This window comes from Polypterus senegalus, chromosome 11, assembly GCF_016835505.1.
Source record: "Polypterus senegalus isolate Bchr_013 chromosome 11, ASM1683550v1, whole genome shotgun sequence".
NCBI classification, from domain to species: domain Eukaryota; kingdom Metazoa; phylum Chordata; class Cladistia; order Polypteriformes; family Polypteridae; genus Polypterus; species Polypterus senegalus.
In genome coordinates, this window is record NC_053164.1 from 9,066,174 (window position 1) to 9,138,262 (window position 72,089).

The window sequence follows — 72,089 nt, forward strand, 5'->3', positions numbered from 1 at the left end:
CAATTGATAAATGGTGAGTGACACTGGCCACAAGGATCGGAATATACTGAACGAGAGAAACAACTAAAGGGCTTCTTCTCGTTGTGCAGGAATAGCTGGCATTCGCAGAAGAGCGTCCATTAAAACACTTGGAAGTTAGATTTCAAATCCAAACTTTAATTTTCAGATATAGATGTACATATGACTGTGTGTGTGGCCTACAATAAAAATTAAAATAGATCTATTCTTAGTTCTCAAATTACACATAAAGGAAAATCATATTTTAAATCTTACACAAATACTAATCTTAAAGTTGCAATACTGAAATTGTCCACTAGTTAGATTGTAACTACAGGCACTATCGAGAAGCGTTTTACAGAGCTGATGAAATTACAAGTGTAACTATTATAACGTTATTAATAAATTAAATATTCTAGGTTAACAGCACCTTATAAGAACTGCATGGTCACTCTAAATACACTCACCTAAAGGATTATTAGGAACACCTGTTCAATTTCTCATTAATGCAATTATCTAATCAACCAATCACATGGCAGTTGCTTCAATGCATTTAGGGGTGTGGTCCTGGTCAAGACAATCTCCTGAACTCCAAACTGAATGTCAGAATGGCAACGAAAGGGGATTTAAGCAATTTGGAGCGTGGCATGGTTGTTGGTGCCAGACGGGCCGGTCTGAGTAATTCACAATCTGCTCAGTTACTGGGATTTTCACGCACAACCATTTCTAGGGTTTACAAAGAATGGTGTGAAAAGGGAAAAACATCCAGTATGCGGCAGTCCTGTGGGCAAAAATGCCTTGTTGATGCTAGAGGTCAGAGGAGAATGGGCCGACTGATTCAAGCTGATAGAAGAGCAACTTTGACTAAAATAACCACTCGTTACAACTGAGGTGTGCAGCAAAGCATTTGTGAAGCCACAACACGCACAACCTTGAGGCGGATGGGCTACAACAGCAGAAGACCCCACCGGGTACCACTCATCTCCACTACGAATAGGAAAAAGAGGCTACAATTTGCACGAGCTCACCAAAATTGGACAGTTGAAGACTGGAAAAATATTGCCTGGTCTGATGAGTCTCGATTTCTGTCGAGACATTCAAATGGTGGAGTCAGAATTTGGCGTAAACAGAATGAGAACATGGATCCATCATGCCTTGTTACCACTGTGCAGGCTGGTGGTGGTGGTGTGGGGGATGTTTTCTTGGCACACTTTAGGCCCCTTAGTGCCAATTGGGCATCGTTTAAATGCCACGGGCTACCTGAGCATTGTTTCTGACCATGTCCATCCCTTCATGACCACCATGTACCCATCCTCTGATGGCTACTTCCAGCAGGATAATGCACCATGTCACAAAGCTCGAATCATTTCAAATTGGTTTCTTGAACATGACAATGAGTTCACTGCACTAAAATGGCCCCCACAGTCACCAGATCTCAACCCAATAGAGCATCTTTGGGATGTGGTGGAACGGGAGCTTCGTGCCCTGGATGTGCATCCCACAAATCTCCATCAACTGCAAGATGCTATCCTATCAATATGGGCCAACATTTCTAAAGAAGGCTTTCAGCACCTTGTTGAATCAATGCCACGTAGAATTAAGGCAGTTCTGAAGGCGAAAGGGGGTCAAACACCGTATTAGTATGGTGGTCCTAATAATCCTTTAGGTGAGTGTATATACATCATTACTATCTGGTTCTTCACTCATTTAACTTCAAGAAAGGAATAACTTATTGGTTCTTCGATATACATATATACTGTATGTACCGGCCAAAGCAGGAAGTGTCCGGCCATATCGGGAAATGGCCAATGTCGCTGTAAATTGACTGGCCAACGTCTGATCTTTTCCTCGATTTCTGGATTTGGCCAGACAGTTTGCGAAATAGCATGGGGCGACTGGCCAAAGTCAGAAGAAAAAAGGCACGAGCAGCGATTTGTTGCGCACTTAGTAGTGTATCGAGTGTAGCCTTGGCAGCTCTTGTTCAGAAAGCGGACGCCACTTGGTTGTTTCACAATAATTAAAATTAGGTATATAAGTAGGTTTCACATTTCTGTTATCATTTTAACCCTAAAAGAGTGAATTAGCATCAGGTACCTATTTTATTGATCTTAAGGTTAGTCTCAAGTGGCGTCTGCTTTCTGAACAAGACCCGCCTTGAGCAGTTTCTCGTGCAGGATGGAAAACTCACTTCTGAATCTGCATTTGAAATTTTTAAGCATCTTCGCTTCTTGAGCAGACAGGGTGTTCTCGCCACTTTGCGAAATGGCCGGCCAAAGTAGCATATACACTGTTTCATTTCTAGTAATTCGGACTTTGGCCACACCTCGTTGCCAAAATGTGAAACGGCCGGCCAATTCGGGAACTGGCTGAACTTTGGGTTTTGTCCATAACATATACATAAACAATTTAATACGGAAAAAAAAAAACAAATGAACAAAACTTGCATTGCTTCGTTTGACGGCCGTTATTTCTAAGAACTCTCTAGTGCAGATACTTAAACAGACAGTGGAATCAGCCGCGCTTTCTCTTTCTTCCTGCTACCCACAGTACTTTGCTCAGCGGAAGGCAGCATCTCAGTCCGTCCTCCTGATGACTGAACTCCGCCACTCAGACATGCACCGTCAATACCAGCACAGTAAAACCTCGATTATCCAACACTTGATCAACCGTCAGTCTCTGTTAACCATCAGGGCCAAAAGAATTACACATTAACAAAAAAATTTTAAAATCGCACACCAGCGATTAAAAATAAAAAGGGAAATGGCGGGTTGTTACATTTACAAAAATGTATTTTGTTCACTCATTCCTCTCCTTTTCTAATGCTGAGAAACTTTTCCATGCTTTTATCACATCGATTATGGTAACTCACTGCTGGCAGGTGTCCCTTCTAATCTTATATCACAGCTCCAGTTGATTGAAAACTCTGCTGTAAGAGTCCTTACTCAAACCAACAACAGCGAGCACATCGCAGCCATCCTATTCCGCCTACACTGGCTCCCTGTGTCTTACAGAATCGAATATAAAATCCTACTAATAACTTACAAAGCTTTAAATGGCCTCTCACCACACTCCATCAGTGACCTTCTAAATCACTAGGCTCCTGTTCACCTACTAAGGTCCTCTGATTCTGGTTATCTTGTTGTACCTCAGACTCACCTGCACTCTATGGGTGACAGCAGGGCCTTTAGCTCCATAGCACCCAGACTTTGAAATGACATCCCGAAATTAATGAGATCAGCCGACTCCATTCATTCTTTTAAAAAACAACTTAAAACTCATCTATTTAGGAAGGCTTTTAAACTTCACTTCACATTCTGCACTCGCTTTCAGTTTACCCCTCTGTCCAGGGGCTCAGGATAATTTGTGCGTTTGTTATATCACAAATTAGGTTATTTGTTAGGTTTTTCTTTTAGTATTGAATTTAGTATTTTACTCTGCTTTATTGTCCTTCATTCTATTTAGTGAGACCAGCTATGTTATATGGGTTGGAGACGGTGGCACTGACTTGAAAGCAGGAGACAGAGCTGGAGGAGGCAGAGTTAAAGATGCTAAGATTGGCATTGGGTGTGACGAGGATGGACAGGATTAGAAATGAGGAGATTAGAGGGTCAGCTCGGGTTGGACGGTTGGGAGAGAAAGTCAGAGAGAGACGAGATTGTGTTGGTTTGGACATGTGCAGAGGAGAGATGCTGGGTATACTGGGAGAAGGATGGTAAAGATAGAGCTGACAGGGAAGAGGAAAAGAGGAAGGCCTAAGAGAAGGTTTATGGATGTGGTGAGAGGGGGCATGCAGGTGATGGGTGTGACAGAACAAGATGACGAGGACAGAAAGATATGGAAGAAGATGATCCGCTGTGGCGACCCCTAACGGGAGCAACCGAAAGAAGAAGAAGCAGCAGATTCCATTTAATGCTTTATCTGTTTCATTGTTCTGTTCAGGAAAACATTTGTATCCAATGCTACATATACCCTGCTGTTTTCTTCTAAGACTCTGTGAAGTGCCTTGAGCATGGGAAAGGCGCTATATAAATAAAATGTACTGTATTATTATTATTATTATTTACTTTATATTACGTTCCACTTTTGAACATAACTTGATCATGTTTGATTTATTGAATCTTGTGGGATATACGATAAACTAATTTCAGTCATTTAGGCAGAAGTCAAAATAATTCTATTTAGTCCTCACCGGAAATTAATACGCAGCAAGCAGATTCATCGTCAGCAGAGGTTGGAAGTCTTGGCGGTAAAGTCACGTGACTTTCAAAGAAGGAACAGGTTGTGGGTTTGAGTTATTGTCGCCAGTTAAGAGCAAAAGGCTAATGGAATAACAAGTCAAGTCAAGTTGGGGAGCCTGCACTGGTACAATGTGTTGTCGCACCCACTACACGACGAAACAACTTGGGATCCCAGTTGGCAACCCCCCAGGCAGACACGCGGTCCAGTCCTACCCTTCGGAAATGACCCTCTATCTGCCGCAGCCAGGTGTTACGTGGGCGACCCCTTGGCCTGGGTCTCCAACAATGAGGATCTTACGAGCCGGATCACCCTCAGGGAAACGCGCCACATGACCGTAGTGCCGTAACTGACGCTCCCTCACAATGCAGGTCATGTGCCTCATTCGGGACTCCATGAGCAACACAAAGTCAAACCAGCAGGACCCAAGGATTCTCTGAAGAGACACAGAACTGAAGGAGTCCAGTCTTCATCTCAGGTCACTGGATAGCGTCCATGTCTCACAGACAGGAAGCACCAGGGGCCTCATGTATAAACGGTGCGTACGCACAGAAATGTTGCGTAAGAACTTTTCCACGTTCAAATCGCGATGTATAAAACCTACACTTGGCGTAAAGCCACGCACTTTTCCACGGTACCTCATACCTTGTCGTACGCAAGTTCTACGCTCGGTTTTGCTGACTGGCGGCACCCAGAGTCAAAGCAGTGCTACTGTTCCTGTGTGGTTACTCCTTATTTTCCTGACGCTGCTTTATAAATACACTGAAACTAACCGCATTGTTTATTAGTGTAACGCATCTGACTGTAATTAACTTGATTCTCACGGAAGGCATCAAAACTATGAATGAACACGTGGAGTTATGTACTTAACAAAAAAAAGGTGAAATAACTGAAAACATGTTTTATATTCTAGTTTCTTCAAAATAGCCACCCTTTGCTCTGATTACTGCTTTGCACACTCTTGGCATTCTCTCGATGAGCTTCAACAGGTAGTCACCTGAAATGGTTTTATGGTTTTTGTGTGGTGATTGGGTATTTGGGGAAAGAAAAGCAAGGACTGCAGGGGCGGCTATGCCAATATATATTGAATATAAAACAGAAAGAGAAAATAACAACACAGCTAAAAACACAGCGACAAATTTCGGCAAAAGTTAAATGCTTGTGTCATGAGCACGAGGTGGCTATGCAGTGTCTGCAACGGATGTGGCCGTCCACTGTGCGTAAGCTACCTTACTGACATTGGCGGGCGAAGGAGCCACCAATTCTTCCTCTGCCCAGTGCCACCACAAGCCTAGAGCCACCCATGAGTACTGCAGCAATAAATTATTTCATTGGTCGCGCACAATCACTGCGCCGTGAAACCCATGTTTAATAACGTGCTTTAACTCCTATCATCATAAAAATGATATCACGTATACATCTCAGTATTTTAGTTATTCAGAGAGCTGTAATATCACGAATGTAATGGACTCTGTGTCCAGTCGGAGGAAGAGAGCTGGTTTAAGAAGCAAGTAGTGATTCACACACACAGTGCACATAGAAGGTCACATACAAAACAAAGCATTTAACGTGCTACTTTAATTACGATGTGATTTGAGAAACTGGTTAATTAAACGATTTTAAGATGAAGTTTATGATGTTCTACTAAATGACAAAATAAACTACGCAATTAAAGTGGAAATGTCGAGATTGAAGTTGACATTTCGTGCTTTTTCCCCACTGTGTGCCTTTTTTCTCTGTACCCTAATAAACTTTCATATGACACTCAGACAGTGGGCTACGACTCGGCTTTTCATGGCGACTTTGATATGTGACTTCTTTTTTTACTTCCGGCACTGTGCGAAGTTTCTCCAACACGCTATGTCACTCGATCAACTTCCTTTTGTTGATTATCCCACGGCTTATTTGAACACATAGTATGTTTTTCCTTTGCCTCCACTTGGTATTTGCTGAAATTCTTATATTTTCCCCCGTGCTTTTCCCATTGTCTTTTCACAGAAGGCTGAGCTTAAGGGCGATTTATATTGATTTGCATATTCAAAGAGGCGTAATTCTGGGAGGATTTGGGACGTTACATAATGCGCGTGCACGAGCGTTACTTTTCACGCTGATCGGGATTTATGTAGCGGAAGAACGTGGAAGTTGATGCGCACAGATTCCTGCATCTGGATTTTTCTGTGCGTAAGCACATTTCGGCTTTTGTGCTTACGCCATGTTATAGTGCGAGTTCTACGCACGGCGTTATAGATGACGCCACAGGACTCTAAAGCCTTGGACCTTTGTCCTTTTATAGATATTTGGAGCACCACACACCTTTTTCCAGTGACCTCATGACCCCCCATGCTCTCCCAATCCGTCTACTGACTTCACAGGAAGAGTCACCAGAGACATGAATGTCACTGCCGAGGTAAGTAAACCCCTCGAAGAGGTTAACACTCTCTCTGCAGACACACACACTGCTGAATGCCGTGCCCAAGAGGTCATTAAAGGCCTCGATGGAATAACAGTTAAAAAAACACAAGAAATATTCAGATATTCATTCAAACACTTCATCCCACAGCTAGCGTTACTCCATTTTGTGTTTTTCCTTGTATCCTCTTTTAATGTTTTATCAAACTATACTTGCTAACTACCATGACAAGTTAGTAAATGTACTATTAAGTTGTCTCGATTTATTTGCTCAGTACGAGTACGTTTACGTACTCTGGAGTTCTGACTTTCGTTACGGGTCAACTACTTTCAGCATTGCTGTTTATTAGTATTATTATAACATTGCTCTACCAGATAAATACTATTAATACAGACAAATACAATAAATAATACACCTAAATACAATACAATGCAGTTGCCGAATTTGCTCGTTTGAAAATAAAAAATAAAATTATTTTGTAAAAGAAGGTGCCAAGCAGCAATTTTTGCACTTTATACTAATATTTAACATTTATTCTATAATATATACTGTTAGACAAATATAAATAAATGTATTTTATAAAATAACACTCTATCCAAGTGGTGGCTCTGAGGCTAGGGATATGCACTGGCAGTCAGAAGGTTGCCGGTTCGAATTCCGTGAACGCCAAAAATGACTCTACTTTGTTTGCCCAATGAAGTATCATCATCGAGCCCAGCTGGCATTTCCTGTGGTTGTTCTGCAGAAGAAGAAGAGACAGGATCAGTGCACTGTGCCCCCCACTTGTCCTTTTTTGAACCCCTTAGTTGCACACATAGGGCAGAGTGGTGGCTCTGAGGCTAGGGATCAGAAGGTTGCCGGTTTGAATCCTGTAAAATCCCAAAATCCGCTTGAGCAAGGCCCTTAACCTGTAATTGCTCCATCCTGGGTATGACATTCATCTGCATCCAGCCTTGCATGTAGGCCCTCCAACCTGCAGGGAAAACCTGGGTGCTGGGTGTTGGCGGCAGGATTGGCACCCCACCATCGTAAAAAAAAACAAAAACATCTGAACTGGCATGGTGCTGGGGGGGGGGTCACCCATTGCAGGGCTGCACTCGGGTCCAAACTTGGGGTCCTGAGTGGGTGTGTTATGTGGTGGGTGTGTCAATGTGCTGTATCACTGCAGGCTCCTAACCTCTCTCCTCTCTACCAAGATGCATTTTACGTTCATATTTAGTTATGCACTGGTCATGGCATGGACAATTCAGAAATCAGGCAGGAGAAAAACTGCTCATGGTATCTTTTAATTACTCGTCGGCACAATGCCTCGGAGGGAGCAGTCTGTTACAGCCTGGTCACAATGGTCAGAGAAACGAAGAACAGAGGGTCAGTTTATTAACTACTGAATTTACATACAGTGTCAATCAATGCATACATTTACTCTGGTTGGTTCATTGGTTTACACCCAAATGATTTATTTAAAATAAAACTCATATTATATTCTGGTTCTTCTTAAACCTTTTGAGATGAGCCACCACCCTTGACATTTCTGTGCATATAACACCATTCTCGTTGTTTATAGGACATTTTGTATATGACATCAGCCTTTCTTCCGGTACATTCTTTCTTTAGCAGACCATCTCTAAACCAGTTCTCATATTTCCGTGTACACGTTGTTGTTCACTTGACCTTTATCTGGTTTCCTGGTGTGCCTGAACAGGTTTCTGACATTTCTTAACCCTTTATGGTATATCTTTACGATGAATGCTACGTTACCCTAAAATTATTCTTCCACACCTCCTCAGACATCTTTATTCAAGGCGACTTACAATTTTTTGATGGTGCGATTTAGTATTGTACGAATCGCCTTAGTCAATGGGTGGGCCTCTCTCTAATTGGCATTAATTCAGGAAATCCACAAATATAAAGAATTCACAACATTAAAAGCCATAAATAAATGTGTGTGAATTAAAGTGGAATGACACAGGGACAAAGTATTGAACACACTAAGAAAAAGCCATGGCATCAGTTTGAAGCTTGGTGGGCTGGATTGACCCCATGTAAGTGTGTACAAGAGAGAAAGAGTCCCACCAGAGTTCTTGGGAAAGGTCGGGTAATCTTTAGGTGAATAGGACCCTTGCCATCATGGGACCCTAGGTGTGCACCCAGAATACCATGATGGTAGATCCACCCCTGGCTCAAAGCAGGTTGTGCTTAATCCCCTGAAATTACAAACTCTGTGACCCTCAGCTGGTTTAAGCAGGTCTGTGCCTGCTGTGTCACACAGGTGTGCTCCCTCCCCGGTGGGCACGCCTGACATGTCACGCTGAAAGCCATCTGATTGATGCTATCCTGAACTGCATATGCAATGGCTACCAGAACAGATCTTTATTCCTTTTTTTTTGTCCCCCTCTTAAACAGTACAGAACTGATGTTGTTCTCCGACTGGTTTTTACTCCTTGATGATGATGAGGAGTCTCAGCCGAGTGCACAGTCTCCTTGTACTCGTTCACCCGAGCAGTCTTGCCGAGCCAGTCTCTCCAGTCTTGAAGCTTCATTCAGTGTGGCCCCCCCAGTTTATAAACATTAAAACTGTCTCCCCATTTCAGAAAAACCAAATAACAGACAAAAGTTTAATAAAAAGGGTACAAGCTCACCCAAAAAAATAAAATAAAAACAGTCTGCACTGCTGAGAAACAGAAGCAGATGGCGGCCTGCAGACCCCTGGATTTTTCTGGGGACCTTCTTGACTCTCTTGGATGTTTTTTTTTCTCACGCTTCAGGCTGTGTCACATTACACGACTTTACCTGCAGTCTCAGTTGCACGCTTTCTTTACATTACCTTGACGAGTCACTGACCAGTCCGGTAGTGTGGCACACCCAGTGACCAAAGTCGATGTCACATTAAGCAGCTTCTAATTATAGGATACGTCAGCCTTGCCAATTGCTGATCTTGTCACTGGACCATGCCAGTTTAAGTGACTGAAAATCGCTGGACATGTCCCATTTATTGATGACTGTCCAGCACAGTCCTGTCCACCCCCTTTTTCTGACAGCCAATAGCGTGCCGCCAGTACAAAGGGTTAACGGGTGCGGCGTGTTCAATTTTTTTTGTCTTTTTTGAACATTACATGTGCTTCAGAAGAGGTCATCCAGCTGAAGTTAAGCACATTCTACGACAGGGGTCCCAAATCTCGGTCCTGGGACCCCCTGGAGCGGCAGGTTTTTATTCCAACCGACTTCTGTCTTTATAGTCTCCTAGTTATATTATCTCTTAAACTAGATTCCCACATTCCTCCCCTTAATCCTAATCTTTAACCCTCTGTTTTCCTATCTTGTCTCAGAACTCTATACCTGATCTTAAGGTCCTTTCCTTTTCTTATCCTACCCTTAATGAATCCCATAACTTTAAATTTTAAAATAACGTAGCCCTTAGGAACATATTACCTTTGTATCCCCTGGTTTAATGGTATTGCATATTATTTAACATTATTTAACTCGGCAACAGGGGATGCACAAACCAGTGTGTTTCTTCATGCCAGTCCCAAGCCCGGATAAATGGGGAGGGTCACGTCAGGAAGGGCATCCAGTGTAAAATTTTGCCAAATCAATATGAGGATGGGTTGGAGACGGTGGCAGGAGACAGAGCTGCAGGTGGCAGAGAAGGATGTTAAGATTTGCATTGGGGGTGACGAGGATTAGAAATGAGGACATTAGAGGGTCAGCTCAGGTGGGACGGCTGGGAGAGAAAGTCAGAGAGGCGAGATTGTGCTGGTTTGGACATGTGCAGAGGAGAGATGCTGGGTATACTGGGAGTAGGATGTTAAAGATAGAGCTGACAGGCAAGAGGAGAAGAGGAAGGCCTAAGAGAAGGTTTATGGATGTGGTGAGAGGGGACATGATGGTGATGTGTGTGACTGAGCAAGATGTTGAGGACAGGAAGATATGGAAGAAGATGATCTGCTGTGGCGACCCCTAATGGGAACAACTGAAAGAAGAAGAAGAATAGTATTTAACATTACAGTATTTATTTATTCTGCTCTCTTATATTTTTTTTTATTGCCTTAGGAAATTATTTTGTACCCTAATTTTAATGTCCTTTTATTGTCTATTTTTAGTAATATTTTAATAGATTTTTTTAATTCCATTTTTGGACACTTTTGAATCCAACCGATAGGGGGCTCCATTTTTTTAAACCTCCATTTTAGTTTGGATTTTCAGTGAAAAAATAATGGGAATTTTTAAAGATTATTATGAATATATTTTAGACAACTGATAGGGTTTTAAAACACTTTTGAGGTATTTTATACATTTCATGGTAGAGTGGTATATGTTTTTAAATAAGACTTATTTACGAAATCATTGTGCCCAGGTGTGCCTTTGGGTACAGACTTTGAAAATAGTTTGTTTTTATAAATAGGATGTAATGTTAGGACAATGGCAGAGACCTTTTTCTGCAAATGAAGGTCCCCACAGGGGACAATAGGTGCTTTATCTTTATCTTCACACTCATTGTGAAAGTTTATCTAACATGTGGGCTTGCAAACAAAGGTATAGATAAGAAAATGTGGGATGGTGAATGTCATCATGTCAGCAGAAATTACAGAGAAGAACAGAGAGGACGTGGTGAATGTTTGCGGTCTGGCTGACCCAACCACAAACCTTACCTGGTAGTTAACCATCGTAATAATCAGATTGTAATTCAGACCTATGGATGTAATATTCTGATCTTCACCCTGTCAAGTAAGTGAACCAGCCACCATGGCACAATGTCAGAGGCTTCACCTCAGGTACTAATGTCCGAGCTTTGATCCCAGTAAGGGAAAGCTAAGGTGTGTACACCTGATGAGCCCCAATTAGGTGCAAAACACATGTCGTGTACTGTCTGTATTATTAGGCAGGTACTGTATAATCTATCTGTTACATTGTGCCTTTTATATCTCTCTGTCTGTCTGTCTATCTTTTTATTATATAGTGCCATTCACATTTGTTTATCTATTGTAAGCCACTAGGGGGTGTACTGTTGCCCTAACCCCTGACACAGACAGACAGACAGGCAGGACACAGGTTTAACTCACCACTTATGTTTATTTACAGCTTTGTGTGCAAAATACCAACACCACAGTAATATACAGTCCCTTCATGCCGCCAGTCCATCCGCCACCATTCCTGCTCAGGCTCTGTCTCCTTCCTCCCGACTCCGGCCCCTCAATGGAGTGAGGCAGCTCCGCTTATTCAGGTCCCGGGAGTGTTCCAGATGGCTCAACACTATCACCTGGAATCACTCCCAGGTGTGCTGGAGGTGCTCTATAGGGCTCTGCTGCTCCCCCTGGTGGCCCCCACGGAACCCAACGGGGCTTCACCAAACTCCAGTTCCCATCATGCCCTGTGGGAATCCGTGGTGTCACAGCCACTCAGGAGGGCTGCCCTCTAGTGTCCCAGGGGAGGTATTTCCTCATCAATGCCCGCTCCCCTGGTCCATCCACTCTGCTGGCATCCCGGCCAGGTAGTGGACTTGGATATCTATCTATCTATCTATTATATAGTGCCTTTCATATTTATCTATCTATCTATCTATCTATCTATCTATCTATCTTCATATAGTGCCTTTCACTCTATCTATCTATATATATATATACAGTATATATAAGGCACTATATGATAGACAGACAGTGCCTTTTATATCTATCTAATAGATAGATAGATAAGACACTATATGATAGATAAATGGATAGATAGATAAGGCACTATATAATAGATACTGTAGATAGATATGAAATGCACTATATAACAGATAGATATGAAAGGCATGATATGATAGACAGACAGACAGATAGACAGACAGTGCCTTTCTTGTCTGTCTGTCTATCATATCATGTGCCTTATCTATCTATCCATTTATCTATCATATAGTGTCTTATCTATCTATTAGATAGATATAAAAGGCACTGTCTGTCTATCATATAGTGCCTTTTATATATATATATATATATAGATAGAGTGAAAGGCTAATAGATAGATAGATAAGACACTATATGAAGATAGATAGATGAAAGGCACTATATAATAGAGAGATAGATAGATAAGGCACTATATAATAGATACTGTAGAAAGATATGAAATGCACTATATAACAGATAGATATGAAAGGCATGATATGATAGACAGACAGACAGATAGACAGACAGTGCCTTTCTTGTCTGTCTGTCTATCATATCATGTGCCTTATCTATCTATCCATTTATCTATCATATAGTGTCTTATCTATCTATTAGATAGATATAAAAGGCACTGTCTGTCTATCATATAGTGCCTTTATATATATATATATATATATATAGATAGAGTGAAAGGCACTATATGAAGATAGATAGATGAAAGGCACCATATAATAGATAGATAGATAGATAAGGCACTATATAATAGATACTGTAGAAAGATATGAAATGCACTATATAACAGATAGATATGAAAGGCACGATATGATAGACAGACAGACAAGAAAGGCACTGTCTGTCTGTCTATCTATCTATTATATAGTGCCTTTCACTCTATCTATCTATCTATTATATAGTGCCTTTCATATCTATCTATCTATCTATCTATCTATCTATCTATCTATCTATCTATCTATTATATAGTGCCTTTCACTCTATCTATCTATCTATTATATAGTGCCTTTCATATCTATCTATCTATCTATCTATCTATCTATCTATCTATCTATCTATCTATCTATCTATCGCACATCTGGCACCCCTGCACCTGTTGCCGGTGTGGTGCTAGTTAACCTGCAGGTAATTGGATTGACCTTTGGACTTGTGAAAGATCCCACCAATCAGGGAGCACAAAGCACTGCTGTACCCTAAAAGTCAAAGATGGATCACATGATGCACCAATCACAATTAACATGCATTCACAGTAACGTGACTCGTAAACATGATTAAAGGGAACATAAAAGAAAACTTCAATTACAAAACCTCACAAATCACAACAGCCATCAGATTCTGCTGCTACTACAGACAGAAACTTACAAATAAAGGAAGACCACTCCTTCAATGTCAGCTTTGAAATGAGCCCAGCCCAAAATAAATTTTTAAAATGACATTTAGGAACTGTGATGGCCATGGTTTCTTCTTACAGTATGACAACTGTGACCAACCGGATGCAGGTCAGAATATCAGGATTGCCTGGGATGTCAGGTGTGGAAGAACAGATCTGTGAAATGAGAAGCGGATAAAGCCAGCTGAAATAACTGGAATTTGCAAACTCTGTGAGAAAGCAAATTTTGTTGCCTCTCTTATCTTGCTTGTCACATTTTTGTGCCCTGGCTTTATGGTTTTTTTTGTATATAGTAAAGAATATATAGTAAGAACATTAGATGAAAAAGAGTAAGTATGAGGAGTTTGTGCAAGAATGCCGCAGGAAAGGATGGAGAGCACGGTGTGACCTCATCGAGGATTCATTGGTTGCTCTCTCTACAAAACTTCCCCTTTGCTTGGTATCACAGGGGTCAGCAAGGAGCAGAGCCATCTGAGCCGCCACACAGGCTGCAGAGAGTGCCTCCTGATGGCTCTGGAAGTGGTGGAACGACCCGTGGATTAATGCGGCCGGGACACAAGTAGGGGGTCTGATCATATCCAGTTTGGGTTGCCTGGGTGAAACTGTTTGATGTTGAAAGACCCGAAACAGCCAATGACCCCAGTTAGCATCGTTAAAGATGGGTAACAGCACACCACTAGACGTATGTTAAGGCACTCGACAGTAAAGACGTCCCTCCTCAACAGAAACCTTCAACGCACTGGATTTTCAGCATCAAAACAAGATCCATAATGCCTAAAATAGCCAAGTGCCAGTCTGAAGTGCAGCCGCCAAACTCTTCTTGGAATGTTGAGCTCCACGTCGCATCACAGACAAAACCAATCAAATAGAGCAGTGGTACCCAAACTCGGTCCTGAGGACCCCCGTGGCTGCAGCTTTTTATTCCAGCCAAGTTAATGATTAGGGATAATAATTGATCTCATCGATTTAGTTGGTCTTTTTTTCCCTCTTCTCTTATTCTGCATTTAGAAAAGCACAGCTGTGTGATTTTTACTTTTATAAGACTGGGGGGCTTTGTCCCCTGCTCGCTCCGCTCGCCTACCCCCTACCCAACCCAAACCAAACCCAATTTGCTTGAACATTCTGGTTGGATGGGACTACTCTCATTGCGCTAAGAATCACTTGCAGGAGCGACATATTCACGCTAATCCGAGAGAGCGGCTGCGGGCTTAGGGGACGGGTAAGCGTGATTGTCATGAGTGGGGAGCCGGACGGGTCCTCCGTCGTTCACTCACACACACGCCAGCCTCCGTTCGAGCCGCTCTACCTCTGGCGCGTTTTGGAGCCTCTGCTCGTGGTAGAGCCCGTCCACGGCTCAGAAGAGAAGCTCCGTTTTTAAATAGTTAATCTCCGCACTCGCGGCTTATAGAGGGGGCGCGGTAGTGTGGCCAGAGCGCTTCTCGGACGCTACGTGGGGCGGGTGTTTCCTCGCTTAAGTGCATAGGTGAGGAATCGTCCACATCCACAACTGAAGCCGGGAACTGGTCATCACCACGTCCCCATTAAAATAAAAGTGGACGGAGGTTATGGGAGAAGAAGGCCATTGCGTGAGCGAGCAAGCGAAGGAAGCCTCACTGTCGAGAGCAGAAGGCAGCTGAGAAGTGAGCCCTAGCGGGGTGTTTGGCCGGCACACGGGGGCAGACAGTAGTGGTCGCTCCTGCTGAGCGCTGGTGAGGAGCAGGAGTGACCAGAATGAGGATGGCTCACCACATAAGGGCAGTGGGAGTCGGAGGCTTGGGAGGTGGACGCCCCAGTGTGAGCGCCCTGGTCGCTCGGAGAACCCAAGTCTCAGTCTGATGGAGCTCTATGGGACTAAGAGCCTTCCAGACCGATGGGAGGAGAGAGCTGCAGGTAGGGTGACTGCTCTTGTGCAGGGCCCGGAAGGGAGAAGCAGGGGAGCCGTCCAGAAGAAGGCAGCAACTGCTTTGCGCCGTTGTTTTTAACCTTGTTTTAACTGGATATATGTATGGGATTGTAACCTCGACATTTCACGTGTTTTTAATGGATTATTTATTTAATGACGTTTAGGGGCACTGCACTGTTTATTTTGAACACTGCTTTTGGTTTTGTTGTTTTTAATAAAAGCACTTTGCACCTTTTTGCACCATCCCCTTGCTTTGTTTGGTGTCCTCGCTGTCCAGCTCATCCAGTTACATTACTGATGGTGTCTCGGGTTCAAGAGCTCCCTAAAAAGAGGTGGGAGACTGGAGTGAGGACTCTCATCGTCACACGGCTTAGCTAGCGATACCTGTTTGTTTATTGATTTTTAAAGTTTGTCCTGTTTCACTACTAGGCGGGTAGAGCCGTGGGGGGCGGCTAGTAGATAAGAAATGAAATAATCAGAACGCCTGGAAAAGCAGAATGACAATCAGGGTGAAAAATGTTAAAAAAAAAAAAAAACTATCCCCTTATAAGAGTTATTAACAATATAAGTACATGTCAATATAAATTTACCAAAGTTAGTCTGGTTGTTTCTTCATTGACTCCAAAACACAGAAACTGGGAAATAAGAGCTCGCTTAATTGAGCTAGGAGTCCAATTATAAACAGAAGCTGGTTGAAACAAAAACCTGCAGCCACAGGGGGTCCCCAGGGCCGAGAATGGAAAACACTGAAATAGATAAACCGGAATAAATGCAAATTAAATCATCAGGAGTGTATGCGTCAACTTTTTACATTAGTACCTCATAGTCCTTGGATCCTAGTGTGATTTCTTACTTAAGTTTTCTTTAGGAGGTTAGGCTTCCATGGAGAATCACATTTATCACTGGCGCCTTTAGACAAACTCGATACTGAGGTGGTAGGGGGCATCACTTGGGACGTCAATCATTCCTAACAGTACATACTCTCTATACTGAACCACATGCACTGTTATTGAAGCACGTACACTGTGAACGTGAATATACTCCATACTGAAGTGCCCATATTCTATACAGAAACACATCCACTGTGAACTGACATGGATACACTGCATGCTGAAACCCTTACACTCTTTATTGAGATGCATATATCGTATAGTGAGACAACTGCACTCTACATTGGAATATGTACCTTTTATATGGAAATGCATACACAATGTAGATAGATACATAAATATGAAAGGCACTATAGGATAGATAGATGGATGAAAGACACTATATAATAGATAGATATGAAAGGCACTATATAATAGATAGATATGAAAGGCACTATATGATACATAGACAGATGGATGACAGTCACTATATAATAGAAATGAAAGGCACTATATGATAGACAGATGGATGACAGTCACTATATAATAGATAGATATGAAAGGCACTATATGATAGAGAGATAGATGAAAGTCACTATATAATAGAAATGAAAGGCACTATATGATAGACAGATGGATGACAGTCACTATATAATAGAAATGAAAGACACTATATGATAGACAGATGGATGAAAGTCACAATATAATAGATAGATAGACAGATGGACAAAAGTCACTATATAATAGATAGACAGATGGATGAAAGTCACTATATAATAGATTGAAATGAAAGGCACTATATGAGAGATAGATATAGATAATACACACACTGTTTTCTAAACACACACCAGAATGACTAAAAATAAAAGAAAATTAGAAAGAAATAAAATTTCTGACTTGGCAGTTACAGAGACAGTGAGATGCTATTCAGGTGTAGTACTGTTGGTATAAAGGAGCCCCAGTCAGATTTCGTGACACACATCTGCTGAATAATTCATTGGCTGACGTCCTCAGTGTCGGTGTGTCACAGAGAGAGGATGTGCAGCATTACTCATAATGGTACTCAGTTATGTTTTAATTCTCTCCTCCACGCCTACCACCATGGGGTCCCATAACTGAATCTGCCCTTTAATAATGAGATTCTTGATTTGGTGGGCCTCTCTTGAAGTGACGTTACCAGTCCGGCACCCTACAGTGTAGTAAGATTATATTGGCTAATACAGAGTTGTAGAAGATGTGAAGGATGTCCTCCTGTCCACATTTAAGGAATGCTGTCTCCCCCTCAAAAAAAATCATGTTTATTAATACAGTCCACTTTGAAATACATAACTTTACAATGAAATTAATGAACTGCATACTAAAATTCTTACATGTTATGTTAAAAACAAGCACATTACACTTAAACGCTTATTATACACTGAAATGCATACGCTCTGTACTAAAATTTGTTGTGCGAGTCAATAATTCCTCCCTCTGAGAATATGTGAAAACAGTCATTTGTGCGGCATTTTACAAAATGCATGCAAAGAGGTGAAATGGTGGCGTGTGAGAGCTTAAATTTTTTTTAGCTTTAATTTACAACATTCATTGGGAATAAACCTGTATTTCTTGTTATGGAGTGGATGTGCTTCGGAATGTGTTTCATTACGCATTTCAGTATGGTTTATATGTCCCAGCAGATTAAAAAGATACATTTTGTACCACCTCTTAACTTTAGTACGTCTTGGTTCGCGGATCTCAGTGTGATTTCTTACTTTCTTTAGTCACTAAGAATCCCATAAAGAATCAGTGGTGACTCTCGTAGTCTAAGTCGATGCTGTGTTGAACTGACGTCCAGTCCAACGTTGGTTCCTGAACTGAGACTAACATTGCTGGGATGATCTACTACCGAGAGACTTTAATGAATGGAGGAACGAGTTCAGAAAGTGAACGTCTGCACGCGCGACCCATCGTAACCCTCTACACACCCGCCCCCACAAATACGTCTTTTCCCTGCAGATCAAGGAAGATTAGAAAGACTGCAAAGAAAACCACGCCCTCCTACTCGTCATACAATATTGAGCACTCCGACTGGGAAATCACGGGGTATTCCGTCATTATTTTGGTTTTAAGATATTTTAATGCGCACTTTAAACAGATCTTCCTAATTAAGCTTAATATATATATATATATATATATATATATATATATATATATATATATATATATATATATATATATATATATATATAAATTCAAGAATAAAAGCTAAACAAGCGACATCGTCCTTGCAAAAGCCACATAACATGGTGCCTTAATAGTGGGGTAGTCCGTGAGAGTTGATTGGTCCATCTCCAGAGAGATTGGGCGGGCTATAGCAGATGACGTAACTTCCTGTTGACATTAACGGAACGGCTGCCTGGATGCCGCTTCTGAAGCCGAGCTGGTTCAGGGGGTCCTATTTGCTAGTTTAGGCAGCGGTGGTAACGACGAGTTAGGAGACGTCCAGGAACTGTGAGCCTTACGTTTCAAGACGGATTTGATCTGTCTACAAAATACGTCGCCATCCTTTCCAGATGATCCAGTCAGCGGGCGTGGCATTGTTTCGGCCAGGCCCGCACGGATCCGGGGTGTAAATTAGAAGAGTCGCCCAGAGCTAGAGGTGAGAGCAGCCGTGTCGGTAGTAGGTGCTTGTAGTGCCGTCAGTGCAATGTGGAAATAAACACTAGGAAGTATCACTTTGGGATATTTAATTGAGACGAGCTGTTTATTCATTGAATATGTATAGTGAAAAAGGGTTACAGCAATGGCAACGCTGACGCCCGTAAGTGGTGCTGAGATGAATGGAGAAGGACAATCCGGCTGTGGTTGTTGCTTCTGACGGTGTCGCTGATGCTGCTGCGTTACGTCGGCTGAATTCGAGAGCATCTGCCGATTTGAGCGCTGGCTGTCTTGATCCGTCTGCTCCGGGGATTAGAGATCAATACGGTCGGACTCGTCTGAATATTGAAATTAATCCCCGCAGCCTCACAAACAAACACGCAAACCAAGTTGACGGGAACGCCAGTGAAGAATTTTTCGCTTATTTCTTAATTGTAAGCTTATGAGTTTTAAAAGTAACGCACTGTATACGCTTTGCAATGCTTAAGACCGAGTTCATTTACTGTTTAGAGACAACAGACCTAATTTTATTGATTCAAAAGTTAATTTTCTTAAATGGTTTCTAATTAACAGGAATGTGTACATTTTTAAGAAAGGCTATGGTTGGTTCAACTAGATCCCTGCATTTTTTTTTCCCCAAAGAAAGAAATATTTTTGGAAATGGCTAATTGAAAATAAAGTAAAAAAATTGGTGGGGATGATCCATTCAAGCCTTCAAAAATACAGTTTATTTTTTTAAGAAGACAACAAAGAAAAATGTGACTTTTCTCAATACACTTAATGCATTTCAGGGTTGTGGGTGAGCTACAGTTTAAGATTGCACCACCCTCTCATGTGTATGCACACATTCATAAACCTGCAGGGCCAGTTTGGAATTACCAGTTAACCTAAAATGTGCATCTTTTGGGCTGTGGGAGGACAGCTTGAGTGTTAGTAGAAAGCTGTTTGAATACTAACAACAACTTTCATTATGACTATTTGGCTGGTACAAAAAGGTGGAGCCACTGTGTTAACTGGTCTCTTGTTAATTCTTTGAGGGCTGAATATTTTTTCCAAAAAACTCCAGTTTCAGAAAAGCACCCAAAGCAATGGTTTCACACACGAATCAAAATAAAATGTCTGTTTCTGCATTCTGTGGCTGCTGTTGGCTCCTGTTCACTGTTTCTGGTGGCCGCATGGAGGGTGGCTCAATGGCCGGCAGGAATGTGCGGCAGGCCGGCTGCCCTGGCTATCTTCACGTGTCAGGTGGGTGGTGCTGGTGGTGGCAGTCGCAGTACGATGCAGTCTGGTTTGTATCTCTTTTCATTGTAAGTGGCGGTCCTCCCCGCCAAATGTTGCTGTAGGGGCATCGGCTACATGAACATGCTCAGTACCACGACCATCTGGGGGATCGATCAGCTCACGCTTGTTTTTTTCAATCTCCATCTCCAGATCACTTGCATCAAAATCAGAGTCCGTAAAGTCAGAGTTCAATTCAGTGATAATAAGCAAATCATCATCTACGGAGTATTTTGCTTTGCGCATTCACTTTGGTCTCTCGCCAGAGGTCGATGCCATTTTAGAGGTTGTTTGCTCTTCACTGCTCACGCAGAGGGAATCGAGGTCCAATCAAAAAAACTAACTTTCCTTCTGGCAAAGAGAGTCAAACTAAAACGTAACGGCAAGTTTGTTGCAGTTGACAGATGCTCACCAACCCAACTCTTGAATTTCGAGAAAAGTTGACACCAGCCCTGAAAGAGTTAAGGCTCTGCTCATTGCATCCATGTTGTATCAAAAGAGATCTGATGTTTCTTGTCATTTGCTGATTCAAATATTGTTTAATGGGATGGTTCTGATGTAGACTCATGGGGTTGGATGTGGTTCTCCAATGAGAATACAGGTTTGGGAATATCTTGTTAAAACGTTTGTAGTAAAAGGCTTTGAAGCAAAAGGCTCCACCCACTGATTTGTATGTATATAATAATTCTTTACAGTTATATAGTGCTTTTTCTTACTACTCAAAGTGTCGCAGTGAGTGGAGAGCTGGTTCAACCACCACCAATGTGTAGCATCCACCTGGAAGGTGCGACGGCAGTAATTTTGGCACCAGTGTGCTTACCACACATTGGCAGTTAAGTGGTGTAAGATTGTTAGCCAGTTAGAGACAGGTGATGTTTGTGGGACCAGAATGGCAAGCCTGGACATTGGGATACACCCTACTCTGTACAAAGGATACCCAGGGGTCTTTAATGACCACAGAGAGAGTCAGGACCTCGGGTTTTTAACATCTTATCCAAGGGACAGTGCCATGTTTACAGCACAGTGTCCCCATCACTGCACTGGGGCATTGGGATTCACGGGGTAAGCACCCCCTGGTGGCCTCACCAACACCAAGCTTTCTTCCATGGTCTCCCTTCCAAGTACTGGCTTGGCCCAAACATGTGTAGCTTCAGGTGGATGACATCTTCTGAAGTGCATGTGGTATGGCTACAAAACATGCCCCCAGTTTCTTCTAGTCTGTGCACTTTACGTACCTGGGGTTGAACTGAAAGTGCAAGTGAAACAGTTGAAAAGCTTACTAATGCAAGTTAACCGAAACTTTTTTTTTTTTTTTTGACATTTAAATCAATAAATGGAATGACGACAGCAGTTAGTCTTTTGAGAGGTGCTGTGGCCTATGTATACAGTTTGTACTATAAGGGATGTTCAAAACGTTTCCATCCATCCATTTTCTAGCCCGCTGAATCCGAATACAGGGTCACGGGGGTCTGCCGGAGCCAATCCCAGCCAACACAGGGCACAAGGCAGGAACCAATCCTGGGCAGGGTGCCAACCCACCGCAGTCAAAAAGTTTCCACATTTTTAAAATTTTTTATTTATAAACTTTACTAGGGGGCTTCACTCACCAAAACCCCCTGCCCTGCGCTACCCACCAGCCATTTCCTGTCTCTGCCGCTCACGTATATAGGTTTCACTTTCACCACACAACAAAACTTTTAATTCTTGCGACTACGCCTCTTCATTGGGAAGAAACACTACTTTTCTCGTATGGCAACACGAAATGGACGATCTATAAGTCTCCAACTTAAAGTTTTAAATCCGAACAGTATATTCGATCTCTTTTCACTGTTGCATTATTTCACTGAGTGTTTGTTTCCGGTAATGCGATCTTTACTATCCTTTTTTTGAGACTTTTGAAGTTTCGTACTTGTTATCTCTAACCTGCTCTGTATATGTATCATGCCAACGTTTTTGAATTCTTTAAGATGTTCTAATTTGTCATCTACTCTTTGTCTTTTATTTCCGGCCCTGGGCCTGGTTAAATCTTTTGGCACAACGTCTCGTCTTGTGGGACGTGAAAGTATCTCTCTGTAAAAGTCATGTCTCGTCTCGCCCCAGGATTTTTGTATTATAATAGAGAGATTCATTTCAAAAACAAATGACATCACTATTCTACACAGTCAACTTCCTTTGTGATGCAATTTTCCCAGCGTCATACCAACTTTTTAATGCCCTTGGCAACAAATTTTTCTGTTTTCGTGAATCAGTTCCAGGTTTCGTTCTTCATTCCTCATGGCTGTAGCTGGACGTCCTGAGTGCTCTGCATCCGTCACTCTAGTACGGCCTTTTTCAAACATTTCAATCCACACATAGACGACTGTATGAGAGAGAACTTTATTCCCATTCTGAGCACACATGCGGAGATGAATTTGTGCTCCCGTCACCCCTTCTTCCCACAAAAAGCGTATGACAGAACGCTGTTCCTGTTTGTGCAATTTATACGTTTCGCAGCTATCGTCACCACAGGGTGACCACTCTTAGACTAAACTGCAAGGGCATGACCCTCTAAGACACGACCAATTACTGCTCCTCCTGCCTTCAGTGTTTCCAATGAAAATTTAAAAGTGCGGTAACATGCAGTGAATACACTTGACTTGTAGTTCTCCTCCTCTTCCTCTGTACGTTTTAGCATTCATTTGCTCAGAGGTTAATGCGCTTGCTGCTTTCTGAGCAGCTCTTCTCTTCTCCACCCTAGCGGGCCACTTCTCCTCTTCTGTTGGCATCTTTTCACGTTGAAACTTATTCAGTCAGAGTTTGTGTTGCAATTACTTAGTACGTTTTCTTTATTATTTCACTTTAGCTCTGACTTAAGTGTTCAGTCTGCCTCAAGAATGACATAAGATATGAAGAGGTAGAGGAAGTGACTTCAAAGGTGGTAGGGATGAGAACGGCGCCCGTATGTACGCGCCACGCAACTGCCCTGCTGCCCGCTGCTGAGAGTTGATTCGAAAATAAAATAAATATAAAGAGGAATAAACTTGGAGGTCAATCATCACTACAAAAGCGGACAGTAGATGTCACGTAGTATATGTCTACTAAATTTCATGTCAATCGATCAAACAGTTTGTGAGCTACAGGTGATTTTAAATCCTGGGCAGACAAATGGACAGTCATGCTAGCTTATTATATAAGATTATTTGTGTAGACCAGTGGTTCCCAACCTTTTTTTGGCCATGCCCCACCTAGGCCTCTCTAAAATCATGATGTCCCCCACTGTAACATATACCTTTATTCTTATTATTACCTATTCAAAAAGTGAATTCCTACTCACGTGGAGGAAGCCCATAATGTTATTAATTTGGTCTAAACCGGCTTGTAAAGAACATGGAAACAAAAGAGGGAAGTTGAAGTACTGACAAAGAAATCGCTAAGAAATTTTTATATATATATATATATATATATATATATATATATATATATATATATATATATATATATATATATATATATATATATATATATGAGAGAAAGAGATATATGAAAATGCAAATACATTTTTGAAAACATGAGAGATATTCATAAATATAAAATAACTAATGACAGCTTTTTCTGTAATATTTTGATCATTTTATATTTTGGTTATATTACAAAATTTTATAATCATTGTTAAAATCTAATTGCCCCACGTTGGGAATCACCGGTGTAGACTGTACAGCCTTGTCTATGGTCGGCAGTAATGCTAAATTGTCGTTTGGCACATTAACTGTTTCCGGTGTATTGTGTATCAAAATCAACTTCTCCTGCGGCTCTTTGTTATCAATTGCAAAAGAATTTGCCTGGTGGGAGTTCTTTTCACTTCTTTTTCATTTATTGTGCGCACTGCTTAGTACTAATAGATAACGTACTTGTTTTTTTGCTTTCTCGTATACGAAGTTTAGGGAAAGTATTGGAATCCTCCAAAAGTTCCATTTCAAGATTTTGATGAATCTCGACGTTTTAGACCTCCCTGAGTCCTAAATACCTTTTTTGGAATTATGTCTGTGTGTGTGTTTGTGTTTGCAAACATGATAACTTGAGTACGCCTTCATTTAGGGCAACCAAATTTTGCATACAAGTATTAGGTACAAAATGTAGATTTCTATCAACTTTTGGACTATTTCCTCTAACCAGTAGTAGTACTTTACCTTTCATTCATGCAACTGCAAATTCCAATTTATTCAACTTTTATAATAATTGTTTAATATATTATATTATATATATTAATAAGATTTGTTGTTGATGGATCTTTAATGTACAAATATAATCATTGTCTTGCGGTTTACTCCTCAAATATCCATCCCCATATCTGAGTATACGAGAAAGTCGAGGGGAGACCGCTCCTGATTTTTTTTTTTTTTTACATTTGTGAATGTAGCTGTGAGTTTTTTGTACCACACGTTGACTTCGAGTGTACCATCATAATTGAAAGCACATACAGCCGGAGGCCATGCACCATTCATTTTTACTTCCAGTCCAGTGATATGCTCACATGTTGAAGTATAATCTGGTGTTTCTAAAAGATGTTTTCCATTGTAACATGTTGTGTTTGCTTTTAACTGATCTGTTGTGTTCTCTGCACTCACGGCATTTGTTTCACAGGGGTCTTTTCGGGAGTTACTTTTTGGCCACGGGAGTTTTTATCCATCCTTATCGTAGATTTAATATTGGTCAGATAACGTGGCGCAGAGCACCGTCGTTCTTTGCTGTTTAAATCGCCGTCCTACATCGAGCTCCGCCTTCAAGAGATGTGGGAGTGGTTTACAGCTGTGATGCTCACTCCAACGCATGATGTTTCCCATTGACATTTAAGCAGAATTCACTTATGGTTTACATCTGGCACTATGAGACTAGTTTTTATACAGTCCCCTCTGTAAGTATTGGGAACGCAAGGCCAATTCTTTTGGTTTTGTTACAGACTGAAGATATTTGGGTTTGAAATCAAAAGATGACAATTCAGAATTTCAGCTTTTTTTTCCTTGTATCGACACCTAGATGTGTTACACAATAATGAAAATGGTACCTTCTGTAGGAAAACACCTTTTTTTTTTTTTTTTGTTGTTTAGGCAATCAAAAGTATATGAACAGACATTCCTAAAGTAAATCCATCCATCTATTATCCAACCCACTATATCCTAACTAGAGGGTCACGGGGGTCTGCTGGAGCCAATCCCAGCCTACACAGGGCGCAAGGTAGGAAACAAACCCCGGGCAGGGCACTGGCCCACCGCAGTTCCTAACGTAAATCACACACTTAATATTTGGTAACATATCCCTTGTTGACAATAACTGCATCAATCACGTGAACTCATCGATATCACCAGATGGTCGGTTTCTTCTTTTGTTCTGCATTTCCAGGCTGATGCTGTCGTTTGTTTGTTTGTTTGTTTGTTTGTTTTTCCCTTCAGTCTCCACTTTATACTCAGCTGATTTAAGGTTTGGTGATTGACTTGGCCAGTCTAAAACCTTACACTCTTTCCCCCGATGAAGTCCTTTGTTGAGTTTTCATTGTGTTTAGGACCATTGTCTTGCTGCATAGTGAAGTTCTTCCTGATTAGTTTCTCTGCAAATTGGCAGGCTTTTTTTTCTGGCTACCATCACAAGTTGCATCCTTAGTAAAAATTAGAGAGCCCCTTCCCAGAAGCCATGTTAGCCCATGCCATGACATTACCTCCACCATATTTGAGAGATGAGCGCTTATGTTTTGGATCACGAACAGATCCTGTCTTCCTCCACACTTTGATACGGGCTAATCTTGGTCTTGTCACTCCATAAAACGTTGATCCAGATCCTTTGTGGCTTATCTCTGTCATTTTCTTCAAACTTCAATCTGGCTTTCCGATTCTTAATATTGATGAGTGGTTTGCATCTTGTGGGGTGTCCTGTATATTTTTGCTCTCAATGATGGATTGTGATACCTTCACTTCTGCTCTGTGGAGGTGTTTGCTGATGTGCCCTACTGTTGTTCATTGTTTTTCTTCACAGCTCTCACAGTATTTCTGTCATCAGCTGCTGTTGTTGTCTTCCTTAGCTGACTCGTTTGATATCTATTGTTTTTTTTTCTTTTTCTTTCAGAACATTTCAGATGATTGTATTGGCTATGCCAAATGTTTGTACAGTGCCTTGGATTTATTTTCTTATGTTCTCCGATTACATTTCTCTTCTCTTCATGTCAGTTCATCCTTTTTAACAACAAATGCAGTTGTAACCGGTGAAATCCAAGGTCTAAAATTAAGAGCTGAGCGATTTTATTGTTTAAACACTCAACCTAACCGCACACGCCTGGGAAACAAGAAACACCTGACAGTCACCTGTGCTACAACTGTGGTGGTCTGCTACAAACGGTGCCCATCACCTGTATTTAATAACGCTTCTACATATCAATACCAGGAAGCAGAGGCTGAAATTCTGAACTTGCACTCCTCTCTTAGTCTCACACTCAAATGTCTGCTGTGTATAGTAAAAACAAAGGAATATTTTTGTACTTGTGTAGCTGCTGTTCTGTTCTCGTAAGTACAAGTGTTGTATCACAATGCTTATGTAGCTGCTGTGGTCAGCCAGGCACTGAAACTGTCTGAATGATGCACAATCAGTTGGAATGCAACATTCCACCCCGTTATTGTGGACTTCTAATTCGAAAATTTTAAATAAATACTTTGTAAAAACCATGCTTATCTTAAATTAAAACGTGTACTAAAAAGTAAAAAATAAGTCTCTCGTACATCACTCGTAAAATAAAAGCGTGGGTGCGTTTGCCAAGATTTTATTGATTGATGAAAAGCACCCACACTTTTATTTTATGAGTGATGTATGAGAGACTTTTATTTTTTACTTTTTAGTACACTTTTTAACCTATTATAAGCCTTTAAATTTTTTTTTATATATATTCATTCATTCAACTTTTTAGTCTAGGGTTTGTTTTAGTATAATTTTGTAATCAATATTTTAACACTTTAATATTTATATCCGTTACTAGTGGCATCTATTGGTGAAATCTTAAACTATTCTTCATATGAACATTTAATTTCTTAACATGGATTAATTGATCAATTAGTGAAACTGATTATTGATTCATGTATTGTCATCAGAAGTAAGTGTGCAAACCGTCAAGTCATTCAGACAAAAGGAAGTGAGTTAAACATCAATGACCAGACAGCAAACAGGTGAAGTTAAAAGAAGTGTGGTATTAAATGAGATCAGAGCAGGCTTTTCAGCCCACCAAGCTCTTCAATATTATTTCCTTATTTTTTTCCAAAATAACCTGAAGTTGATCTCTGAAGATGTCTCTGGTCTTATTAGATTCCATACTAAAATATTTCTTAAAGTAGAAAGGCAAATGAATCCAGCAGGGGGGCGCTAGCTCCCTTGTTGGAATAAGTTCTTTTGTAATTGCGGCGTGTTACATAACTCGAAACTATATATATATATACTGTATGTATATGTGTATATATATATACTATACTTAGTGATACGGCGGTAAGAAATCACATAGGAAAAATAACTTTCTTTAATGACGGTTTACGCGGCATAACAGATGAGGAAGCAATGACAGGACCATTACTGAAGTAGGGTCTCGATGTATACACTCTGCCATTTTCGACGTTGTGTTGGAAGGATTTTCAGGATCGGATGACGTTCTCTCCCATCAGTCCGTCAGCTTTAAAGGTGTGCCGGGCAATGTTCCAAGGCTTTATACTCTTTCTCTATGTGCAGGCCCCAACTTGGGTAAATCATGCCATTCCAAACAAGGAAAAGAAGATCCAATGTCATGCTGACTCACAGACACACAGAAATAGTACACATTGCCCATTTCGCAGTTTGTCCTTAACTTGTCTTGTCTCGTCTTAAAAAGCTTACCTAGCAGTTTAGCAGTTCTTATATAGTGTGCTAAATCTGGCCTTGCGTTAGCTGTACATGTGAGTGGATTTCTAAAAAATTTTTTGTACAGAGCACAGTGACATATTAAACTTATATACTTATTACAGCAAATACACAAATAAAATTGGATTTATAATACTGTACATATTCCAGGCCCCATGCCAAATTCTATTTTTAAATGTCAAATAAACTTTAAACTATGCACTTGTGCGCTAACATTTTTGCCACTCCCTGTCACCTCCCGCAGGTAAACCAGGTATGGCTTAATGTTCATAACCTATTTAGCATGGCCATGTTCCTGACTGATGTCTTTACTTTTAAACCATGGGAGAATACCGAAAACTGTGTGAATGTGGATTTGAGGTATTGCTGACATTTTGGCAGAGTTCAAGAAATGGCTAAGGGGGCCTCCTTCCACCTAATAGAGGTAGTATGTTACTAAAATCAGTCTCGATTTAAGGATATATATTTTTTTTTCCCTCAGTTATAAAGGTCACAGTTAATGTAAATAAAAACCTATGGTACTCAACGAATTAGGCACACAGTGACACAGTGGTAGCGCTGCTGTCTTGTTGTAAGGTCGTTCCCAGTTGCTTCCTGCATGGAGTTTGCATGTGCATCTTCGGGGGTTCCCGCCAGATTCCTCATACAATCCAAAGGTGGGTTAGGTTCAATTGTTTGTGTTTGTTTACCCTGCGATGGGATAGCAACCTCTCTAGTTATTTTTTCCTCCCTGTGCCTGTTGCTTGCTAGTTTGGGCTCTGGCAAGCCCTTCTCTGGATAGGTTGATTTAGAGGATAGATGAATCTACCATTACTGTAACTTTTTCTCCCTAAAGAAACCTTCAATTGCATGTTGGCAGTCCTTAAACAGATAAGGAAATGCTCTTCAATTACAGGTTAGTTAACTGCTTCAGGTTCAGCTTGACAGAGGTTATTTCAACTTAAATGTATTGTTTTAAGTGTTTTTCTCTCTTACACAACTGAAAGATGGTCCTGGCAAAGCAGATCACATCACCAGTCAGTACAAGCAAGTGAAACAGTAGGTGCGTGTCTGCTCTGTGGCTGATGCCTGCCTCCACTGTGGTGTGGCAGGCTAAGCCGATCTGCATAACTCGTCACCCGTGTCCCTGTTGCAAAATATTTACAAAACATAAATGTAATATCTGTCTCTTTGAAGAAGCAAATCAATAACAGTAAACACTTCAACTTTCAAATCCGTTAACTGTCACATTTTATGTCCCAAGTTTTGCTTAAGAGATGGCTTGCACATGTTTTATTAATGAGGCCCCTGCTGTGATGATGCAAAGCTCTGAATGCAAGTAAGTTTGACATGGAAATGTCTACACTTTATTTTCACAGTTGGTTATTTTCTTGTGTGTTTCTTTTCACTGCCCTTATTCTGAACATTCAGAAAAACAACTTTTGTACAGGAAAAGTGGAACTTGGACAGTTAGTGGCCATCTTACACACTGACCCAGACAGTCTCATTAAAACATAAGACCCTGCTGTGCCAGTCATCTGGGGTGTTCTCTGTGGTTGCAGTTATTTCACAATTCAACTCTGTACTCCTTAGCAACTCGCATACTTGGACGGTGGTGAAATTAAGGGGAGTTCAGTAAGGGTTTCTCTGGAGAAAATTTCAAACAGTTTCTGTTGTTGATATGTATGTGTATATCTAATCTATATCTATCTATCTATCTATCTATCTATCTATCTATCTATCTATCTATCTATCTATCTATCTATCTATCTATCATCCAACCCCACGGTACAAGGCAGGAACCAATCCTGGGCAGGGTGCCAACCCATCGCAGAATGGCAGAATGTATATGTATATATATATATATATATATATATATATATATGCGGACACACACAGGGGTCTCTGCCTCCTGTTCGCTTCACTCCCCCACCCGTAGGGATTGTTACATATGCATTATTTTCTCTTTTACTTTAAAACTTTAGTAAAAGCAATATTTGGAATGAACTTTTCTTCAGGATCACATTGAATTTTGATTCCGTGTTTGGACTTGTACCGTGACAACACAAGCTATAACTGCCTGTGAGTGATTATCGTTTCTCTCTCTCTCTCTAATAAATAAAATGACTTTTTCAAATGTTTGTCCATGTTCTTTGCTTTGTCATTGACGTGTCATCTAGAACATATAAAACTATTGTCCTGATAAAATTTATAAGACCTGAATGTGCAGGAACTGTGTCTGTCAAAAGCATTCACACGACTGAGAGTTTAGATGACTGTGGTCTTGTTTGAAAATAGTTGTAAGTAGTGCGTGACTTGAAAGAATCTAATGGAAAAAGTCACCGTCTCGTGGGACTTCATACCATGCCAACGTTTTTGGAAACTTTTAATTCTCAATGGCGACACGAATTAGATGTTCTATAAGTCTCCGACTTAACGTTTTAAATCCGAACAGTAAATTCGATCTCTTTTCGCTGTTCTGTTATTTCACCGAGTAGTAATTTCTGTTTGTTTACGCTAATGCAATCTTTACTTTTTTTTGAGACTTTGGAATTTTCATACTTCCATTTTCTCTAACCTGCTCTGCATGTGTTCTGCACCAACGTTTTTGAATTCTTTACGACATTCTACTTTGTCATCTACTCTTGGTCCTTTATTTCCGGCCCCAGGCATGGACTTGTCTTGCGGGACATACAAGTGTCTGTACAATAAAATCGCATCTTGCCTCCTTCCAAGATATACACACACACACACACACTTGAAAAGCATCTGGGATAGCTATTGGTTTAAATTCTCAAGGCCAACAAGCTGAATGAAGGGCCTTTCATTGTGCTCTTTTACTGCCTGGTGGCCCAGATGATGTGATTAGCTTCCACACCTAAAAATTTTTATTTTTTATTTATTTTTTTTTTAAACTATATTTTGGGGTGACACTTAAGAGGCTTATTGAACCTGCTCTTTTATTTTTCTTTGTATGCCTTGAGAACAACAGAGACACTATAAAGTGAGCAGCTTGCTATCCTGTTGCCTCCCAGCATTGGGACCCCGTTGTTTGGTTTACTCTTGTGTCCTTTCATTTCGCCCCCCCCTCCCCTTTTATAATCTGTTCTAACTTTGTATTTTGTTAAAGAATACTGGGGGGCACGTCATGTGGCTTTGTACTTCAGCCCCTGAGGTCGTGAGTGCCAGTCATACTCAAGACATTGCATTTAGCAAGCAAAGTTTCCCCTTAATTCACCCCCAACCGTTTCTTCCGTTTTGTAGGTCTCCATTGCTTCATAATGTGCCACACGGGTCAGGACTGCTCTCTTCTTATGCAGCAATAAATTTGTAATCTGGGCAGAATGGGCTTTGGCATTGGACTGCTGTAAAATGTAGGGACATCCCAGAAAAAGGCAAGTGTCTGGATGGCATCTCGTGTTGTTCCAAGCGCTGCACATATCGATGTCACATATGGGCAAATTACCCACAGACACTGGCTTTTGGACATGATGTTGCTCACCTCTTGGTGGTCCTTTTCCTCTTTGGCCTAGAGACCACGACGGCTGTGTTTTTTTTTTTCCTCCCCCAAAAATCATTTCAAATGTTTACTCTTCATACCACAAAACCAGATTCCAGTGCTTCTTTCCATCTTGGACGAGGATGAGGCCGAGCCCGAAAGGGTTGGTGGTGCTGGTGGGCTGTGTTAATGCATGGCTTCTGCTTTGTACACTAAAACCTTAACTCGCATCTATGGATGCTGCTGTGAATGATGTTGACTATCAAAGATTTAGTGAAGCATTCCCAGGCCCCTGTCATGGTATCCATCGCAGACACGACGGTTTTTAAGTCTGAGGGATTGGAGGTCATTCTTATTCAGAAGTATTTTTTGTCCAGCCTTTTACATGCTGGGATTTGACCGGATTCCTTGAATCTTTTAATTCTGTTTATTGTATTTTTGTGTATTGCAGCATAGTGGGTAAAATGTCCAAAATCCTATGATTTATCTTTGGACTACGTTGTTGTCAAAGTGCTGGATTATTTGCTGACATGTCTGTTAAATCCTCGGTTTTTCACTCTTCCTGTTCACTCTACTGACTTGCCTGCAGCTGTAATGCCACTTGACACTGAACCATATGTTGATTAGGCTGCCAGTGTGCTACCAACCCCCCCACTGATTTGTGAACAAAGATCAAATGCTGGTATGGGGTGGAAACTAATCCTTCAGATGTTTTTCTAAAGCAGCAGTCAATGACGCCTTTTGGTGAATGCAGCTAGCTGCCTCTGTTTGGGCTCTCCAGGGTGCAGACGATTTTAAAAAGCAGAGCCTGTAGAAAGTCCTTGATGTTCGTACTCTCTTTGCACTTAACATAGCTTTCTAAAGGTTGAAGATTTTTTGCTGAATGTAATCTTCACACCGCATAGGAGGTATCCTGGTGACCGCGTTTGTGATGTGTTATGCCAAGAGGGCCTTTGTTATTTGCTTACTGTGCCGAGAGAAGCAACTGTGATGGCTTAGAATGGTGGTCAACATTATTGGCATCTTTGCATTATACACTTAAAACAATTGTGATCAGAATTGGCTGATCAGCCCAACATGCTTGCTAATCCTATTCACTGAAGTTCTCGAAAATCACATTGAGTCAATATTTGGAGGTCCCTAAAGTCCTACTCTCCTCTGCACTGCTTGGTGTCTTATGCCATGTGTAAGTGGTTCTCTGTGGGGAGACAAACTTTCTACCATTTATTATGCAAAACCTCCACTATTACTTGTTTTTGCAGAATTCATTTTAAAGTCGCATCCTTGATTCACTGTACTCGTTCCCTTCATAATTTTAAACACTTCAGTCATGTCACCTATTAATCTGTATTTTCTTAACCTGAAAATGTTCACCTCCTTCATAGTTCAGACCTGTCAGTCCTTTAACACTAGAATTACCAGAGCCTACGAAAAAACTCGTAGATCCGGCCCACCTTAAATCCGTTCACACCTCTCACCCTGGAGTTTTAGAGTGGAAATAATAAAGATTGTTATTTGGAACACATGCATTTCATGTGTGTTCCGTTTCTACAATAATCTGTGTAAACACATCCTTAAAACAGAAACATTTTTCATATTTTATCATATAGGAGACACACACAGTGATATTTGAGAAGTGAAATGAAGTTTATTGGATTTACAGAAAGTGTGCAATAATTGTTCAAACAAAATCAGGCAGGTGCATAAATTTGGGCACCACAAGAAAGAAATGAAATCAATATTTAGTAGATCCGCCTTTTGCAGAAATTGCAGCCTCTAAACGCTTCCTGTAGGTTCCAATGAGAGTCTGGATTGTGGTTGAAGGTATTTTGGACCATTCCTCTTTACAAAACATCTCTAGTTCATTCAGGTTTGATGGCTTCTGAGCATGGACAGCTCTCTTTAACTCACACCACAGATTTTCAATTATATTCAGGTCTGGGGACTGAGATGGCCATTCCAGAACGTTGTACTTGTTCCTCTGCATGAATGCCTTAGTGGATTTTGAGCAGTGTCTGGGGTCGTTGTCTTGTTGAAAGATCCAGCCCGGCGCAGCTTCAGCTTTGTCACTGATTCCTGGACATTGGTCTCCAGAATCTGCTGATACTGAGTGGAATCCATGCGTCCCTCAACTTTGACAAGATTCCCAGTCCCTGCACTGGCCACACAGCCCCACAGCATGATGGAACCACCACCATATTTTACTGTAGGTAGCAGGTGTTTTTCTTGGAATGCTGTGTTCTTTTTCCTCCATGCATAACGCCCTTGTTATGCCCAAATAACTCCATTTTAGTTTCATCAGTCCACAGCACCTTATTCCAAAATGAAGCTGGCTTGTCCAAATGTGCTTGAGCAGACCTCAAGCGGCTCTGTTTGTGCTTCCTCTGCCTCACTCTCGCATACAGCATCTCCTTGTGTCAAGTGCGCCGAATGGTTGAACGATGCACAGTGACTCCATCTGCTGCAAGATGATGTTGGAGGTCTTTGGTGCTGGTCTGTGGGTTGACTCTGACTGTTCTCACCATTCGCCGCTTCTGTCTATCCAAATCTTTCTTGGTCTGCCACTTCGAGCCTTAACTTGAACTGAGCCTGTGGTCTTCCATTTCCTCAATATGTTCCTAACTGTGGAAACAGACAGCTTCAATCTCTGGGACAGCTTTCTGTATCCTTCCCCTAAACCATGATGGTGAACAATCTTTGTCTTCAGGTCATTTGAGAGTTGTTTTGTGACCCCCATGTTGCTACTCTTCAGAGAAAATTAAAGGAGCAGGGAAACTTACAATGGACCCCCTTAAATACTCTCATTATAGGATTCACCTGTGTATGTAGGTCAGGGGTCACTGAGCTTACCAAGCCAATTGGAGTTCCAATAATTAGTTCTAAAAGTTTGGGAATCAATAAAATGACAACGGTGCCCAAATTTATGCACCTGCCTGATTTTGTTTGAACAATTATTGCACACTTTCTGTAAATCCAATAAACTTCATTTCACTTCTCAAATATCACTGTGTGCGTCTCCTATAGGATATATTTAACTGACATTTTTTATCGTAACAACCAACGATTTATACAGGAAAATAATGACTATTAACAAGGTTGCCCAAACTTTTGCATCCCACTGTAGCGGTAAGATTTGCTGACTTGTAACTAAGAGTCCTCATTTCGATCCCGACTGCCTCCTATCTGTCAGGCAGACCGCAATTTGTGAGGCTCAAGGGCTGTGCGTGCAACACTGGAGGACCACGAGGAACAGACAGGTCTGTCTGTACACCTCTGACTAGAAATATACCAGAAGGTCAGGTCACTTGCAGAAATTCTCAGATGATTCTGTACTTATGGGGTGTATTGATAAGGGGGATGAAAAAAAAGAGTCGGGGTTGAAAACTTTATAATGATAATTATACATTATAAAAACAATCTTGGAAGGAGATTTTCTCGGAGACACTTTAACGTCCTGTGAGACGAGGCAGTGAGACAAAACAGCTGCTGTACAGGCTTTTAAATGATCAACGTGCAGCGCGACAAGCGGAACACGCAGCTCAGCAGCAGTAAGCCATCAGCTGATCCGACCGCATCTCCTTAGCGTGCGTTCAGCTCCCTCCCCATTCATAACGCGAGCGGCAGAAACATGAAGTGGCTAGTGCGTAGCATGCCCATTTAGGGGGTGGGCAAGCGAAGCGAGCAGGGGGCAAAGCCCCCTAGTTATTGTTATAATAATAATAATAGTAACTTTTATTTATGTATTGCCTTTCATACACTCAAGGACACTTTACAATTCAATAACCATATTAACAAGGCTATAGAAATTACATACAAGAAGATGACTAATACTCGTTGAAGAGATGTGTTTTTAACAGGATTTTGGATTTTTCCTCGTGAAGGCTGAGAGGAAGAGCATTCCATAATTTAAGGGGCTATCAAACTGAAACCTCTGCCACCCACAGTTACTAACTTTGCTTCTTGTTGCAGAAACAAATATCGGCAACTAAACATCAGTACACTCAAGGAACTGGTTATTGACTTTCAGAAATGTTCATATTGGTGCATCACTATTTATTTCCTTGCCTGATGGTGTTTACACCATTTTCATATCTCTGTGGCACAAAATGAGTGGACCTCTTCCCAAAATGCACCTTGATCCATGCCGGGAAGGCTCTCTCTTATAAATTCAAGTGCAGAACAATGTGTCCCATTTTACAGATTTAATATGTAAATGAGTGAAGGTTAGTGTTTTAAGGTTCTGTTTTTCTGGTTTGTGATTTCCCATCTTGACTTGATTCTCTGTCTTAGTATTTTGGCTCCCCTTAAATTGTAGTACCCGAGTAAACAATTCCTTGCAGTTCATGTCAGACTGATAACGGTCAAGCCTTTTGAGTTTTTATATGAATCTACAGTGTTTTGAAAAATCTGTTTTGTTTGTAAAAATACATGCGTGTCTCTTGGTGATTTTTAGCAGTTTTTGTCAACCGATTATTCAAAGAGAATGGCTGGAAATAAAAAGACAGGCACTTCGCTGCCATGCTGTATTCCAGCTGAGCCCCTTTTAGCTTTTGTTACAACTCCTGCTTGGTTTATTATGCCAAATTTTGTGAGTGTGCAAGTGAAAGAGCTTGACGTCTGAACAACTGTACTTGCTACAGCATTTCTGTTACTGGTCTGCCAAGTGCAGGCAGGTGGATCATCATATTTTACCCAGACACGCATAATGATAGTGTTTTCTCTTTACAGGTTATAAAGTTCCCAAATAGAAAGGCTTTTTGTCCAACACATTCTTAACTCGGAGACGATGGTGTGTGAGCTCTTTCTGCTGTCCTCTGTCTGGTTCCTTTTTGTCATCTTTTGGATGGAAACCATCAGCGTTTGGCTGTTCCTTTGCAACTTTTATCAGGACCGTGCGTTTTACCACTGGGGTGATGGGTAAGTGGCTTGACCTTGATTTTTTTTTATGTTTGTGTGTATATGTTATGTAGTGATTGGATTCTCTAGGTGATTTTTTTTTTTTTTTTAATCTAATAAAAGTTAAGCATGGCTTTTAAGACCAAATACAGATTGGTCTCCAGTAGCGAACAGGTTTATGTTCGCAAGGCTGTTCACAACCCGAGTTCTGTATGTAAGTTGGGACATTCAGTGACACATGCATACTAAAGCACAAATGTATTGAAATTGCTGTTGTACTGTGTTAGCCATTATGAATGTAGTGAGAGGTCAAGCAAAATGACACCTTTTATTGATTACATCCTGCTTGAAGAAGGGGCCTGAGTTTCCTCAAAAGCTTGCATATTGTAATCTTTTTAGTTTGCCAATAAAAGGTGTCATTTTGCTTGACTTCTCATTGCAATTGCTGACAAAACTGGTGTCTGAGCCAGTAGATGGCGCTACTGCACCTATTAAGGCTTTCTATGGAAAGAGCACTTTACTACCTCACAAAAGATGGTGGTGTCCTCTTTAACTGAACTTGGTGGCTTCAACACTTAAATGACTTGTGTGGACAGCTGAACATTCAGGGCAACAGACTCCTATGTGGCAATCGCACATTAAAAGCCACTGTGGGCACCTGTGCCAGATGTGTTGCAGACAAGCATACTGCATGCCAGTCGCACCGGGAGCAGCCTCGCCGTCTCTGTGTAGAGCTGCTGAGATGACTTGCTGCTGTTCAATAAACCTTTCTAGCATTTCCAATGTGCTGTTTCCTTGTGTGACCACATCAATCACAAGTTTATGTGTTGGTAAGTCCGATAAACGTTGCATCTCTTTAAGCATGTGGGTAGCTAGCTGTACAGCTATGTTGGGAAAAGTTTGGAAAGTGCCTCATTCGCCAAAGCCAGTGGGCAATTGTTGGAATTTTCAGAGCAGCATGTGGTACAAAACTGAGCGTGTGCTTAAAGCAGCCAACTAGTTCCATAATAACAGCGTTATCAGTCACGATGGCAGGTTCTTTTCCTTTTATGATTCATTCATTCATTCAAGGCTACTGTCAACAAGCATCGGCTCCAGATCCATCCATCCATCCATTTTCCAACCTGCTATATTCTAACACAGGGTTGCAGGGGACTGCTGGAGCCAATATCAGCCAGCACAAGGCAGGAGAAAATCCTGGGCAGGGCGCCAGCCCATCGCAGGACACGCATACACCCACACACCAAGCACATAGTGGAACCTCACTTCACGACCATAACTCGTTCCAAAACTGGTTGTAACCCGATTTGGTCGTGAAACCAAAGTAATTTCCCCCATAGGATTGTATGTAAATGCAATTAATCTGTTCCAGACCATACGAAGTGTATGTAATTTTTTTTTTTTTTTAAAGATTTTTAAGCACAATTATAGTTAATTATACCATAAAATGCACAGCGTAATAGTAAACTAAATGTAAAAATATTGAATAACACTGAGCGTCGCTCACTTTCTCTCTCGCTGCACAGGGAATGCACAGGGAGAGACTGAACACGTGCGGAAGTCATCGGCGTGCACAAACCGAAAGGGAAACTGGCTTGTTCGTATACCGAGTCTGTGGTCGTGAACAGATGCAAAAGTTTGAACTTTTTGGTTGTAAACCAATTTGTACGTGCTCCGAGACGTTTGTGAACCGAGGTTCCATTGTATAGGGACAATATAGGATCACCAGTGCACCTAACCTGCATGTGTTTGGACTGTGGGAGGAAACCCACGCAGACACGGGGAGAACATGCAAACTCCACACAGGGAGGACCCGGGAAGCGAACCCAAGTCTCCTAACTGTGAGACAGCAATGCTACCACTGCGCCATCGTGCCACCCCAGCTCCAGATCCCCATTTTAAAATGCTTGCTTTTTGACTGTGGAATATGAAGGCACATTTTCAAGACTGATTAATGTGACTGCTACAAGTGAGCAACTGAAGAATTATAGAAACCTCCATGTCTTTGTGCTGTATCTTTAATTTTGACTAATTCAAGGTTATTTGAAGTGACCAATAGGGGAAATTTTGCTAACAGTTAAAGGGTGTCTACATGGAGATTCATCCATCCATCCATTTTCTAACCCGCTGAATCCGAATACAGGGTCACGGGGGTCTGCTGGAGCCAATCCCAGCCAACACAGGGCACAAGGCAGGAACCAATCCTGGGCAGGGTGCCAACCCACCGCAGGACACACACAAACACACCCACACACCAAGCACACACTAGGGCCAATTTAGAGTCACCAATCCACCTAACCTGCATGTCTTTGGATTGTGGGAGGAAACCGGAGCGCCGGAGGAAACCCACGCAGACACGGGAGAACATGCAAACACCACGCAGGGAGGACCCGGGAAGCGAACCCAGATCTCCTAACTGCGAGGCAGCAGCGCTACCACTGCGCCACCGTGCCGCCCCACATGGAGAATCCTAACACTCACATTGGTTATTGAATAGCATTTATTATTTAAGCACTGTTTGAAAACTGCTGTCCAGAGGTGCCGTCCCACCAACCTAGAGGATTTTGATCAATTCTGCCAAGAAGAATGGGGGAAAAAATCACTCCAGAACAATGTGCAGAATTGGGACATACTTACCCCAAAAGAATGAGGGCTGTTATTGCAGGAAAATGATTCTTGACAAAGTAGGAATGTGTAGGGCTTGAATATTTAGGTAAACACTAACTTTGGAGTTTTTCTTCTTCAGTTAAAATCTACAGAAAATAGTTTATTTGGACATTGGGAATGTATTTTTACAGGGTAAGAGTTCACATTAAAAATACTGAATGGATAAATTGTGTACAAATCGTTCGTCATGCAGAAAATTAGGATGCCTTTCAAGAGAATTGAATACTTTTGCACGCCACTGTATGTGATTAATTGTGTGACCCTAATTTCTGGGTTAACAGACAGGCATAAAGGAAGCACATAAAATGGCAAACGAGTGCTGCTATGTGCTCATCATATTCACACTATAAAGTAGCAATTCCCCTTTTACAGAACACAAGGTGGGGTGTCGATTCAGTTCTTCTGTGTTGTTTGGCCTTGCTTTGTCTTTAGTCCTGCTGCTCAGAGTCTCCATATCATTTGAAAAGAGAAATCATATATTTGAGTGTCTAGAACTACTAAACTACAAAGTCCGCTTCTGTAATGGTTGCCTCTAATTGGTCAAATGATGCAAGCCCCTCAGGTTGGCTAATGCATATGCGCTTCATGGATGTCCATGAATGTATCTGTGCTTGGCCACAATACTCATTTGCTATTTAGAGCAAGCAGTGCCACAATTCTTTGCCAATTCCTGACTGTACGTAATCCATTTTTGGTTGCTGGCTGTAACCTATGAAGGCAGTTTTGAGCACAAGGTGGAAATTTAGCTCCGGATGACATGCCACCCAACCTCAGGGGTGATAGTGTGGGTTCCACTTCATGCTCCCATCTCCTTTTTAGGAGCTCTTGAATCCGATAGCTTCACTGTCCAGCTTATCACTATCACAAAGCAAGGTGATGGTGCAAAAAGGTGCAAAGTGCTTTTATTTAAAAGAAAACCAAGAACAGTGTCCAAATAAATAGTGCAGTGCTTCAAATGTTATTGAATGAATAAATAAATAATCCATTAAAAAGGTAAACATCCCAGGTGTTAAAACAAGGCTAAATCAAGATTAAAATCCTTCTAACGACGTTTGGGGTCACGCCAGCCAAGCTCTGCACCTTCCTACTCTTTAAAGCAGCCATTTTCAGCCATTGCGGTCCTCATTCTACCGACCGCCACCATCTGCCTGAACGCTCCGGGTTGGTTGTCCTCCCATCTTCCTTCTCGCACTCGAAGTTGTTCCTCGGATCCCTAGGGCGGACTTTTCCACGATTGCACCCACTCTTCTATTAACTCAGTGGGCACAATCCTGTCCCATGTGTACCGATCACTCGCTCCATCAGGGACCCCTGACTGCGCTGACCATTCTCTTCCTCCGCTAGCTGGATGGCTGGCTGGCTGGCTGTCCACCCTTTTCCCCCAATGCTGCTCTCTCGCTCTCTGCCTGTTCCTTCCTTTTACCCTTTTCCCTTCTGCTTTGCACTTCTATTATGAGGACGTGGCTCAGGTGTGGCGATTAGCAGCTCCCGGCTTCAATCACGGATGCGGATGATTCCTCACCTGTGCACTTAAGTGAGAAAACGTCTGCCTCACATAGCATCCAGGAACCGCTCCGGCAACAATACCACGTCCCCTCTTTAAGCTGCGAGTGTGGTGACTATTTATTTAAAAACTGGGTTTTTATTCTGAGCCGTGGACCTGCTATATCGCCCCGAAAGCAAAGAAACACACACCCGGAAAGTTTAGAGTCGCCAGTTTGGAGTTGTTGGAGGAAACCCAAAGTGAATGGAGTGAATATGAAAACTCTGCATGGAGAATGACTTGAGTGTGAGATTTGTACTGGGAAGTTAAATCCTTGAAGCCAGCTACTTACTGTCCCATAACTAATCCTATTCTTTTGTTTTCTTCCATAACAGGGTTCTCGCTGATGATCCAGGCCACATGCTCTATATGTTTGGCAGGTAAGATTCCAATTGCTTTGGGCTTTTTGTTTAATTATTTAAACCCATTAGCCCTAAATTGTTAAAGTTACAGCTTCGGTGACCAACCACAGTCAGTTTGTCTGTCCATGTGAGAGCAGCACCTTGAATTTTACAGGTAGTAATTGTGAGAATGTCTAGTTGTTTTAAGTTTGCGTACCCCAGTTCCCATCCATTTTTTGCAGTCGACTAACTTCTGGCACCCGTGAGCAAGTATTCCAGCCCAGGATGATTGCAGTACATTCCGCGATTCTTCTGCATTTCTTGGTTATGCCTCAGAAACAGCATTTTTGATGTCACCCCAACACGTTTTCTGTTGGATTAAGGTCTGGGAGATTGGGCCTGCCACTCCATAATGTCGTTTACTGGTGTGTTTGGGGTCAATGTCTTGTTGAAACACCCATTTCAAGGGCATATCCTCTTCGGCACAAGACAACACAACTATTTTCAGGTATTCAAACTGATCCATGATCCCTTGTATGCAATAAATAGGCCAGGCACCATAGTATGAGAAACATCCCAATATCATGATGCTTGTGCCACCATGCTTCACTGTCATCACAGCGTACTGTGGCTTGAATTCAGTGTTTGGGGGTCGTCTGCAGCCCCTAGACCCAACAAGAACAATCTTGCTTTCATCAGTCCACAACATGTTGTGCCGTTTCTCTTTAGGTGAGCCAATGTGTTTTTTGGCAGATTGTCACTTCTTCAGCATGTCTACTAGCCCCCAAACAATGGGCTTAGCGGGGGCTTCACATAGGCGTTTCTAATTGTAATACAGGTACTCGCAGGTAACTTTTGATCTTCCTGGAGCTGAACATTGGCTGAATCTGCCATTGTGGTTGTTCTTCCATCCATTCAAATGGTAGTTTTCCGTTTTTTCTTCCACGTCTTTCAGGTTTTGGTTGCCATTTTAAAGCATTTGCGATCATTTTAGCTGAGCAGCTTATCGTTTTTGTGCACGTCTTTACATGTTTTCCCCTCCCCAATCAACTTTTTAATCAAAGTGCGCTGTTCTTCTGAACAATGTCCTGAACTACTCATTTTACTCAGATTTCCAGAGAGAAATGCACCGTAAACCAGCATGTACAACATTTGCGCCCTTGCTTCCCTAAATAAGGGCCGTATTTGACACCGAATGAATGACCTCACTAATTGTACTCCACACTGCTATTTTTTGAACAGCGTAACATTTCCTTTTTCTGTAATGGAATAACACAATAAATTTTGATACATTTTTCTTCATGTTTTGATTTGGAATAGCATGTGCAGTGTTCCCAAATGCATTTGCGTGTAAGGAAATAAAAAGCTGTTATAAGGATTTTGAGCTTTATTCACTTTTTTAAACACACTATTATTTTGAACACCACTGTAGATACAGAGATGTGTTGTTGCAGTGCTTTTCAGTATAGCACAGGGTGAACAGATTTTATAGTTCGCTATTTATTTTTTTTTTTGTTTTACTAGCGTTTTCCATACTGTCCCATAATGCAACTCTCCCCTGTCCTTGTGGCTGTCAACTGAATCAAATCACCATGCATGCTTTTCTTTAAACAGGACCCCTACTCTCTTCCTAGTAATGTCTGCCATGGTGTACACAAAGCACCAAGTTACTCAGCGTGCAGGTTCAAGACATTAAATGAAACGATAGAAAATCTGTAGGTTTGTGTTCTTTTTGTCACAATCTGAGGTGGCACATTATACAAGTTCAAGTTCCTGCTCATGTCTAACTTGATGGAAAAAAACACGGATAAGGCTCACAGAAAATGAGAAATGCACACACTGTGATAAAGATTTTTTCTTGGCAGAATGAAAGCACTAACACACCAAATGATTAAATGCTAAGTTCCTTCATCAGCAAGGCCTGGCTTTACAAAAGTGGTTGGAACAAAGGTCCGCCGCCACTGCGGCCCACCAGGTCCACGCTTGAGGACCTCTGCTGCTATACTGTATGTCTACCTAAGCTTGTGAGCTTTCCATCATACCATGTTAATCACTGCTTACTTGTTGTTCCTAGGGTCGATGGCTCTGGGAGGATACAGACATGAAGATGTTCCAGATGGTGGCAGCTGGAGGCTTGGGAAAAAATACAGTGTACATACCAACATCAAGGGGGGAAAAAAGATTGAAAAAATTTAAAAGTTTAATCACTAATTCATCTCTCCAAGTGAGCCTCTCATCTTTTGGAACAGCAGCAGACATGAGCGTGACGGTCGTTTTGGCGGAGGTGAAGTAGGAGGTGCAGATGGCCATGACCCATTTCGGACATTTCAATAGCGAGCAGCACGGCGGAGATGGTTTTGGCTGCAGATGGTCAAAGCGGCTTCTTGCAATACCCCCTCCCTCCCCAATCCCAACCCCAGCCTTTGGTACCCACGGGAAACATGACATTTTTAAGTTCACGCCTAGCATAGTGATGATCCAGAATTGTGATCGCCGAGAGGGCAGAAATTTTCCGGTGATGCTTACAGAATTTTAGCTGAAGGTTTTGCTTTAGAATATGTTTGGGTAACGGCAAGCGGCTCAGTCAAGTCGTAGTTTAATAAAATCAAAAGCAGCCTCGTGTGGACCACACTTAATACACACACACACACACGCGTCAGTCCAGGTACCCAGAATAGTCAGGCGATGAAGGCTCATCGTGTGTTGTGTTCAGAGTAAAACGATATACGAAAAGTACACACGGCACATTATGGTAATTTGAACTTCACATTTTTCCTTCTAAATTAGTAGCACCTGAGAATTTTATTATTTTATTTTTATCCACTAAAAGAAAATGGACATTTCCTGAACAATTTACATAATGAAGGATTATAAAATGTGCAACACAAATCACCAGCAATAACCAATAGTGTGCACCAAAATTCTTTGATATTATAAACTTCATCACGCAAATCATTACAGATAAAATCGGAACAATTGTAATTATTTTATAGATATATAAAAACATTAGAAAGACATCACTACAGATAACAAATTTATGTTTGTGAGCACCTCAGCTTCTTTTTTTTTCTTCCTCCATTGAATGGGTGTCATAAAAATAATCAAAAATGCAAATATTAAATATTGATTTGGGACACTTTGATGTTGTATGCGGAATTATGTGTAAAATCTGTCAACAGTGATAACTAAATGACTGAATTACTGCACTCTTTAAATTTGGGCATTATATCCTTTTCCCCACCCCCCCAGGAAAAGATGGAAATTCCATTGAAAATGCAAATAATTGTGTATAAAATCCAAATACTTGCTTTTCCTATGAAAAATTTGTAAAATGTACATTAAGCATCACCAATGATCACCAATTTAAATTGACGTGCGTCTCTCCTCAGTTCGTGATGTTGAGTGTCCCGTCTCACCACGAATGGCTGATGTGAATGTATATTTATATTTTCAATGGAACTTCTGTTTTATTAGTGAAGAATAAAACTGCAATACCTTTAATTTCATATGGAAATTTCTAAAACATTCAGGAGACATCTACAGTAACGCTAGCAACTTAAATTAATGCGCACCTTAATTTTTTATAATTATGAACTCCCACCCCAGACAAGGGGATGGAAATACCAATACTGAGAATTACGGATAAAATCGAAACGCTTTTATTTCATATAAAGAAATACCAAAATATGACAAAGACATCACTAGCGATAATAGAGTTCTTTTAGCATACATTGCAATTTTTCACATTATGAGCCTTTTTTCCACTGAATGTTTAAATTAGAATTTCAAATAAAATGAAAATTTGAAGAATAACATCTGAACATTATGATTTTTACACAAAAATATATAAATCATGCAAAAAGATGTCCACAGCAGGAGCTAATTTAAATTAGTCTGTGCCTTAATTCTTTATATTATGACCTTTTCTTTTATGGTTTAATTGTGAAAATTTTACAAAGTGGAACTTCCATTAAAAAATATGCATATATGCTGAATAACATCGGGACATCGTTATTTCACATGAAAATGTATAAAACATGCAAAAGATGTCGCCAGCATAAACCGATTCAAATTAGTATGACCCTTGTTTCTTGATGTTATGACCCTTTTTCATATTGAATGTTTAACAAAGTGGAACTTACATAAAAAAAATAAAAATAGAAAAATCCAAAGCATTTTATTTCATATGAAAATATAGAAGGTGATTAAAAAAAATCCTCAATAACAGACTAAAATTAGTGCGTACTTTAATTGATATTATGCACTTTCTTCTCCCTCTTTGAAACGATTCAAATTGCATTGAAAATGTAAATTAGAAAAATAAATAAAATCAATAAATTTATTAAATCAGAAATGTATTTCGTTAAAAAAATGCTATTGTCAAAAAAAATTGGCAGCAAATTCCAATTTAAATGTGAGAGTGCCTTCTGATTCTTGACATTATGGCCATTGTTGTCCACTGAATGTTTGCTGTGAAGGTTTAACCAAGTGAAGCTTCCATTAAAAATGGAAATCGTGAATAAAATCGGAAGAACTTTATCTTAAAAAATGAGACATGAAAAAAAAAACGAAAATTACTGACTAAAATGAATGTTTTAGTTGATTATTTTGATTGTTTTCTAATTGATATCATAATCTTATTCTCCTCAAGGGGAAGGATGCAAATTCCATGGAAAATGCAAATAATTTGCTAAAATCCAAACCCCAGTTATTTTATATGAAATGTTTAAAAATGCGCAAAAGACGTCCCCAGACGATGACTGATTTTAAAATGGCTTTGCCTTAGATTTTGACAGTTATGAATTTGTTTTTTTTTTTTGGCCAACTTAATGGCTCCTGGCAATGTGTAACAAAGTAAAATTTCTATTAAAAATGCAAATAACTAATAACATCCAATCACAATTTCATGAAAATTTATAAAATGTAAGGGATGTCAGTTGCGATAACCGACTTAAATTAGCATCTATATTAATTCTTGACTATCCCCCCTCACTAAACAGTTGAGTGGTTCTTTGATTAATTCTTGACGTTCAGAGCGTTTTGAGTGCCACAGTCCTGTTGTGTCTTTCTGTATTTGTGGTCCCAATGCCTTTTCTTTATTGTATAAGCCGGAAATTTCGACACTCCATTGAAAAGAAGTGGAGGTTGTGACTGAAGATGCTGGTGTTGTGTGTCATGGACTCAAGTTCCAGTTATGAGTTGTTAATCTGCTGTCGAACAGGCTGCCGTTTTTGGGTTCACATTACTTCAGTAAATAACCAGAACATGAGTTTTTTTTTTTTTTTAGGGTTGGCAGTTTTAAGTTTTGTAATGGAGGGTTTGTGAGCTTCAGTTTAGGGCTGAGATATGGATGGAGATATTTGGGTCGGTCTATTAATGGAGACCACGAGCCTCGGGGGTGCACAATTCAAGGAAGTGTGAAATCCCCCTCCACAGTCAGAAGGTGTGTGTCCGAGCACTCGATGTCCTCCTTCCCGATCCGTTAGGCTGAAAATGAAGACAACTTTTAAAGTTATTTGCATTATGCATGAGATGATTGGTTGCCTGTAAATTGTTTTTTAAGATTGTTAAATGTACTAGAATGTTTTCTTCTGTATAAAATCAACGCAAAAACCAAGCATTTTGTATCATTTGGACCTTTTTTTAAACGAGGGAAACCTAATTGCTTTGTGAATCAAAGATAGAATGCTGGAATGATTGTATGGAGAGCAGTTTTTTTCTGAAGACAAATAAAGCAAACGTGTTATCTTTTGTACATGTGTGTATTCTGTGGTACTGCAGTTGACGTGCACTTGTGTGACTCGAGATTCCAAAGACCTGGCTGGGATAGTAGTGGTGGGCTGCTTGGGCATAGATACTGTATGTTAAGGAAGTTTAAAATGTGCACGTGTTGATTGGGTAGCCCGCATCCTCAATAAAGGGTACAGAGGGTGGGCCGTGCAATGACAGCACAAACAGGAGCTAGTGTATCAAAGTTCTTAGTGCTTTTATTTCAAATCGAAATAAAACAACACATGAAAGTGCACTGCAAAAATCACAATAAATAATCCAATATAAACCTGTCCAGTGAGAAAGTGAACATCTAATAAATACTGATTATGAGTAATCCACTACAACCAAGAATAAAATCGAGAAAGATGGGCCCCCGTCTCCATAGCAGTGCTGCTAAATCACCCCCTCTGTCGTTTTGTCCCGCTCACCCATCTCCCGGGTATAATTAACGTGCTGGCAAAGCGTTGGTTGAAACACTCCGACTATGCCTGATTATGTCTTCATGATGCCCTCGCTGACGTCAAGTCAAATTGGGGAGCATGCACTGGTACAGCGCGTTGCCACATCCAGTACACATCGAAACAGCTCGGGATCCCGGTTGGCAACTCCCCAGGCAGACACACGGTCCAGTCCTACCCTCCAGAAATGTCCCTCTATCTGCCGCAGCCAGGTGTTATGTGGGTGACCCCTTGGCCTAGTCCAGCCACTTGTGTCCCCAACAATGAGGATCTTACGAACCGGATCACCCTCTGGGGAAACGCGCCACATGGCCATAGTGCCGTAACTGACACTCCCTCACTATGCAGGTAATGTGCCTCATTTGGGACTCCATGAGCAACACAAAGTCAAACCAGCGGGACCCAAGGATTTTCCGGAGAAGGAAATTCATAGGAAGAGTCACCAGAGACATGAATGTCACTGCCGAGGTAAGTAAACCTCTCGATGAGGTCGTCACTCTCTCCACAAAGAGACACACTGCTGTTGGCCGTTGCCCAAAGAGGTCATGAAAGACCTGGCTCTTGGTTTTTATCAGGACACTCGCAAGCCCAGACACTCCAACTTCTCACTCAGTCTCTCGAGCGCCCCAATCAGAGCCTCCATTGACTCCGCGAAGATCACAGCATTGTCAACCAAGTCAAGATCTGTGAATCTTTCTTCACTAACAGATGCCCCACAGCCGCTGGACCCCATGACTTTTCCCAACACCCAGTCCATACAAGCATTGACCAGAGTAGGAGCAGAACATACCTCTGATGGACCGCAGAATCAACTGTGAAAAATGCAGAGGTCCTGCCTCCACTCTGCACAGCACTCACAGTACCAGTGTACAGGCCGGCCACGATATCCAGCAACCTCAAGGGGATCCCGCGAACCCTCAGGATGCCCCACAGGGCAGTTCGATCAACTGAGTTAAACGCTTAGCGAAAATCAACAAAGGCTTCAAAGAAACTCTGCCGATATTTGCGTTTGCGCTCCATGAGAACCCTCAGTGCCAGGATGCGGTCGATGGTAGACTTCTTAGGCATAAAACCAGACTGTTCCGATCGCTGGTAGGTGAGCAAGTGATCATGGATCCTATTGAGGACGACCCTAGCAAGGACCTTACCCGGCACCGAGAGCAGTGTTATCCCCCTGTAGTTGCTGCAATCCAGGCGATCACCCTTCCCTTTCCAGATAGGGACGACAAATCCTGTTTTCCAGTCAGTCTCCCACATGGAAGCAAAGATTTCTTGTAATGCCAGGAAGACAGCCTTACCACCAGCCTGGAGAAGTTCACCCTGGATTCCACAGATCCCTGCACACCTCCGCTGGTTCACCACCTGTGCCATTTCAGTGAGATTGGTTGGTTCACAGCTAATTAGAAGATCAGCCTCAAGAACCGTGGACCCAGAGATATCCAAGTTCTAGCCGGAGGATCAGCTTTGAGCTGCTCAAACTAGCCAGCCCAGCGGGTCACAACTGCAGTGTCATCAGTAAGGACCGTTCCATCAGCTGCCCCGACAGCGACTCTCCGAGGAACAGATTCAGATGTGTGTAATGCTTTGATTCCTTTGTAAGCAGGACGTGGGTCGCTAGACCACAGATGGTGTGTCACTTGCTCACAGATTCCTCTAACAAACGTCTCTTTATCTGCCCTCAGGGCCCTCGCAGCCGTCCTTCTCAGTTCCCAGTACAGACCAGAGTTGCCATTGAGCCGCGCGCTGCGACTCTTCTCGATGATATCCAGGGTGCCTTGCGAGATGGAACACTGGTAACACCAACACAACCCTCAGCAACCTTCAGGGTCTTGTCACGGAGGGTCCCACATCACATTAGGAGCGGCAGTCGTACCCAAATCTGAAAGTTCCTCACACAAACTGCGTGCAAACTCATTAGAAACAGCCTGACCTCTGCAGAATGTTAATGTCCGTCTGATCATTCCTGCTGTCGGCTGTTTGGCAGGAGTGAGGTGGTCTGTCGCTGCTGTGCTTCTCACATCATTCTGTTGTGGGGTTTCCCACAATGCTTTGCCGCCTTCGTTCTGCACTGCCCCCCATCCTATCCTGCTCTCTTTCCTCCATCACTGCTTACTCTATATTTAACAACAGTCAAACTTTGCTTCAGAGTTTTGAGTCAACAGAATATTACAAATAACAATGGCCAGGACAAAAATGATGGGACCCCTATGTTTTGTTGCACATCTTTAGAAGCCTTCCCTGCACACAAGTGATTCCTGCAGCTCTCTGTGAGACTTCTGCACCTGGCCAGAGGTCATTCGGCCCACTCCATCTGGGTCAGGTGTGAAGGGGTCTTTTCCAGCCTGCATGTTTCAGTTCTTTCCATTGATTTTTCCACAGGAATTGAATCAGTGGTCCACTTCAGAGTAGTCTGCGGCTCCTTATCCTGTTGGAGGGTCCATGACCTACGATTGAGACAAAGCTTTCTGACACTGGGCAGCACATTTCGTTCCAGAATGTCTTGAGATTTCATTGTTCCCTGCACCCCATGCCAGACGCAACAAAGCAGCCCCAAACATCACTGAGACTCCTCCATGTTTCATAGTAAGTCTTGGTGGTCTTTTCTTTGAAAGTTTACTTTTGTTGTCTGTGGACACAAAGCTGATGTGACTTGAGAAAAAGCTCCAGTTGTGTCCCATCTGTCCAAAGGACCTTCTCCCAGAAGTCATTGAGGTTTATCAATAAGGCATTTTAGCAAATTCCAGTCTGGCTTTTTCATGTTGAGTCCACCGGCGTCTTCTTCCATTGAGCCCACAGTCACTCAAAAAGCGACGGATGATGCGATGAGGCCCTGATGGACACAGACCTTGGAGTTCAGCCTGTATCTCTTTGGAAGTTCTCCTTGGCTTTTTGTCTGCCATTCTCACTATTCTTCTGCCCATTCTGGGGTCGATTTTCTTTGTGTGGCCGCGTCCAGGGAGGTTGGCTGGAGACCTTCAACTTCTTCATAATATTTGACCCTGCTGTCACTTTAACATGCAGGTCTATCATTTTCTTTCTGTTCTCCTCAGACGTCTCTCTCTGCTTTTGCTTTCTCTTGGCCATGTTCAGTGCAGAACACGCTATGACCCCAACCAGCAGAAAGACGGCTTGTCTCCATTTACATGTGTGAGTGCACGACTGGATATGTGTGTGTGTGTGTGTGTGTGTGTGTGTGTGTGTGTGTGTGTGTGTGTGTGTGATATGAATTCAAGGAAACGGGAAGGTTGAAAAATCACTGGAATCCAATTATTTAGAATTTTTTCTGTGTATCCTGTGGACCACCAGGGGGCGTACCAGCCACTCTACTCACCACAATTTCTGTCCAGCACACACTTTTTCTTCACTCCCCACTACAGAGCACAGTCCCTTCTTCTCTTCTTCTACTGCCTCCACTCCTCTCCCAGCAAGCCTCATCTTCCTTCCTCCCGACTTGGACACCTCAAATGGTGCAAAGCGGCCCCTTTTATAGGGCACCCAGACCACCTTCTGGCAGCACTTCTGGGTTTGATGGAAGTGCTTCAACCCAGAGCTCAGCAACTGTCCAGGCGCTCCCTGGTGGTGGCCACGGGCCTCAGCAGGGTTGAGTTTCTATGCTCCCAGTCCGTGGCCCTCTAGTGTTCCAGGGGAGGTATTGCCCTGAATATGCCCGCCCAACCCCAACCAGTCATTCCATCACAAGGGCTCTGCCCGCCACATTCCCAACAAATGTGCCCGGGCCATTTTAGAAGATCTTTGTGGAATAAACGACACTTGATCTCTCGTCACACTTGCTTTGCTTTGTTCGATGACAAATCAAAGTCATGCAGGGACTCGGGGCTCCACAATGGCTGTTCATTTTATCACTTTTCAGGGGGCATACAGAACTTTTTAAATGAGCTAGGAGGGGACTGTATATACCGTAAAAAAGTATTTGGCCCTTTGAAAGTCATTGCCGGGGGGACACACTCAGGTGTTTTTTTTTTTTGGTTACAATGTGTTCTAATGACTGGCCCTTCACTATGTCTGGACAGAAACTGCCCAAGTTCACCGGTGCAAGTGCCGATAGCTGTCCTGTGCAAGAGTGAGAGCAGTGCAGGACTGTGCAGGATGGCCAAGCTCTTTAAAGATCTCGGTTTCTTTCCTAAGACAGCAAGGGTCATGTTTGCCCTTAAAAGAAAAGAAGGCTGCTGGGTGTCGGACACGTTCTGTGCCACCTTCACCATCCTACGCAGTGCTCTCTCATTGTGGGCCGTTACCAGGCCCCGATGCCGATAGTGAGGATGGAGTCCACTGTGCGCCTGTAGAAGTCCATGAGAACAGAATGAGAAATGAAAGCGGCCTTCAGACATCCGAGGAAGTGGAGGGGGCTGGTGGGCCTTCTGACAAGAGACAGGACGTTTGAAGCTCTTCTCCCTCTTTGTATCATCTCCTCTGATGTTGATGTCCCTGCACAAGATGGTGAGATTGTTGTCCTGGCACCACTGAGTCAGCTGGTAGAGGTCTTCTCTGTGCACCGCCTTGTCATTGTTGGTGATAAGGGGGTCATCAGCCTGGACACACAGTTCTATCTATCTATCTATCTATCTATCTATCTGTCTGTCTCATAGTGCCTTTCATATTTATCTGTCTATCTATTGTGGCCCACTGGGACGCGTACAGCTGCCCTAACCCTGACACAGACAAGCACACACGTTTATTTAAGTGTTGGGGAGTGCTCTTCTCTCTTCCCCACAGCTCAGTACAGAAAGCACACCAAACACTTCTCTTCTTCCACCTTTTCCTCTCTCTCTTTCACTCCACTCCACTCCACCAGGCAAGCTTCGTCCACCTCCTCCCGACTCTGGCTCCCTGAATGGAGTGAGGCAGCTGCTTTCATGATGGCCCTGGAATCACTCTCAGGTGTGGTGAGAGCCCAGTGAAGGGCTCTGAAGCTGCTCCTCGCGGCCCCCATGGAACCCAACAGAGCTGTGCTAAACTCCAACTACCAGCATACCATGCGGGGATCCATGGTGCCACAGCCACTCAGGGGAGTTGCCCACTAGCATCCTGGGGAAGGTATTACTCTGCTGATGCTCTCTACCCCAGTCCTTCCATACAGTTGGCATTCCAGCCAGGTAATGGCTGTGGCCACCCATCACATTATCTATCTATCATATAGTGCCTTTCATATCTAAATTATTAATTCCATCAGACCTCAGTGCAGCATTCGACACTCAGGTCAGACATGACATCCTACTGTCCAGAATGGAGAACATGCTGGGTATCTCTGGCACTGCCATCCCTCCAGTGGTTCAAGTCCTATCTGACTGATAGGCAAGAGTTTGTTAGTCCTGGCAACAGCAGATCCAGCTTGGCGCCAGTCACACAAGGAGCTCCTCAGGGCTCTGTCCTCGGCCCTCTGCCTTCTGTATTTATATGCTTCCCCTTGGCCGTATTATTTGTAGCTATGGACTGGGCTATCATTTTTATGTTAACGATACTCAACTCTATTTCAGCTAACAACTTGCGTCAGTGAAATTAATACCTGGATGGAGCAGAACTCTTTAAAATTAAATTGCAACAAAACTGATCTCCTGCAAATTGGGACTAAAATGCAACTTAACAAAATGAGCTCCTTCCCAGTCCATCTTGGCGGTGATCTCATCAGACCTGCCTCTACTGCAAAGAATCTTGGTGTCATTTTTGATTCCTCCCTTTCTTACTCCACCCAAATAAATCACATTAGGAAACTTTCTTACTTTCACTTCTGTAACATATCCTCTGTTCACTCCTTCCTCTCCTTTTCTAACTTGTCACCGCTTTTATCACATCCCGCATTGATTATTGTAACTCGCTGTTGGCAGGTGTCCTTTCTAATCTTATATCACAGCTCCAGTTTATTCAAAACTCGGCTGCAAGAGTCCTGACATGAACCAGCAGCAGCGAGCACATCACACCATCCTGCTCCATCTTCACTGGCTCCCTGTGTCTTAGAGAATCGAATATAAAATCCTACTAATAACCTCGCGCCAAACTACATCAGTGACCTTCTCCATCACTATGTGTCTGCCCGCCTACTAAGGTCCTCTGATTCTGCCAATCCTGTTGTGCCCCACACTAATCTGCACTCCATGGGTGACAGCAGGGCCTTCAGCTGTATAGCGAGTGCCCAGACTCTGGAGTGACCTACCGAAATGAATCAGGTCAGCGGACTCCATGAATTCTTTTAAAAAACAACTCAAAACTCATCTGTTCAGGAAGGCCTTTAGCTCTACTTGACTTCATTACTCTTCTCTCAGTTTACCTCCATGTCAAGATGCTCATGTAAACCTGCATGTGTGTGTGCAGACCATCAATTGTGTTGTCTGTTAGGCTTTTCTCTGAATTTACTGTCTTAATCTTCTTTATTTATTTACTTGGTTTAGTACAATGCTATATACTGTATACCCTGCCATTCTTGAAGTGCCTTGAGCATGGGAAAGGCGCTATATAAATAAAATGTATTATTATTTTTATTGTTATCTAATCAAATCAATCAGTCACTCATCATTTCTTTCATTAATCTCGTTTATTTTCTTTTTTCTTTTTTTTTTACAAATTACACTCATTTTCAAAACGCATATATATATATATAAAACTAAACAGTAACTACCAAACATGTTGGGTTGGACGACACGGCCCCCTAATCCAGCAGCTTTGTCCCCCCAGTCCTTATTGTGCCCACCACCCCTTCTGCTCACCGATGCTGCCTCTTGTGCTTCAGTATCTCAATGGAGGTCAGCTTCAAGTCCCGATTGCAGACATCACAATGGAAGTCTCGCTGGAGGGCGGAGGCTGCGCTGCTTTTTGCTGGTGGGACTCCTGCGAGAGGGGAGAGGAAGAAGCGGATGTTCAGCAGTGCGTGTGTTACCCTCACTCAGAAACACGACGCAGTGGTCTGTTGTGTTTTTGTAGTAAGCCCCTAATATCACCTCTCTATTTTAGCTCCTGCCTTACACACAATGCTGCTGGGGTATAATGAGGGTTCGGGCTTTTTATTAACATCTTTCTTGGACAACAAGTGAAAACAAAACCCAGTAGGAACGGATACAACAACAGGGACACACACACACATATGACATATACACACACACGCACACACGACATGTACACACACACACACACACACACACACACACACACACACAGGGATAATTTACAATTCTCAGATGACTTCAGGAGGTAAACCACTGGACAAACTGCACTGAGATCTGAAAGAGACCTCTGGCCGGTGCGCTCAGCGACGCCTACTAAACTAAAGATTAAAACAAAGCAGCAACATTACGAGAGCTTTGTACATTTTAAAAAGCAGAAAAGGGACCAAGTGCCATGAAATATACACTGACACAAATACAAAAACAAGAAAAATGAAGGTACAGTGGCAGACAACTCTGTTTGATTTGCAGACCACCATTTACCTTCCTCCTCCTCCTCCTCCCTTTTGGTTTGTGCTTCTCCTGGGGGTCGACAGGTGGTCTCGTGCTGCATGCGCTCTAGTGGTGTTAACGGCATATACAGATCACAGTGCGGACACGTCCAGAAGCTGCGCAGGCAGTTACTGTAGAGGTCCCTCGAGTCCTGCAAATGTGGACACATTTTGACATTACAGTCAGTTTGCAACCCTCTCTTAATTCTTTGGATTTTTGTTTCTCATTGGCTGAACTTTCAAAGTAGCAACTTCCTTTAAATAAATGACATGCCTTATGGGCACAGTCGTATTTCAGCACTGACATTAAGTTTATTGGATTAACAGAAAATATGCAATATGCATCATAATAAAATTAGACAGGTGCATAAATGGGGCACCCCAACAGAGATATGACATCAATACTTAGTTGAGCCTCCTTTTGCTCCTTTAAGCCTCTCGACGCTGTCCTCCTATAGCCTGTGATGAGTGTCTGGATTCTGGATGGAGGTATTTCTGACCATTCTTTATTCAAAATCTCTCCAGTTCAGTTCATTTTGAGGGACAGCCTGCTTCAAATCATCCCATAGATTTTTGATGATATTCAAGTCAGGGGACTGTGACGGCCATTCCAGAACATTGTACAATACAATACAATACAGTTTATTTTTCTATAGCTAAAAATCACACAGGAAGTGCCGCAATGGGCTTTAACAGGCCCTTCCTCTTGACAGCCTCCCAGCCTTGACTCTCTAAGAAGATGAGAAAAAATTCCCAAAAAAAACCCCAGTAGGGAAAAAATGGAAGAAACCTCGGGAAAGGCAGTTCAAAGAGAGACCCCTTTCCAGGTAGGTTGGGCGTGCAGTGAGTGTCAAAAAGAAGAGGGGTCAATACAATACAATACAATACAATTGTACTTCTCTCTCTGCATGAATGCCTTTGTGTTTTGGGTCATTGTCTTGTTGGAATATCCAACCCCTGCTTAAGTAACTTCAACTTCAAATCCTCACAGGGGGCACAGTGGTGGTGGTGCTGCTGCTTTGCAATATGGAGATTGTGGGTTCACTTCCTGGGTCCTCCCTGTGTGGAGAGCGCTTTGAGTTGCGAGAAAAGCGCTATATAAATGTAAAGAATTATTATTATTATTAAATGTACTTTCTCATGTCAAGTAAGGATGGGGGTGGCAAAAATGTGCGCCATTATTTAGCGTGCCAGCTCTGGAAAGACTTTCAATTTTAGCAAAGAAAGATTAAAAAGGAACATGACATGACTTAAGGGAATTAGAAGAGTGGGCCCATCAACTAGAACATGGGGGGCACAGATGGCCGTGGATGGTCTTTTCAGGTTTTTGTCACATTCTCTTTTAATATTTTTCTTTTACAAAGGAATTCCTTGTTGCCTTTTTGGTTACAAGCCAGAGTTCTGACCGTTTCTCCCACCCTTGTAGGATATTTTTCTATATGTTTGGACCCTTTTTTAATTTTATTTTTTAGAAGTTTTAAAGCCAGCTCCCCATTTATAGACCTGTCTCGGCCAAAGCCTGTAGGTAACAGTTTGGAAGCTGCCTGGCTCGGGTGAGGCACCCATGACTGTCCAGTGAACGTGTCTGCCTGTTATTGTAACTCATTTTTGGAGGCCTCACCCCCGTCACCATATTTTTGGACTTCATGGCTCCTCCCCCACATAATTCCAGAGTTTACAACAAATAATTCTTAAGTTAAAGGAATGATTTCTGTACTCACGCAAAGGCAGTTGTAAGTGAAGAAGCTGGTGACAATCAAGCCCCCCTTGACAGGGTCTGGCCAGGTTTCACAGCCAGGGAACAGGCTGCCCAGGGAGAGCAGGTCACTCCCAGACTGTGGTCCAACGTACAGGTTCTGCATCTCCAGGCTGGTGAGGCGCTTCAGGCTGTACTTCACCTACACAGGAGCAGGTTTGGGGGTTTTAATGAGGAATACTTCATGTCAGAAACAACAGAATCAGAAAACTTTATTAATCCCAAAGGAAATGACTTATGTTCATATCTATCTATTATATAGTGCCTTTTTATATCTATTTATCTATCTATTTTAACTTAACAACAGACAAGGGACATGTTACACTAGAAGCAAATATAAAGTAATCATGTCAATATAAATAAAGTATAGGACAGTGAAAAGGGCACATGAGGACAGTGAAGAGGGCACATGAGGACAGTGAAGAGGGCACATGAGGACAGTGAAGAGGGCACATGAGGACAGTGAGGAGGGTCCATGAGGACAGTGAGGAGAGTCCATGAGGACAGTGAGGAGGGCACATGAAGATAGTGAGGAGGGCACATGAGGACAGTGAAGAGGGCCCATGAGGACAGTGAGGAGGGTCCATGAGGACAGTGAGGAGGGCCCATGCCCGGCTCCCCACTCCTGATGTCACGCTTCCCCCTACCCTTGGCCCCTCTGTCTCGGATTAGCGTGAATTTATCGCTCCTGCAAGCGAACTAGGATTCTTAGTGCAATATGAGAAATGAGACAAATTCTAGAAAAAAGCCCGATCTAAATCCGTTAAGCAGTTCTCTCATTCGCTAGCTAAGCGGATGTAAGATACGCCCTGAGGCTGCTGCCCAAAGCCCACTGCATCTCTCTCGGATTTGCGTAAATAAATCGGTACCGCAAGTACTATGATACTTAGCATAATGAGATAAAGTTGCAAAGTCAACCGGAATGTTCAAGCAAATTCTACACTGATAAAAAAAAGGAAATTTCAGAATATTCCAAATGGACTTCCTTCAGGGATCAACTAATAGGTGACAACCTCCAGATGTTCTGTAGCAATTCAAATAAATGAAGCCTTGCAAGTCGAGGCAGACAATTTGCACGGGTGTCCCGACTCCTGTCGATTACTTCACAACTGTGTCACTACACCCTCTGAGGTGCGACTTAGACAATGTTACACTGGCATAGAACATAAAAAACAAAGGTAAAAGAAAAAATGAAGTTGAGGAATCATTAAGGGTACAAAATGTTATCCATATATTTAATTCCCCAAAGTAGCCTGCACATTTTTGCTGATAGAACAGCCAAACTGCAGTAACCTTTTTACACTTTAAACTGCGTAAAGTCAGTTCATACCAACAGAGTACACAAATGGTGCCTGTCAATAGGATCGGCTGCTGCCTTTGTACCTCAGTGTAGAGTAGGAAACGCAGAAGTGAGTCCGTCAACTTGGACATGTCCTTCTTGTTGACCGCTGCCATCTCACCGCCATGCTGCTGTCGAGCCCCCAGCTGTCTGTTAAGCAGCTGCTCCCAGTCCTTCCGCAACTGCAGGGCCAAAGACAGGGTCCGGAGCGCCTCCTCACTGTCACTGACGTGCAACTGCAGCCAACTGTCGACGACCACCCGAGAACAGTCAGCATTGGTGTCCAGCGAGCTGCCCACGAGGAGCAGGGTCTGCAAAGAGAGACATAGAGGTGCATCTCAGGAAATTAGAATATCATCGAAAAGTTCATTTATTTCAGTAATTCAATTCAAAAAGTGAAACTCGCATATTATAGACATTCATTACACATACAGTGCTATATTTCAAGTGTTTATTTGCTGATTATGGCTTACAGGTAATGAAAAGCCAAAATTCACTATCTCGGAAAATGAGAATATCATGAAAAAGTTCAATCTTGTAGACTCCTGGTGTCCCACTCCACACCGCTAATTAACTCAAAACACCTGCACAGGGGTCCTGAGCCTTGAAATGGTCTCTCAGTCTGGTTCAGTAGGCCCCACAATCAGACAGCTGACTTGACGGTTGCCCAGAAGACAGTCATTGAGACCCTCACTCCACAAGGAGGTCATCGCTAAAGACGCTGGCTGTTTACAGAGCGTGGAGTCCAAGCAAATTAATGGAAAGTTGAGTGGAAGAAGAAAAGAGCACAAGCAACAGGGATAACGGCAGCCTTGAGAGGATTGTGAAGAATTTGGGGGAGATTCCCAAGGAGTGGACTGCAGCTGGAGTCGGCGCTTCAAGAGCCACCACACACACACACAGACAGACGTATTAGGGACGTGGGCTACAACTGTCACAGCACTCCTCGTGTCGAGCCACTCCTGAACCAGAGACCACATCAGAAGAGTCTAACCTGGGCTAAGGAGAACATGGACTAGACTGTTAACAGCTCAGAGGTCCAAAGTCCTCTTTTCTGATGAAAGTCAACTTTGTCTTTCATTTGGACATCAAGGTCCCAGAGTCTGGAGGAAGAGTGGAGAGGCACTATCTATCTCTCTCTCTCCTACTGGTGTTGGTCCACTGTGTTTCATTTATCAAGTCCAAAACGTTTACCAGTACATTTTAGAGCACTTCATGCTTCCTTCTGCTAACAAGCTTTACAGAGATGCTGATTTCATTTTCCAGCAGGACTTGGCACCTGCCCACACTGCCAAAAGTCCCAATACCTGGTTTAATGACCATGGTGTGTATCACTGGGCTTGATTAGCCAGCAAACTTGCCTGACCTAAACCCCATAGAGAATCTATCAAGAGGAAGACGAGGGACAGCAGAGCCAACAATGCAGACGAGCTGAAGGCCGCGATCAAAGCATTCTGGGCGTCCATAACACCTCAGCAGTGCCACAGGCTGATTGCCTCCATGCCACGCAACATTCATGCAGAAGGAGCACCGACTGAGTATTGAGTGCCTACATGGACAGACATTTCAGTAGGACAACATTTCTGTATTAACAATCATTGTTTTTATTGGTCTTATGTAATATTCTGATTTTCTGAGATACCGAATTTGGAGTTTTCATTACCTGTAGGCCGTAATCAGCAAAAATGAAAAGAAATAGATAGATAGATAGATAGATAGATAGATAGATAGATAGATAGATAGATAGATAGATAGATAGATAGATAGATAGATAGATAGATAGATAGATAGATAGATAGATAGATAGATACTTTATTAATATAAACACTTGAAATACATCAGTCTGTGTGTAATGAATCTATAGAATATGTGAGTTTCACTTTATTAAATTGAATTACTGAAATAAATGAGCTTTGAGAAGACATCCTAATTTATTGAGATGCACCCGTAGAGAGAGAGACGATTTGAAGCCCGCACATTTATTACTTGGTTTAGGTCACGTTAATGGGGAAAACATCCTGACCTGCAGAGCTGGAAAGCGGACGCAGTTCCCAATGTAGGGCTTGTTGGTTTCAAGCAGCGTCACGAAGGCCAGCATCTGATGCTTACTGCTCTCCTCTTTGTTGGAACCTGAAAAGCAGAATTTAAGTACACAACATTAGGGAAAGTCAAATAAATAAATAAATAAATACATACATACATACATACATACATACATACAGCGGGGAAAGTACAGTAAGTATTGAATGCGTCAACTTTGTTCTCAGTAAATTTATTTCTAATGCAGCTACTGACGTGAAATTTTCACCAGACGTCGGCAACAAGCCAAGTAATCCACACATTCAAAGAAATGAAAACAAGTAAGTCCATCGTTTCAGTTCTGTGTAATAAAGTGAAAAAGACACAGGCAATCAGTATTGAACAGGCCTACTGAAATGTATTTCTTACTCAGTTGTTGGTAACGACAGCTTCAAGACGCCTCCTGTATGGAGAAACGAGTCGCAAGCATTGCTCAGGTGGGATTTCGACCCGTTCTTCTACACAAACTGTCCTCAAATCGTGAAGGTTGCAGGGGTCTCTTCTATGACCTCTGATCTTCAGTTCTTTCCACAGATTCAAGTCGGCTGACTGACTGGGCCATTCTAACAGCTTTATTTTCTTTATTTCTCTGACACCAGTTGAGTTTCCTTGGCTGTGTGTTTGGGGTCCTTGTCTTGCCGAGATGTCCCCCACCTCGTTTCATCTTCAGCATCCTGGTAGACGGCAGCAGATTCTTATCAAGAATGTCCCGGTTTCATTTCTCCATTCATCCCCTCTGCCAGTCCCACACCATGATGTCCCCACTTGCAAACGTCACTGTTGCTGTGGTGTTTTTGGGGTGATTTCTCCATTTCTCCTCCAAACATGGTGTGACATCCAAAGAGTTCAATTTTGGTCTCATCTGACCGCACTTTATTCTCCCAGTTATTGCATTGGCTTGTCCAAATGTTGTACAGCAAACTGTAAAGGAGCGTCAATGTGCTTGTTCTTCAGCGGGGTGAGCGTGCATAGAGGAGGCCATGGCGGTCGAGTGTGCTACTTATTGATCTCTTTGAAACAACTGGACCTGCTAATTCCTGGTCTTTCTAAAGCTCTCGGCGATTGGTCCTTGGCTCTTCTGATTATTTTTTTTATCAGAAATCTTGCGAGGAGCACATGGTCGTGGCCGGTTTATGGTGAAATGATGTTCTTTCCACTTTCTGATTACGGCCCCAATGGAGCTCACTGGAACCTTCAGAAGTTTAGAAAGACGTCTGTCACCAATGCCCACAATAAGGTCATGAAGGTCTTGAGAGAGCTCTGTGCTTTTACCCATCATGTTGGGTTCTTGTGCGACACCTTGGGAATGACAAGACTCAATCGGTAGATATTCATCTGCACTGATGGGGGGCTAGCTGGGCTGCTTTCTCAGTACTCACAGATGTCAGCTGCTTTCTTGGCTTTCCAGGCCCTCTTGAACCTTCTTTTCTTCATGTGCTCAATACTGATTCTCTGTGTCATTCCACTTTATTACACATAACTCAATTTATGGTCTTACTTTAATTTCTTTGCATGTGTGGATTACTTGGGTTGTTACCAACATGTGGTGAAAATTTCACGTCAATAGCATATACTCGCGTTTAAGTTCTCCCGCAGATACGTTAGGAGTTGATTTTAACGTATAATTTCTGGTATTTTATAATGTCGGTCGTATAAGTTGAATGCGGAAAACTCACGCTATTGGTCCAAAAGATTACGATATGCTAATGCCCACCTGAGAGACCACCACGGGGCACACGGCCTTTATTTTTCTTTGTATTGTGCCTACTTGACCACACAGTAATACCTTAACTATTCCGAAGTGGCATTTGCACTGATTTGTGTTTTTTGTACATCACACCCTCATACACCTTTATCATAAGAGCATCCCTTATCTACAATGGAGCGTTCAATCAGAAGAAAATATGAAGCTGGTTTTAAATTAAACGTCGTTGAAGTAGCGAAAGAAATTGGTAACTGAGCTGCTGCAACAAAATTCAACGTGTCTGAGAAACTGATGTGAGATTGGAGGAAGCAAGAAGATGTAAAGTAAAAAAATAATTAAGTGTCGGATTTTTGAACGGGCGTTTAAGTCGGGGTCTGATTTTATGAACAATTTTTCGGGTTTCAAGACCCGACTTATACGTGAGTATATATGGTATATTTACTGAGAAAAATGTTGACATGTTTTATGCTTATTTTCCACCGCTATACATACATACATAAATAAATAAATAAACATGTCTTGAGATACTAGAGGTTATTAAAATAGCAAAGTCTTTACTGCCCATAAAGTGAAATTGTGACAATACAAATGGCAGAGTCTCAGGGAACACCCTTGACAGACAGACTCAACATTTTTGAAAGGCACTTGCTGCAGTCTCGGGGGGTCTGGCAGCCGGAGCCCACACCAGCAGCAACGGGGCATCAAGGCAGGAGCCAACCTTGATAAGCAATGTCTACTTTTAAAAACACTGAAATTGACCGGAGTTTCATTCACATAAAAATGATAACAAGGCCAAGGGGACGTACATACAGTGGATACAGAAAGCTTCAAAACCCCCTCGCTTTCTGAACACTTTACAGATTCAATTTGAAAATGGACAAATTTGCCATTTTTGCCCATCAGTAACCAATAACGGACAAAGTGAAATCCAGAAAGGTTTGTAAATGTATTCAAAATCAAATGTGATATCCCGCATTTTCAGAAGTATTCCGACCCTTTGGTGTGGCTCCTCCAACTTGCGATCAAGGGCACCCCGTTTGCTTTGGTTCATTTTGAGATGTTTCTAGAACATCAATGGAGTTGGTAAATCTATTAAAAATCAAAACCTGAAATCTCTCCTTCCTAGCTGCGACACTCCAAATTGGTGCTCAGGTGCCTCCTGCTAGCTCTAATTCTCCTTGAGATGTTTCTAGAACTTGACTGGACATCATTTCGAAAGGCACACTTGTACCTGTGGATAGAAGGCCCCATATTTCACACTGCACGTTGGGTACAAAAACCAGGGTATGAAGTCCAAGGAACTATCTGTAGACCACCACAATCAAAATATGAGGAGGGCTAGATCAGGGCAAGGGGAGGAAACCATTTCTAAAGTTTTGAGTGTTCCCAGGAGCACAGTGGACTCAAGGACTTGTGAAATGGAGGAAGTTTGGAACCACCAAGAACAACCAAGAGGTGGTCGTCCAGCAAAACTGAGTAAATGTCCTGGTGCTCATAAAAATTACACTTGTTTTCTGGACCATCTTGCCATTTTTGGTTCTTCTTTTGTTTATATCACTGTGACGTATGGCCGGGATGCCTCCATGCTGGAAGGACGGGGGTGTATCCAGAGCATTACCTCCCCCGGAGCACTAGGTGACAGCACCCTCCTGGGTTTCAGTGGTGCCTTGAACTCCCCACAAGGCTCCATGGGTGCCTATTTTTTTCCTCCTTCCAACACACCACCATCAAGACCTGACTGTCCTCTCACTGCACAATATGTCCCACCTCCTGACTGTGCATTCCCTTCACCTGGCAGTGGTTCTAATATTGTTGCTGATTGGTGTAAACAAATTTTCTTTTAAAGATTCTTTGGGGACTCTTCTTTTTTTAGCTCCTTAGCATTACATTTTTATCAAAAACAAACAAACAAAAAACATAAAAAGCCTTGTATTTTTGGCTTGAAAATTAACATTTTTATTAAATCTCATCTTTCTTTTATCGTCTTCTTCTTCTTTTGGCTAATCCCGTTAGGGGTTCCACAGCAGATCATCTTTTTCCATTTCTTCCTGTCCTCATCGTCTTGTTCTGTCACCCCCATCACCTCCATGTCCCATCTCACCACATCCATAAACCTCCTCTTAGGTCTTCCTCTTTTCCTCCTACCTGGCAGCTCTGTCCTTAGTATCCTTCTCCCAATATACCCAGCATCTCACCAACTCTACTCCCTTCATCTTCAGCATTCCACTGACCTCCCTCTTATTTACACACATGTATTCTGTCTTGATGGTCCTACTGACCTTCATTCCTCTCCTCTCCCCTCAGATCTCCACCTCTCCAGGGTCTCCTCAACCTACAGATCACAATGACATCAGCAAACATCACAGTCCACCGGGACTCCTGTCTAATCTCGTCTGTCAACCTGTCCATCACCATTACAAATAAGAAAGGGCTCAGAGCCGTTCCCTGATGTAATCCCACCTCCGTCACTCCCATCGCAGACCTCACCACGGTCACACTCCCCACATACAGACAGATTCACTTCATGTTCACTGCTCATATAACTGTCAAGAGTGTGCAACACATGGGCTGCTGAAAAACATTTCTACAGGTCGCCAATATGAGGCTAGGAGAAGACATGTCTGCACTGTTGCCTAGGTAACACTTGGGCCTGTCACTCACACAAGACACGCCTACATTGTTTCCCAAATACTGTTGATCTTAAGTATTTAAACCCATTCATCTTCACCAACTCTACTCCCTGCATCCTCACAACTCCTCTGACTGAGTAACACTCGGCACAAATGCTGTTGGCACTTTAACAGCCCGAGTAATCCTCAGGTCTAATGCTTACACGAGACACGTCTATATACGTAGTTACCTGAGTGATGCTTTTAGCACTGGTTTTACAGCCTGAGTTGAGAGCTTGGATCTACAGCTCCGTTGTCTCTTGGGGTCCCTTGTACCAAATGCAAAACTTAGGGGGACACGGCCTTTGCATGTGCTGCACATCAACTCTGGAATTCTTTACCTCATTCCATTAAGGAGTCACCTCCATTGAACTGTTAAGAACAAGACGGAGGATGCATTTCTATTCTCTAGCTATATGTGACCTTCAGTAATACTGATGGGTCCTTCCTCATTGTCATTTGTTTGTTTTCAATCTACTGCTGGTTTTGTATTCTGTTTTATTTAATTTTATTCTGTTTATTTTATTTATGTTTATTGTATACTAGCTGTGTAAGCCTGTGCTGTAGAAAGCCTGGGGTCCTAGAAACTATTGAAATTGTTAAAAAAAACTGAAATGTAGAGATGTCAGGGAATTGAAAGGAACTACTCTGGGCATCTCTTTCCTAGGAGGAGTCGTTTTGCCGATGTGCTCGCCTTGCTTGTGAATCAGCAACTAAGTAAGTTTCTCTCTCCTCAGCAGTTTTGTTTTGCCGATGTTCTCGCCTCGCTTGTGTATTAGCAGCTAAGCGAGTGTCACTCTCCTTGATAGTTTTGTTTTGCTGATGTGCTCGTTTCACTTGTTTATTAGTGGCTAAGTGAGTTTCTCTCTCCTCAGTAGTTTCATTTTGCTGATGTGCTCGCCTCGCTTGTCTATCAGCAGCTAAGCTAGTTTCTCTCTTTTCTCGGCGGCTTCACTTTGGCGATGGAGTCACTTTCATTGAGCTTCATGCTGTAGCTTCGCACTTCTGCACTTTGGCTACAACATTACTGATGTTGTTTTAAATTTGTTCTATAAATAATTGAACATTGACATTAAAAATTGACATTTAAAAGTAATTTAAACTTTTAGCTATTTCCCATTTCTGGGGCCTGGATAGGGCCAAAGCCTGCCTGTGGAGTTAGGAGGTCAGGCTGCCTAGAGTGAGGCTTGTGAAGGCCCTTGCTGGCTTTTTCCTGGGTGTTTTAGAGGCCTCCCTCACACCATTGTTCCATTTTGTGTGCTGTTCCATTACAGCATCAAGAATAAGATCTTTAGCTGCCAGCAAGATGTAGACTGCGGTGAATCGAGTCAGGGGTCTGTGGTGTATCCGGCAGGGTGCAGGATTTCAGTATGGAGTGTCTCAGATTTTGTAAGTGTACAGTAGGTGTGTGTGGGAGTAAAGCTGTGCAGCCTTGGAGTGTTTAATGGGGGAGAAGCACAATTGACATAAGCAGTGCTTTGTGGACTGTTTACAGCAGGGGTCACCAACTCGGGTCCTGGAGGACCACCGTGGCTGTAAGTGTTCATTCTAACCCCTTTTATAAAATGAGTGTCCTGTTTGTGCTGTTCATGAACTTCTTGTGAATTCATTTTAACTGAATTGCTTTTTAAAGATTTGTTTCCCTGAATTTCTTTGTCGTTCCTCTGAGTTGCTTCATTTCTTTCCTTAAATGGCACCTAAACAGAAATGAAATGTGAAGTGAGGGGCCGACAGAAGACCAACTAAGTCAGGGCATCAAACTCCAACCAATTTCACTCCAACCAATTGCTTATTTAGGTGCCGATTCTTGTTGTTAATTAAACCCGTTCTTTCATTCTCTGGCTTGTTGCTCCTCTCATTGTGCCATAGCAGACATTTCTGAAATTGCTGATTTTCTCTTTTCTGGTAAAATGTTTTGTGGACCTGAGCAGATCAGCATTCCTGTGACCGTCGTCTTTCTTTATTTTCAGACATTTTGTGATGGACACCAGTTGTTTTTGGCTCATTTTGTATCTCATTATCGTTTGGCTGCTAATTAAGGAAAAAGAAACAATTGAAGGGTCTGCGTCTTCAGGAGCAAATCAATAAAAATTTGTGCAAAAAAAGTGAATTAGCAACAAAAACAGGTCACTCATTAAGAAAAGGATGGTGGTCCCTCCAGGACTGGAGTTGGTGACCCCTGGTTTAGAGCACTTGCATTCACAACATCTATAAAACGTTAGAGTAGGAAAGGAATGGGGAGGAAAAAAAATGAAGGAAAGGAAAGGAGACGGTGAAATTGGGCACTCAAGCTGGCGCGGGTGGAAGAAGGTGAGCGATAGTGAGTGCCCAGCAGTGGGGCAAAGGGGTAACAGCACTCCGGGAGAGGATCAACCTTGATGAGTAGTTGGAGCAAGGGAGATCTTGGGCTCCAGGGGTCCTGTGGGTACCAACAAAGGTGGCAGGATTGGGAAGCCAGGCTACGTGTGCGTCCCAGTGGACAACGACGAAGGTGGTTAGAGCAGGAGCCAGATGGAGGACCGCGTTTGCTAGCATCTCAGTCCCGCTGAGCAGAATGAAAGGTGAGCAGGGGACACCAGAGTGAATGAGGGGGACACAGGGAATGAGATGGCAGAGCCGACTCAGACTTTGATTTTAATTATTTATGCTGTTTACCTATTAGATTCTAACTTCCTCATCTGCACTATTGGCACTATTATTTCACAAACTATTAATTATTTACACACCACACTTTATTTTGGTCTGAATAAAACACACTACGCAGTTTGCACCATTAACTTGTTGCTGTGTCCTCGGTCACTCTAGTCTATCCTCTGTTATGACTACCGATGTCCTGGGACACACAAGAGGCCCATGACTGCGGGCACCCTGGGTGTCACATGGACCAACTTTTTCCCAGCCAGAAGTCCAGATAGAATTCTACAGCATTAGGGTGGAGTGCTAGCTCTGTGGCTAAGGACCTGTGCCGCTACATGGAAGGTCGCTAGTTCAAGTCCCGTTATTGACAGAAGGGTCCCCATTTCATTGAGCCTTTCAGGAAGGCCCTTAACTTGAAAACTGCTCTGGGGGTGCTGTACAATATGGCTGACCCTGCACTCTGACCACCAAAGGTCATGTAAAAAGTATAGTCAAATAAAAAAAGAAATCAAAAGTCTAAATCCACAATTCTCGCTAGTTCCCACCTTGATCCTGGGTTTCCAGCTCCTCATTATGCAGCACCTCTGGGCTGTTGGAGAACACGCTGGTCGGATGGAGCACCACGCCCTGCTTAGTCCGTGTGTGAAAAATCTGAAATAGATGGAGAAGAGAAGTAAATAGAAGGAAGTGCTGAAAATATGTTTAATTCCGCTGTTAGTTAAATGGACAACATAGAAAATCGACTCTCTATTATAATAAAAAAAATCATCGGACAAAGAGACTTGTTGGAATGAAGTCCCGCGAGATGGAGACTTTTAACATGAGACTCTTTCAAGTCACGTCATCTACGTACAACTAGTTTCAAACAAGACCCCGATCATCTAACCTCTCAGTCGTGTGAATGGCAGACACACTTCCTGTGCTCTCAGCTCTGATACATTTTATCAGGACAATAATTTTATACGTTGTAGATGACACATCAACGACTAAGCGAAGAAAAATGAGCAGTGTGTCGAAAAGAGGCCCAAATGGGTTGGAGAGAAAAGAATGCAAAAAAGAACAATAATAATCTAAGTGCAAAATCTGAAAATAAGGAAAGTAATAATCAGCCCGGACCAAATGGAATTGAAAACCTCGCAGGTCCAATCGGGGTCAGAAATAAAAGACAAAGTAGAACTTCATTTTAACAGGCGACAACAAAGGTAATGTAGTACAAACTCTGCGAATAACATTAGAAACAAAAAGAGATCTTGATGTGCCATTCATATTAAAACGTTTAGGCAGCACGGTGGCGCAGTGGGTAGTGCTGCTGCCTCGGGTTCGCTTCCCAGGTCCTCCCTGTGTGGAATTTGATTGTTCTCCCCGTGTCTGCGTGGGTTTCCTCCCACAGTCCAAAGACATGCAGGTCCTAAATTGTCCTTGGTGTGTGTGCGTACCCTGCGGTGGGCTGGCACCCTGCCCGGGGTTTGTTTCCTGCCTTGTGCCCTGTGTTGGCTGGGATTGGCTCCAGCAGATCCCCCGTGACCCTGTAGTTAGGATATAGAGGATTGGATAATGGATGGGTGGATTAAAACGTTTACAGTTTCCCGTTAGAATAGCTTTTGCTCTGACAATTAACAAATCACAGGGACAAACATTTGAAAAAGTTAGAGAGAAAGAAACGATATTCACTAATGGGCAGTTATATGTCACATTGTCACGATGTCAGTCCAAACACTGAATCAAAACTCAATGCGATCTTGAAGAAAAGTTCATTTCAAATATTGTTTTTACTGAAGTTTTAAAGTAAAAGTGAAAATAATGAATTTGTAACAATTTCCATGAAAATAATAATCTCTTTAAATTATATATCCAGTTAACCAAACCCGGGAGTTGTTGAGTGAAGCGAGCCGGGGGCTGAGCCCCCTAGTATTCGGTTTCTCTTCTTGGTACTCAAATGTGGCACTTGGTGCCCACGGCCCACCTGCCAAGTTGTTCTGCCTGCCTAAAGTAAAGTCAACTCTGATGGAGGATCGCAGGAATCATCGGGTAGAGGGGTCCTATAATCGGATTGGCTGGCCCAGCACTAACTCTGCTGTGGAATGGCCAATAGGGGGAGGCAGCTTGATGGCTGAGGTCTCCAGGACTCTAAACAAATCCAAATCATATTATGGGATATCATCTGCTGTTGAATTCTGCTCTGTACTTGTAAACTTTTATTTTTATATTGTATTGAGGATTACTTGTGTTCTGTTCTGTGTATTGTATTGTATTGACCCCCTTCTTCTTTTTGACACCCACTGCACACCCAACCTACCTGGAAAGGGGTCTCTCTTTGAACTGCCTTTCCAGAGGTTTTTTTTGGAGTTTTTCTTTGTTTTCTTAGAGAGTCAAATCTGGGGGGCCGTCAAGAGGCAGGGTCTGTTAAAGCCCATTGCGGCACTTCTTGTGTGATTTTGAGCTCTACAAAAATAAATTGTATTGTATTCTTAAAATTGGTAATCTCTATGTGTTAGAAAAGTATTATAAGCACATAAGAAAAGTAGACGCTCTATTTTGTTTTACCGTATATACTCGTGTTTATGTTCTCCTGTTGATAAGTCGGGACTTGATTTTACTGTATAATTTCTGGTATTTCGTATAAGTCGAATGTGGAAAACTCACGCTATTGATCCAAGAGACTATGATATGCTAATGCCTACCTGAGAGAGTAACCATGGTGCGCACCGATTTTATTTATTATGCATTGTGCCTACGTGGCCACGTGGTAATACCCACACTATTCCGAAGCGATGTTTGTGCTATTTTGTGTTTTTCATATCTCACACCCTCACACACCTTTACCGTAACAGCATCCCTTACTTATGATGGAGCGTTCGATCAGAAGAAAATACGAAGTCATTGAAGTGGTGAAGGAAATTGGTAACTGCACTGCTGCAATAAAATTGGACGTGTCTGAGAAACTGATGTGAGATTGAAGGAGGCAAGAAGATGGAAAAAAAATGAAGTATCGTATTTTTGAACAGGCGTGTAAGTCGGGTCTGATTTTATGATCGATTTTTTGGGTTGCAAGACCCTGACTTATACGTGAATATATACGGTAAGAATTAAGATGTAAGAGTTGGTCATTATAAAGCTCAGGCCTATATATTTTTATTACCCTGTATAAGCCACAGACATCCATTATCTCTCAAACTTAAAGTCTGGACGTGCAGGAGGTTTGAGAAGAGATGAGCCCCGTGATAAGGAGGGGATTGTAAACTCTTGGGTTGTAAATAATGGGTGAGCGCTGAGAACGAAAGGGTGCAGGTAGGGGCTGTCAGACAGATATGATGGACAGGGAAGAGTTTGACACCCAACCACCCAGCCAGGAGATATTGGTGGAAATCAAGTAGAAGGAAGACTTGAGCAATGGAATGCTAGGAGTCAGATGAGGATGAACAATGACTTGTGCGATAAGCATTGTAATAAATGTAAGAGTTGCTTTGAGTTGTCTGCTCATTGTGCCACCTGAGATGAGTCTGTATGGTCGCCATACAATAAAACTTAATTCTGCTGTCTGCGCTGAAGTCTCCGAGTGCCTTCATGGGGGCTGAGGACGCCCCTGCCATGTCAACCTGCTTCAGCAGAACAAGATTTGAAAACTTTTCTAATTTTCTAATCGGAATCACATTCTTAAATTACTTACTTGTCCAACCCTTAGATGAAAGTGACACGTTTTTCATTTTGATATGCGCAGTTTAAGATTTCTTAAGTATACCTCCAATCTCCGTTTACCACCCATTTTTTTTTCTATTTGCTGTATTATTTTTTGGTATGAAGCTGTCTTTAATTTATTTTACACTAAATTGTACATTTTTCAGGTCTTTCTCTAAGTTTCTGGGTGTTTTGGCAACACACAACATTTAACTATGCAATTCTTTTTTGCTTCCTGTTTTATTTGGAAGATGTTCATATTTGTTAATATTACAAACTGCTGAAAAAAATGAAAGGGACACTTTGAAAAAACAGCAGATCTCAATGGGAGTAAAAATCCTCCAGGCTATCTCTACTGCTATGGACTGGTAATGTGTTAGGAACGAAAGGATGGAATTGAAATGATCAACCGACTGAGGGCTGAACTCAAAGACACCCCAGAAATCAAAGGGACAAAATGATGAGGCAGGCGAGTCCATTTTGCCAAAATTTCATTGCAGCAACTCCAAATCCTACTCAGTAGTTTGTATGTCTCCTCAGAATGCCTGACCACGTCCTAATGAGACGACAGATGGTGTCCTGTGGGACCTCCTCCCATATCTGGACCAGGGCATCACTGAGCTCCCGGACAGTCTGAGGTGTCTGATGGACCAAACATAATGTCCCACCTAGAGGTGGTCTATTGGATTGAGGTCAGTCGAGTGAGCGTTGGGGGCCAAGCAATGGTGTCAGTTCCTATATCCTCTTGCCACATGAGGCTGGGCATTGTCGTGCGCCAGGAGGAACCAGCATAGGGTCTGCCAATGGGTCCAAGGATTTCATCCCGATACCTAATGGCAGTCAAGGTGCCGTTGTCTAGGCTGTAGAGGTTTGTGTGTCCCTCCATGGATATGCCACCCCAGATATACCATCACTGACCCACCACCAAACCGGTCACGCTGAACGATGTCACAGGCAGCATAACGTTTCACGTCTTTCACATCTGTCACATGTGCTCAGGGTGAACCTGCTCTCATCTGTGAAAAGCACAGGGCGCCTGCCAGTGGTGGACCTGCCAGGTCTGCTATTCTATGGCAAATGCCAATCGAGCTCTATCTATCTATGATACAGTGCTTTTCACATCTATTTATTATATCGTGCCTTTCATATCTATCTATCTATCTATATATTTATTATATCGTGCCTTTCATATCTATCTATTTATTATATCTGCCTTTCATATCTTTCTGACTATCTATTATAGTACAAACTTACTAAAGAAAACTCAAATCTAGAAATGCTGCCAAAGGTGTCTCTATAAAGTATGACATTCAGGATCTGAATACTTCCATGAGTGATTTTTAATAAACTTGCA

The 72,089-nt window shown here is 42.3% G+C and overlaps 1 protein-coding gene and 1 long non-coding RNA gene across 2 annotated transcripts in view; one reads left to right on the top strand and one right to left on the bottom strand.

Annotated features, from left to right (window-relative positions):
- The first annotated feature begins 18,819 nt into the window (after positions 1 to 18,819).
- On the top strand, positions 18,820 to 46,956 carry LOC120538651. Its single transcript, XR_005635493.1, has 4 exons — positions 18,820 to 19,100; positions 36,483 to 36,671; positions 41,196 to 41,240; positions 43,276 to 46,956. It is a non-coding gene; the product is annotated as an uncharacterized LOC120538651 (long non-coding RNA).
- Positions 46,957 to 53,953: 6,997 nt separating this feature from the next.
- The window catches only part of dhx34 (DEAH (Asp-Glu-Ala-His) box polypeptide 34), a 107,261-nt gene continuing 89,125 nt past the window's right edge, over positions 53,954 to 72,089 (bottom strand). Inside the window, exons 12-17 of the mRNA XM_039768037.1 lie at positions 67,606 to 67,711; positions 59,994 to 60,100; positions 58,015 to 58,281; positions 56,597 to 56,773; positions 54,868 to 55,027; positions 53,954 to 54,271 (exon numbers count right to left, since the gene is read on the bottom strand). Of these exons, the coding sequence (XP_039623971.1) occupies positions 54,147 to 54,271; positions 54,868 to 55,027; positions 56,597 to 56,773; positions 58,015 to 58,281; positions 59,994 to 60,100; positions 67,606 to 67,711 (942 nt within the window). The 3' untranslated portion in view covers positions 53,954 to 54,146. The remainder of the gene's footprint in view (positions 54,272 to 54,867; positions 55,028 to 56,596; positions 56,774 to 58,014; positions 58,282 to 59,993; positions 60,101 to 67,605; positions 67,712 to 72,089) is intronic.